The 72,089-nt window shown below is 39.6% G+C and overlaps 1 protein-coding gene across 1 annotated transcript; it reads right to left on the bottom strand.

Annotated features, from left to right (window-relative positions):
- Window positions 1-56,937: 56,937 nt before the first annotated feature.
- Window positions 56,938-57,462, bottom strand: LOC132013782 (large ribosomal subunit protein uL23-like). Its single transcript, XM_059394067.1, has one exon. It carries the CDS (start codon window positions 57,453-57,455, stop codon window positions 56,985-56,987), a length of 471 nt encoding a protein of 156 aa, XP_059250050.1. The 5' UTR covers window positions 57,456-57,462; the 3' UTR covers window positions 56,938-56,984.
- Between the last annotated feature and the right edge of the window lie 14,627 nt (window positions 57,463-72,089).

Below are 72,089 nucleotides of genomic sequence, written 5' to 3'. Positions count from 1 at the left end.
AGCAATTCAGCAACGTGGCAGGATACAAAGTCAATGTACAGAAATCAGTGGCTTTCTTGTACTCTAACAATGAAAATACAGAAAGGGAAATTAGAGAATCGATTCCATTTACTATAGCACCAAGAACCATAAGATACCTGGGAATAAACCTAACCAAAGAGGTAAAGGATCTGTATTCAAGGAACTACAGAACACTTATGAAAGAAATTGAAGAAGACACAAAAAGATGGAAGACCATTCCATGCTCTTGGATCAAAAGAATAAACATTGTTAAAATGCCTACATTGCCTAGAGCAATTTATACTTTGAATGCCATTCCGATCAAAATTCCACTGGTATTTTTCAAAGAGCTGGAGCAAATAATCCAAAAATTTGTATGGAATCAGAAGAGATCCTGAATCGCTAAAGAAATGTTGAAAAACAAAAATAAAACAGCGGGCATCACGCTACCTGATTTCAAGCTTTACTACAAAGCTGTGATCACCAAGGCAGTATGGTACTGGCATAAAAACAGACACATAGACCAGTGGAACAGAGAAGAGAGCCCAGATATGGACCCTCAACTCTATGGGCAAATAATCTTTGGAAAAATGGGAAAAAATATACAGTGGAAAAAAGAAAGTCTCTTTAATAAATGGTGCTGGGAAGACTGGACAGCTATATGTAGAAGAATGAAACTCAACCATTCTCTTACACCATACACAAAGATAAACTCAAAATGGATAAAAGACCTCAACGTGAGACAGGAATCCATCAGAATCCTAGAGGAGAACATAGGGAGTAATCTCTTCGATATCAGCCACAGCAACTTCTTTCAAGATATGTCTCCAAAGGCAAAGGAAACAAAAGCAAAAATAAACTTTTGGGACTTCATCAAAATCAAAAGCTTCTGCACAGCAAAGGAAACAGTCAAGAAAACAAAGAGGCAACCCACGGAATGGGAGAAGATATTTGCAAATGAGAGTACAGACAAAAGGTTGATATCCAGGATTTATTAAGAACTCCTCAAACTCAACACACACAAAACAGACAATCATATCAAAAAATGGGCAGAAGATATGAACAGACACTTCTCCAATGAAGACATACAAATGGCTATCAGACACATGAAAAAATGTTCATCATCACTAGCCCTCAGGGAGATTCAAATTAAAACCACGTTGAGATATCACCTTACACCAGTTAGAATGGCCAAAATTAGCAAGACAGGAAACAACATGTGTTGGAGGGGATATGGAGAAAGGGGAACCCTCTTACACTGTTGGTGGGAATGCAACTTGGTGCAGCCTCTTTGGAGAACAGTGTGGAGATTCCTCAAGAAATTAAAAATAGAACTTCCCTATGACCCTGCAATTGCACTCCTGGGTATTTACCCCAAAGATACAGATGTAGTGAAAAGAAGGGCCATCTGTACCCCAATGTTTATTGTAGCAATGGCCACGGTCGCCAAACTGTGGAAAGAACCAAGATGCCCTTGATGAATGGATAAGGGAGATGTGGTCCATATACACTATGGAGTATTATGCCTCCATCAGAAAGGACAAATACCCAACTTTTGTAGTAACATGGAAGAGATTATGCTGAGTGAAATAAGTCAAGCAGAGAGTCAATTATCATATGGTTTCACTTATTTGTGGAGCATAACAAATAGCATGGAGGACATGGGGAGATAGAGAGGAGAAGGGAGTTGGGGGAAATTGGAAGGGGAGGTAAACCATGAGAGACTATGGACTCTGAAAAACAATCTGAGGGTTTCGAAGGGGTGGGGAGTGGGAGGTTGGGGGTACCAGGTGATGGGTATTATAGAGGGCATGGATTGCATGGAGCACTGGGTGTGGTGCAAAAATAATGAACACTGTTATGCTGAAAATATATAAAAAATAAATTAAAAAAAAAAGATGGTTCTCTGAGAATGTGGAGTACAGTAGCTAAAAGGGCTCTCTGGTGACAGAGAAGCCCAGTCTAGATGGTGAAGAGCCAAAAGTTGGCAAAAATTAGTAGGGAGGATTCTCAGGTCCCAGCTGGGAAAACCAGTGGCAGGGGTAAAAGAAGGTAAGTGAAAGTTAGAATGGCCACATGGCAAGGAAGGATCTAAGAACAAAGACGGTGACAGCCATCAGAGGTTTGGAAACAGTGAAAATGTGGGGGTAATGGTAGAGTGGCCTCTGGTGACAGAGAGAAGACCAGTGATAACAGTTAAAGGAACGATAAGGGAATAGGACTCAATGTGATGGCAAGATACAATGAGAAAAAGGGAAACAGAAAGGATCAGAAACAAAATGGGGTCAATGAGGGAAGATGAACTTTGGAAAGTTACTCTAAGGACTCATTCAGAAAGCCTGGCAATTGGGCCTTTGAAGAATCTGGTAAAGGACTGCAGACAAGAGGCAAGAGTGCTCAGGCAGAAGGGCTGGGAACTGGTTATCTAGAGTTTCTGGTGAGACAGGAGAGAACAGAGGACTCCCAAAGAATAGGTCACCTGCAGAAACTATACTGCACCCCTCAAGTCTGGGCTCTTGCTATAGTAGTTAAAGAAGTTTTAATGGCCTGAAAGCTTGCCCATGGGGACTGCAGGAGGCAAAAGGCACAAACTTCAGCCAGGATTAGAATGGGGACAGAAAGGTCAGGCAAACCAGGAAGGGATCAATTTCCCCACACTCCTCACAGTACAATACACCTTCTGTCACTCTCCTGGAGGCTTTAATAGTCTCTTCTCAATGGATTTCCTCAGTTTATGTCAATCTCAGGCTACACTTGGGCCCAGAATTACATGAACTATATTAGAAAGAGATTAGGAAAGGAGCATCTGGCTGTCTTAGTTGATAGAGCATGTGACTCCTGATCTCAGGGTTGTAAACTTGAACCCCACGCTGCATGTAGAAATTACATACATACATATACACACATACATGAGAGATTAGGAAAGAGGGGGAAGACAAACATGTCTAAAGACAAACAAATCAGCTCAAGGCCAACTTTAGTTTCTTTCTGGCAAGTTCTCCAAACCAGGAAGTTAGGAGACTAGGTGTATGTGGTGGAGGTAGGAACATGGATCTTACAGGATGCTGCAGAATAGGTTTTGGAGGAGACTGGAAATTAGACTCTGAGAGCCCTAGGAATTTGTGATTAAATGGTGAAGGATAATAAAAGACTCATACACGTATAGTGTTTTATCATTTACAAAGTACTTTCACACTTGTTATTCAATGTGTCCCATTAAACAACTCGTCAAGAATCAGGCTTGAGTAAGTTACATAAACGTACATTGTTAGGACCAGAAAAATTTCCTTCCCCAAATAACCAGTTCTAGTCCCCCATACCTCAATTCAACAACCACGTAGCAAGACCTGTTGTCCAGCTTCATCATTCTTTGATTAAAAAGATACACTCGGTAGGGACTCCGAGAAATGTGCCAGGTTCTAACTTCCTATGAGTGTCTCCTCTAAGGGATTTGTTTTCTGCGAGGGACTTGTTCTAGGATCTGCTATCCTCAGATACTGTGTACCAGGCACTTTCTGAAAAGAAGAGACTATGTTTAATCCTAGGGGAACTCAGGGTTGAATAGGTGGGAGCTTACTTTTTAATGCTTCACCTTTGGTCCTCTTACTGACTTTTCAATGACACTGAAAGGCAAGAACAAAGGGCTAGAGCTCAATTTTTGCACTCATTTCTCTAACTACAAATATGGATTATTTGAGAATAAGACAACTTTCAACACTAAAAATAATTACACTCTCCAATCCTATCAATCATTTCTAAAGTGGAGAAAAATATCTTCTATTTTGCCTTCTTTCAAAAAACTCAGAGGATTTTCTGCATGTGATCTTTGGTTAAATTTTTAAGAATTTTTTTTTTTTTAGATTTACAGATTAATTGCACATAGTACATAGAATTCCATTTACCCATTCCCACTCACTACTCCCCATACACAGTTTCCTCATTATGTACATCTTGCATTAGTGTGGCACTTTTTTCTAATTAATGAATCAATATTGATATATTTTTCTTAACTATAGTCCATAGTTCAAATAAAATTCATTCTTTATACAATTGTATGGGTTTCAACAAATGCATAAAGACACAGATCCACCATTATAGTTTCTTATGGAATAGTTTACTGCCCTAATAATCCTTCATGTTCCACGTCTTCATTCCTCTAATCCCTCCCCCTGAAGCTCGGGCAATCATTGATCTTTTTACGGCTCCTGTAGTTTGCCTTTTCCAAAAGTGTCACGTAGTTGGAATCACACAATATGTAGCCATTTCAAACTGGCTTCTTTCACTTAACAATATGCATTTAAGGTTCTACCATGACTTTTCTTGGTGTGGTTGCTCACTTCTTTTTACCATGGAATACTATTCCATTACATGGATGTACCACAGTTTGGTTATCCATTCACTTTCGGAAAGACATCTTGGTGGCTTCCAGCATGGGGCGATTATGAGTCAGGCTGCTACAAACCACTGTGTGTAAGTTTTTGTGGGGACAAGTTTTCAGTTCAGTTGGGTAAATACCTAGGAGGACAATTGTTAGACTGTATGGTAAGAATATTATTTAACTTTCTAAGAAACTGCCAATTGTTTTCCAACGTGGTTGCATCATTTTGTATTCTCTGTTGCTTGGCCACACCTTGAGCAAAGGTATTGTCAGATTTTTGAATTTTGACCCTTGTAGTAGGTATGCAGTGCTATCTTATTATTTCAATTAGCCATTCCCTAAGGCCTGATGCTGTTGCACATATTTTCATATGCTTATTTATCATCTTTATATCTTCTTTGGTGAGGTATCTGCTCTTTTGCTCATTTTAAAAATGAGTTGTTTACTTATGGTCAGGTTTTTAAAATTTCTTGGTTTATTTGCATACCATTTCTTTATCAGATATGTTTTGCAAATGCTATCTCCAAGTCTGGGGCTTATCTTTTCATTTTCTTAACAGTGATTTTTCAGAACACAAGTTATTGATTTTAATGAAATCCAACTTACCAATTATTTTTTTGTGAATTGTGCTTTTGGTGTTCTATCTATAAAGTCACTGCCAAATCCAAGGTCACCTAGATAGTCTAAGTTACTTTCTAGAAATTTTGTAGTTTTGCATTTACATTTAGGCCTGTGGCTTAAGTTTTTAGTTAATTTTGTGAAATATGCAAAGTCTGTGTCCAGATTTTTTTTTTTTTTGCATATTGATATCTGGTTATTCCAGCACCATTTATTGAAAAGACTACCCTTTCTCCTCTGAACTGCCTTTGCTCCTTTGCCAAAGATTAGTTAACTGTATTTGTGCAGGTCTATTTCTGAGCTCTGTTCTGTTCCATTGATCTATTTGTCTATTCTTTCACCAACACCCACTGTATTCATTATCGTAGCTTCATAGTGAGTCTTAAAATCAGATAGTAGCAGTCTTCTGATATTTTCTTCTTCAATATCATGTTGACTATTCTGGGGTCATTTGCTTTTTCATATAAACTTTATGTTTTTTAAAGATTTATTTATTTTGTGAGAGAAAGTATGTGCATGTGGTGGGGAGGAGCAGAGGGAGAGAGAGCATCTCAAACAGACTCTGTCCTCAGCACTATCCCAGGACCCTGGGCTGAAATCAAGAGTAGGACACTTAACCAACTGACTCACCCAAGATCCCCTCATATAAACTTTAAAAGCAATTTGTTGATATTCACAAAATAGCCTGCTGAGATTCTGAATGGGATAATGTTGAATCTGTATATCAAATTAGGAAGAAATTAGATCTTAATAATATTGAGTTCTCCTCTCCATGAACACACATCTCTTTCCATTTGTTCAGATTCCCTTTGATTTCTTTCCCCAGCAGTATTTTGTAGCTTTCCTGAATTAAATATTCTACATATTTTATTATATTTGTACCTAAGTATTTCACTTTCGGGAGTGTGTGCCAAGAATTACCCAAATAAACTTGTGTGTGCTGTTGCCATCTCATGGTGATATCTTTTTCCTCAATCAGTTCCCAAATCCTCAAATTCAATCCCTACAAGTAGAGATGATGGGATTTTAGAGATGAGCAGGAAATCAATGTGAGGTCCACCCAAGTCAGCAGGACAATCAGTTGGCAAAAATGTCCTAGCTGTCCTTAACGTTTAGAATTCAAGATTTAAAAAATCTCCATGTCACTTTGGTGTGACACTGCTGTGTGGTATATTATGCTCTCTCTATTTTTTTATGTTTCTCTGTATTTCGATAGTCATGTCACCAAGCAGTAGTGACAGCAAGGAAGTGGACCCACATCACTGGAACTGACTTTTGAGGTACATGTTAAGTTGCCCTGGAAGGAGGTCAGCCTGGGTCCCCCACTAGCATGTGCTGAATACTGAAAGACCTTGAATGGGCTTGAATGGAAAATGAAAATTACATGCCTCTGGACGAAGGTGGGTTTTAACTTGTATTCAATCTAGACATAGAAATCAATACCTCCTTCTTCAATTTTCCCCAAAAGACACTATTTATAGAAAAATGATTTAGTGAGTAATGTAGTCTTTACTAAACATAGTGTAAGGATGACAAAGAGCAAGATAGCTGTATATCACACAATTAGGCAACAATTAAAAAATCCTGTTTCTGCTATTCTATTTATTTTTTATTTCTTTTTTAAAAATTTAAATTCATACACTCTCTTTTAAGGATCTCAACTCTGTCTCATCCTGCTGGTCCTTCTCTTCCTTCTCTCTCTCTCACTCAAATTACTACACGCCTGCCAGCATTTAAAAATTTTGTCCTTTTATAATAAACAACTTCTCAGCTTTTTCAAATATATTCCCATCAACCTACATATCCATCCTGATTTGTGGAGAAAGATGCCCTCTTTTAACACAATACAATCTTTTAAGAGTGTGATTTAAATATCTATCTATCTATCTATATATCTATATATATCTTTTGTTAGTTTTGAATGATGTTTATGGATACTTCCTCTGTGAGAGTTTTCTTGATAGTTCCCATGTACTTCCTAACATTTCACCCAAATCTCAACTGGTCTCTAAGTATTTTTTTTCCTTCATGATTATATAATTTATGGAATTCTAATTTTTCTCATAAAAATAAGTCCTATCAAAAACTCCAATATTCAAAAATATATTCTCATGAAATAAATTCATATGTGATGGAGATAAATGTACCATGTAGCTAGGCTACCTTTTAAAAATATATAAAAAGATATAATTTGTACATAGTAAAGTTCACCTTTTGAATTTTCACTATTCACCCTACCACCTGAATTTTGACAAATACACACAATCATGTAAATAACCCTCAATATGTATAGACTACTACTGTATGGATATATCACAACTTATTTATGCCTTCACAAGCTGATGGTCATTTAAGGTGAAGAAAATAAAGGGACTTAAGTAGAAGTAAGGTTTCTACACCTCTAAGGTAGTGATTTTTTTTTAAAGTGGTGAAATCTTAATACCAATAGACTATGGCAAGTTACATACGGATATGGTAATGCCTAGAGTAACCATTAAGAAAACTACATGAAGTGATTTTATTTTTCAAGATCTTCCAAATTCAGTATATACTACTTGAATAAAAGGGAGACTTGGGTTAAAAAGAACAACAAAACAAAACAAAACAAAACAAAAACCCTTCCTTCTGGTGAGGGATAGAAGCAGGAAAATGTTTATCCTTAGCCCAAAAGATGGACCTAAAGCCTGCATAGTTTCCATAAGAATCAAATATGTGCTGGTTGCTACATTTTTATAGTCTTTAAGGGTCACATGACTATCTGTGGATCTCATGGGATAGCTAATCACTCAATAATAAGCACCAAGAAAATCTTGCAAAAGCAGTTTTACCAATAGAAATTCAAAGATATTTGAAGAAACTTTTCTAATCTGAAACTCTACAAGACCCTTTCCCTTTGATTGCTCAATATACAACCACCAACCTCACACAACAAAAAGTGCAACTCTATCTGCCCATGGGTCCTGCCTCTGTGTCACTTAAATCAACGTACTAAGCTGCACCATGAAACATCTCAAGAATTCTTTCTTGACCATTGTGCTCAATGGCCCTACAGTATTTGGACAGGGACAGTGACAAAGAGAATCCAAGAGCTTAGGTGCAGCTTTGCTTAAGTCTTTTTTACCCCCAGTCTTTGTTTCTTAGTTTTTTTTTTTTTTTTTTTTTTTTTAATATCTTGAGTTATACCACCCTTTGGAATGTGTCTTGTCTAAGTGCTCAGGAGAGAACCTCTTGCCTGTAGCTACCTTATAGGGAGAGACAAAAATCCTTCCTCCCAGCTGGACACTAGTACCTTGGACATTACATTGTTGGACTCAGAAATCAGGCTTTCCCTGTTTTACCTGTTCTTTTAATACTTGCATTCCTCTTAGGCATGGGATGACCATACATGTCATTAGGATGGTAATCAATCTTAAGATTTCCTCCTAAATATCCTGGTATGAGCCTCTGATAAGCATAAAATCAAATATACATCTGACCCATGCTTCCTGAAAGGGATTAGTTGGAGCTGTTACCCAGTTGGGGCACTCACCCAACAGGGAACCAGCTTCCTTGGCACTGAATCATGGATAAAGCTCATGAGAAAGTTGCCCAGATCAGATATGAATTCTATACTTTCATTTTTTCATGTCTTTCATTTGTCTTTATCCATGAGCTATTTGATTGTCTCAGTCTTTCTCAGATTAAAGGTGCTTCTAAATTGGGGAGGCAGTGCCTGGGTGGCTAGTTGGTTAAGTGCTTGACTCTCAGTTTCAGCTCAGGTCATGCTCTCAGGGTCACGAGATCAGGCTCCATGCTTGGCACATGAAATCTGCTTAAAATTCTCTCTCTCCCTAGCCCTTCGCCTCCCTTAAAAAAATTACTTCTAACTTAGATATGTGATCCTTAATATGATATTGAATAGCTTCCCCTTTTCAACAAAGGCCAGAACATTTACTCCATCCATTAACACTAGATCTAGAGGTTAACAAAGGGCATTATTTTTGCTTGTTAAATGCATTGACTCCCTCAAATTGAAAGAGGCAGCCTCAACTTTGGGACATTTCAGTCCATCCACCAGTACCTACTGTAGCCTCGGATGTAGTAGGAAAGTGAAGGGAGGTTGACGTCTCTTCTCTAGTACACAGGTGTCAAAGTGGAGAAGAAGAGGGGGATGCTTTCTGCCATTCGGAACCCCAGGAACATTTGTCAATATTCTTGATGGCATGCGATTTGGAAGCTGAGGGGGTTTTTGGTAATGTACTCATAATGTATTTTCCTCATTTTATAGGATTTAACTGTGGAATCCACTTCCTTAGTTCTAAAGGATTCCCCCTCGGGCTGTTTCCTAGAATAATGGAATCAATTTGGACAACAGGATTTAAAGAGGAAGTAACTCATCCTTTTCTGTAATAATGCCTGGCCTCAATATTCCTTGGAGAATGATGAAAAATGGCCCATTGACGGGTACTTAAACTTTAATAATATTTATCAATTAGACCTTTTTTGTAGGCATCATGAAAATGGACTGAAGTGCCCTATATCCAGGCCTTCATGGCAGTCTGTTAGGATACTATACTAAGAGAGACTCGCAGGATTTGTCTGGCAAGATTCCAGGCCTCTCACCTTTATTTCAAATGATGAAAATCCAGCCTAATTTCAGGAGTGTTTAATAGAAGCAATTTGTAAATACACAAATTTAGACTCAATCACCCCAGAAGGGATGGCTGTTCTAAATATGCATTTTATGAGCCAGTCAGCAGACATTCACTGTAAGCTGGCAAAGATGGCCCTATCCCCTCAAACTCCAACTCAGAATGGTTTGCAGTACTTGATTTAAAGGATGTCTTCTTCTGTATTCCCTTAAGCAAAGTGGCCCAGCCTCTATTGGCTGTGAACTCACTCCGTTAGGAGAACATCAGGCATGCCAGCTTGCATGGACAGTCCTACACAGGGATTCAGAGACAGCTCCCATTTGTTTGGCCGCACACTCAGTAGAGAACTTAAAGATCTTATATTGCTTCAGGGAACACTACAATATGTTGATGATACTTTAATATGTAGATCCATGAAAGAGGTCTCAGACTATAATTCTATTGTACTAAACTTTCTTGGAGAGAGAGGATATCAAGTATCATCTAAAAAAGGCTCCAAGTTTTAAATAGAAGATATGATACTTAGAAAATGAATTATCTCCTGGACATCATTCCCTGTCAATTGAGAGAAAAAGAGCTATAAAGGAATCGGGACCTCCCACCACAAAAAACCCCAACTCCAAACCTTTTTTTGGAATGCCTGGGTTTTGCTGGATCCTAGTGTTTAGAATCTTAGCCAAACCTCTATATGAGACCACTAGAGGACCTGATGAAGAACTTCTTAAATGGGACAAAGAACAACAGGGGGCCTTTCAACAACTAAAAACTAAGTTATCCTTTTCCCAGCTCTGACTCTGCCAAATTTAGAAAAGCCATTTTCTCTATTCGTTGCTAAAAAACAGGGCCAATCCCTAGGAGTACTAACACAAAAACTAGGGCATAAATTGAGACCTGTAGGATATTTTTCCAAAGCCACTGACAATGTAGCCCGCAGATGGCCAGCATGCCTCTGAGGAGTAGCCGCTATTGTACTACTAGTAGAAGCATCTAACATTTCAGTGGGATAGCCATTGACACTGATGATCCTCATTGGGTTCAAGGAGTTTTGGAAACTAAAGGACATCAATGGATGACAGGGAGACAACTGACTAAATATTAAGCTATATTCCCAGACTCTGCCCATACTGTTCTCAAAACCTGTCAAACCCTAAACTTGGCAACCCCCATTCCTGGATAAGACCATGCCCCTAGTCTGTCTGTACATGACTGTAAAGAGATAATAGAACTAGTCTATTTCAGTCATCCAGATCTAAAAGATCAAGCTATAGATAATGCTGATGATAGTTGTTTTATGGATGGTAGTAATTTTACAGAGGGAAGACAAAAGCAAGACTGCCTTTACAATTGTTTAACAAAAACCATCAAGGCCAACCTACTACCAATCAATACTTCAGCTCAGGAGGCAGAACAGATAGTTCTCATTTGTGCTCTTCAGTTAGCTACAGGTCTATGAGTTAATATACATACAGATATAGAATATACCTTCCTTGTACTTCATGTCCATGATGCCCTCTGGAAGGAAAGGGGATTATTAACCAGTCAAATGCCCATATTAAATGTGGATCTGAGGGGCACCTGTGTGGCTCAGTCAGTTAGGTATCTATCTGCCTTTGGCTTAGGTCATGATTCTGGAGTCCTGGGATCGAGCCCCACATCAGGCTCCCAGATCCATGGGAAGTCTGCTTCTCCCTCTGCCTGCTGCTCCCCATGCTTGTGTGTGCGCGCGCTCTCTCTCTATCTCTCTCTCACTCCTGTTCTGTATCAAATAAGTAAATAAAATCTTAAAAAAATATGGATCTTAAATTATAACTCTGGGAGTGCCTGGGTGGCTCAGTGGGTTAACGCCTCTGCCTTTGGCTCAGGTCATGATCTCAGAGTCCTGGGATGGAGCCCCGCTTCCCCCTCTCTCTGCCTGCCCTCTCTGCCTACTTGTGATCTCTGTCTGTCAAATAAATAAATGAAATCTTTTAAAAAATTATAACTCTGTTAGAGGCAGTACATCTCCCTAAAGAAGTTGCTGTAGCATACATCAAAAGGGAGAGAATTTAGAATCTAAAGGAAATAACAGTCAACTGGGCAGCCAAACTGGCAACTTGAACTAAACTAGTCATGAGTCTTATTCCAGTTCTAATCCCTTAAGCACTGATGTTCCTACTTATACTATAGAGGTGGACAATAAAGCACTCGGGAAGGGTATACTAAAACCGCCAAGGGATGGTATAAGAATGATAAAGGAAAAATCTTTGTCTTTAAGGAAAAACAATGGAAATTAGCAACAGGCCTAGACCAGGCTACTCAGATGGGAAGAGCAGCTCTATGGAATTTCATCAAACCAGTTTGCTGGAAGAGAATTAAGAACTGTCTCACAAAGTCATGCAAATCCTGCAGAGTACATCCCAAGGTTAACCCAGAAGGTGAACTATGACCACCCACTCCTTTCACACCTGTCCAAAGTCATGGAACATAGCCTGGGGAAGACAGACACAGGGATTTCACACAAATGCCATCTTGTAAAGGATATAAGTATTTATTAATCTATATAGACTCCTTTACTGGATGGATGGAGGCCTGTCCATGTAAGACAGAAAAGGCTACTCAAGGAACAAAGACTTTATTAAGGATTATCATCCCCTGGTTTGGGCTCCCTCAATCTCTTCAAAGTGATAATGCCTTATCCTTTATAGCCTAAATAATTCAAAAGAGAGCCCGTGCCCTTAAAATTAAATATTTTTTACATACACCCTGGTATCCTCTATCACTAGGCAAAGTGTAAAAGACTTACTTACCAGAATTTTAAAAGACACCTCACTAAGATGACCATAGAAATGGGGTGACTGGATGGCTCAATGGGTTTAAGCCTCTGCCTTTGGCTCAGGGTCCTGGGATTGAGCCCTAAATGGAGCCTTGCATGGGCCCCTCTGCTCAGCAGGGAGCCTGCTTCCTCCTCTCTCTCTGCCTGCCTCTCTGCCTACTTGTGATCTCTGCCAAATAGATGAATGGAATCTTTAAAAAAAAAAAAAAAGACCATAGAAACACAAGAAAAATGGGCAACTCTTTTAGCAATAAGTATTTTAAGAATGAGAACCACCCCATAGGAAATATTAGGGTTAAGCCCTTTTAAATTAATATGTGGTAGACCTTTCCTTACCATTTATTTATCCTTGGATCCAGATTATAATAATCTAGTAAACTTTTCATTAGAAGCTGGATTAATCCATAAAACTCTTAATGAATATGTTAGTATTATCAAAATCAGACCCTAATGGAAATTAAAATTTATTTTGTAAACAAACTCTGGAGAAATAGTTGATTTAAATGATTGGAAGACAAACAACTTAGGAGAACTAATTCGAAAACAGAAGGACCTTTCAAGGCCATATTAAGCACTCCCACTATGGTAAAACTAAAAGGTCATTCAACACGGATTCATATTTCTTTTTTTTTTTTTTTAAAGATTTTATTTAATTATTTGACAGAGAGAGATCACAAGCAGGCAGAGAGGCAGGCAGAGAGAGTTGAAGGGAAGCAGGCCCCCTGCTGAGCAGAGAGCCCCATGCGGGACTTGATCCCAGGACCCCGGGATCATGACCCGAGCCGAAGGCAGTGGCTTAACCCACTGAGCCACCCAGGCGCCCCTGGACTCATATTTCTAAATTAAACTTATAACCCCTTCAACACAGGATGACAACACACTGGATGATATGCCTGCATATTCCTGAGAACTGGTGGAAGATCTCAAATTCCTCTTCAAACAATAAGACAAAAACGATGATTTTCTTTTACTTGCCATCTATACACCATATCTAAATGGTAACTTCCTTCTACAATGGGAACAGAGAGGCCCTTAATAAATACAAAATTAAATCCTTAAATAACTTTCAAAATAACAATAGATTATTAAACACTGAAATAAATGTGTAAAGCAGTTCTACAAAATAGAATGGCATTACATGTTTTGATAGCAGCACACGGAGGAAAATGTGGCATTATTGAAACAGAATGTGTGTCTACAGTCCAGATTATGACAAAAATATAATCAGATTACTTACTGATATAAAAAAATCAATGCTTTTTAAGACTCTTCTAAGTCTTTAGACTAAGTCTAAGTTCTAAGGGACTCCAATCCCTTAGCGATTGGCCAAATTCTTAGAGGACTATGGCCTACCTAAAGGGTCTTGTTATCACACTTCTTGTTTTTATTATAATATCAATCTCTTAATGTGCTGTATCTTCTGCTTTGTTTTCTCCTATTGTCGAGGTACATGTAAACAGTTCCTGACTCTTTTGTTGAGAGATGATCCTTACTACGTGAAACAGTCCTTCCTTGATGTCCACTCTGTACTCTGCAGCAGTGGCCTTCTGTAAATATCATTTGTAGGGACAGATAGTGATCAGTTTTGGTCCATAGGTAGGGACTTCTCTACAACTCCCTGCCAACTTGAAGAAGTTACAGAAGATGAACTTTTCATCCTTTAACAGTCTTAAAGATTTCAGGACCGAAATTTGGTCAGGGGTAAAATGATGAAAGAAGCAGGAAAATGTTTACCTGAAATGTTAGCCCAGAAGATGGACCTACAGCCTGCATAGTTTCCATAAGCATCAAATTGTGTTGACTGCTACAGTCTTTAAGGGTCTCATGACTGGCTGTATATCTCACCAACAGTTAATACTGAACTCAATAATAAGCACCAGAGAAATATTGCAAAAGTAGTTTTGCCAGTAGAAATTCAAAGAAATTCGAAGAAACTTTTGTAATCTGATAGTTCCTGCATGTCCCTTTCCCTTTGATTATGGAGTATATAACCACCCCAAACAGCAAAAAAGTGCAGCTCCTTCTGCACTTTGCATGGGTCTTCCCCCGCCCCATGCTATTTAAATGAACTTACTAAATTGCACCTTAAAGGGCTCAAGAAATTTGACAATGGGCATCACTTCTACCTCTAGTGAGGAAAGATTTGGCAATGGTTCCTATCTGGCACAGTACGGGACCCAGGCTCTCAATCAATTAAGAATGGCAGTTGCCTTAGATTTTTTCTACCCGAAGGCAAAGGCCTGCAGCCCAGACCCCAGAGCACTGGGGTGCTCCGTGGACTCACTGGGCATCACTCTAAGGCTATGTGGCAACTGCAGCAGGGCCCCAAGCCCAACCTTTACTCCAATGGTGTAAAAGCCCTTTTCCTGTTCAAACCACTACTCACAATAACCCTATCAGGTCGGTATCCCTATGTCCCATTAGAGCGAGACCTGGGACAGGTCAGTGACTTACCCGAAGCCCGGCAGTGGATGCCCCGTGGAGCCTCAGTAAACACGAGTTAGGAGGGTGGTGATTCTGAAGAGCTCCGTCGACCGTCGACCTGCACGCGGCTCCCCTCGTGTGCAGGCCCAGTTTTGAGCATGGCCTCCAGGACCTTCCATCGCGGCGACCAGACCTGGGCTGTAGAAACCGCAGCCTAAGGCAGAGAGCGGCGTCCAGGGTCTCACTGGCACAAACCCCCCGCATGCCTGCCTGAAATAATGGCACTGAACGTCGAAGGGTCCCTCAAGAGATCTCCAAAATCCCCCTCAGTGAGCATAAATCAAGATTTTTTGTTTTCTAGAAGTAAAGAAGAAAACCCTCAGAGCTCTGGAGGGTGGCAGGCAAAGGCCATTTGGAGCCTGAGGCGTCCTCAGCTCAGGCCCCGCCCCCACGTGGCGTGCACCTTCAGAGCGCTCAGAACACCTGTGCCTGGTATCAGCCCATTCCTTTTCCGGGGGGTGGGGGCAGGGGCAGTGCGCCGCTAAGGGCCAAGCAACAGGTGCTAGGGATAGACCTCTATAAACGAGGGCACAGACGCTGTTCGTGTTCCGAGGGAGGAAAGATAAATAAGCCAAAAGTTAGAATGAAAACTGCTGTGATGAGGGAAATAAAGGTATATATCCCAGTCTGGGAGGGTAAAGGACAGCACTTTTTAAATGAGAAAAAATAAAGTAGTTCCCTTAAGGACTTCAGGTCTCCCTAGTACCTCTGCGAGGTGGTGGGAGACAGAAGTTTGAGGAAAGTGGAGAAGGTATGAGAAAGTTTTGAGAGGGGTGAGCCAGCATTGGCTGAGGGCACAGTGATGTAAGTGCCACAGTATTAAAGGTAAGCAAGCGCCACAAGGCAGTCGGTAAAAAACGCATGGCTTTAATAAATGAATGAACGAATAAGTTTCAGGTGGTATCGTAGTTGTCCATTGGTTGTAGACCGTGAATTTACAGTGGTGACAATACACTTATGTGAATGATCTTACTAGAGGGTAGCCTGGAAAAGGCAGAGTGTTTGGATTTTGCTAGGCAAGGAAAGAAAGAAGAGTGGGTGGGGGGTGGGGGGCTGTTTGGGATGCTGGTTAAGTGATAGACCGTAAAGTCTGTGGTGGAGAGGGAAGAACTGAAGACAAGATGTTGCTGATGAAGGAAGTGGAAGGATGGATAGGAGGTCCTGACAAGGTTGAAGACTGGCATGTGGAGGTAAGCTAGAAGGCCTGGAGGTTGAGTTCAGAGGGTGAGATAGAAACCACATTATTTTGGGGCGCCTGGGTGGCTCAGTGGGTTAAAGCCTCTGCCTTAGGCTCAGGTTATGATCCTAGTGTCCTGGGGTTGAGCCCCGCATTGGACTCTCTGCTCGGTGGGGAGCCTGCTTCCCTTCCTCTTTCTCTGCCTGCCTCTCTGCTTACTTGTGATCTCTGTCAGATAAATAAATAAAATCTTAAAAAAAAAGAAAAGAAAAGAAAAGAAACTACATTATTTCAGCAGGCAGAGCTGTTTGTGGCAAGTAGGGCCTAGGTTGTGGTCACAGCTTTATTGGAATAGAAGCAAAGAACTCCAAGATTGAAAATCTAGATCTGGGAAATGAGGTGCCAGCTTCTCGGATGGTCCATCGCAGAGATGTCTACATCTCCCAGGTAGCTTCCCCTCTTTGAGATCCCTACCCTGGACCCCATCCTGCCCTCCTCTCACCTCCCAAGGTCTCTACAAGTACCTGCATTCAGACTTGACAGCAAGCTTCAGAGCTCCAAGAGGCAGTGGTGTGGCTATGAGGCCCAAGTCAGGAGTTGGATCATGAGAGAGGGCTGTAGTAGACATCTGTTTTGTGTTTGTTTTATTTTATCACCCATCATTCTGTAAACTGTACCTCAACTGCTGTCTAGAGAAACTAACTCCATTTTTTAGTGTCAGTCCATCTGCAAGTGTGTCTTCCCCCACATCTCATAATAATAGCTCTTAACTTACTAACCTCAACCAGTCACCTCTTAAGCCTAAGAATGAGGCTAGCACAGAAAAGAGAGCCAAAATATGGAAATAAAATAAATTCCGGTAACATCCATTGAGACTCTGAATCAGCACTGCTGCCTGAAGCTGACCCTGCTCCCAGACCTTTCAACTACATGACTGTTCGCTATGCAGGAAGGTTCTTTATCACTGGCTCCATCTTCTGGGCTAACACAATAAATATGTTTTAACCTGTCAGTACCTCACTCTGTCTTCTTGTTATAATATATAACAATTATATATAATAATTATATAAGATATAAACAGTACCAACTTCAGAGAGTGATAAAGATTGAACAGGTTAATAAGTATAAAATGATAAATTTGTTATACAACACCAAGGTATAAGTAAGATCATATTAACTTTTCCAAATTAAGCTCAATCTGGCTCTTAGCCACTAGAGTAAGAAGAAACCCATTTGGGTATCATGGCAGCTCACCTTCCTATTTAGTGAGGGTGAGTTGGAGTGGGTGGTGAAAGTATATTGCTAAAAAATTCTGAGAAAAGGGTCTCTGATGTTCAGTCCATTATGGCTGTCATTAGGATGCTCATTGTCCAACCCTACATGGTCCATTCAAAAGCAGGGGGCTCCGTAGCCAGGCCAGAGATAAATTTTAATGCCTGTCTTTAAATGCAGTTCATATTTCAGTAACTAATTGCGTGACCTGAGTTGAACAATTAGCCAAAATTAGCATACTGATATTCACACACATGTGCCACTCACACAGCTGTTTGTACCACCTCTCTTGTTGAGATGAAAAGGGCAGTTGAATGACCTATGAGAAAGATTATTGAACATGAGGTACTTTTAACCAGGGCAGGGAAGTGAACCAGGGTGACAGCATCCTCCCTACCAACTCCTCCACCTCCATCAGAGAGCTAAAAGTTCAGCCCTCTATTGTTCTGGAGTGTGAATAAGTGTAACAGAGGGGGAAGAAGGTGAACTCCAGGACATTTTCATGGAGGTCAAGGTAAGAGTTGGCAGCGCTCATATCCTCAGCCTTCATTAGGCAGTTACAGACAGGTGGCAACAATTCTTCACGAAGAGTACAAGAGACACAGATTTCTTCCTTTGCATCAGAATTCAGAAACTAACCATTCCCAAAAATTGTTTTCACATTTTGCTCTGCGAAGCTAATTATCCCTTGTCTTTCTTGGTGACTGCATGAGGACTATTCTGGTGTAACTGTCCTTTTCTCCCTCCACAAGCCGTGTATAATTCAAGTTAGTGAGGGAAACAGGAGAAAGACTGGCAGACCCAAGTTGTGGGGTGGAGTCTTTATTATTTTTTCTCAGTTTGACAAGCCCTGGATGTTTTTAATAGTAATTTTAACTTTTTAAAAAAATAATGGCAGTATGATATAAACAAGAAAGTATTCTAAAAATCTGTCCCCTGAACAGGTACAAAAAAAAGAACTTGGCATGAGGGTGGATATGCATTGTCACTGTCAATCTCTCTCCATGACCCTGGTGATCTCGTAGAAGTCAAAGCAAGCCCTCAGCGAGAGCTGAAGCCTACCCTTTTCTTTTTCTAAGCCTAGGCTTCCAGGATATCTGAAACCTATACTTCAAACCCAATGTGGACAGAAAGTAACACTCTTCTATTAAAATAAACACACATGTTTTAAAATAATAAATATTCTTGGTTATGTAAAAGATCATCCCCTCCAGAGGATGGGGTGGCATGGAAACCATACATTTTTTTTTTTCCTATCTAGATTGAATTTTTTGAGTGAGACAAGTTTTTCTCGTAGGAGAAACATCTGACTAAATTAGCCATCTGCAAAGATGGAGCCACGAGAGTAGTTGAAGGTGGTCTACACCACCTGACATCCTTGTGTTGGCAGGCCTGGCTGGAAGAGAGGTTCAATATACAAAAATCACTTGTATTTCTGTGTGTTAGCAATGAAAGCACTGAAAACCTAAATTTTTAAAAAGGTATTACTTACAATAGAATAAAAACCCATAAAATGCTTAAGAGGTCAATCTAACACAATATGTATAAGATCTGCATACTTAACTAAAAACAAAGCAAATTTATTCTCTCACAGTTTCCTTGGGACAGGAGTCTGTGTATGAATTGGTGGGTCCTCTGATCAGGGTCACACCGATTGAAGTCAAGGTGGTGACTGGGGCAGTGTTCTCATCTGGGACTTGAGATCCTCTTCCAAGCTTATTTAGGTTGTCAGCAGAAATTAGTTCCTTGCAGTTGTAGGACTGAGGTTCCTGCTTTCTTGATGGCCGTCAACAACTATCAATAGTTGTTTCTTGATGGCTGCCAATTGCTCTAGGAGATATTCTCAGCTCCTAGAGACTACACACTATTTCCTACAGCGTGGAAGTTTGCTCTTCCAAGGCTTGCAAGTGAAATTGTATTCATACTTTGACTCTCTCTTTTTCTAGGGTCTTCCATCTGATTAAGTCAAGCCAATCCATATTCCCCTTTTTGATTAACTCAAAATCAAGTGTTTTGGGTCTTTAGCTATATCTACAAAAACACTTTTTAATATAATGTAAGATTATAGGAATTAAATCTATCACATTCACCATTCTGCCTACACTCAAGGGAAAGGGATTGATTACACAGGATATGCATACCAAAGTGGTGGAGGGAGGTTCTTAGGAACTATTTTAGAAGTCTTCCTATCACTATGTTAATGGAAAGATCCAATATTTTTGAGATGTTCATTTCCCCCAAGATAATTTACATATTCAATGCAATCCCAATAAAAATTCTTAAAATCTCTTTTGTAGAAATTGAAAAGCTGCTTTTAAAATATATACATAAGGGGCGCCTGGGTGGCTCAGTGGGTTAAAGCCTCTGCCTTCGGCTCAGGTCACGATCCCAGGATCCTGGGATCGAGCCCCACATCTGGCTCTCTGCTTGGCGGGGAGCCTGCTTCCTCCCCCCTCTCCCTCTGCCTGCCTCTCTGCCTACTTGTGATCTCTGTCTGTCAAATAAATAAATAAATAATCTAAAAAAAAAAAAATATATATATATATATATACATAAAATGAGCCCTGATGTATCGAATTGTTGAATTACTGTATTATACACCTGAAACTAATATAACATTTTATGTTAACAACACTGGAATTGAGATTTTTTTTTGAAAGATTTTATTTATTTATCTGACAGACAGAGATCACAAGTAGGCAGAGAAGCAGACAGAGAGAGAGGAGTAAGCAGGCTCCCCGATGAGCAGAGAGCCCGATGCGGGGCTCGATCCCAGGACCCTGAGACCATGACCCGAGCCGAAGGTAGAGGCTTAACCCACTGAGCCACCCAGGCACCCCAGAATTAAGATTTTTTAAAAATTGCCTCTAAAATAAAATAATACACATAAATCCATTTGATTTAGTATAGCCAGAGCAATTTTAATAATGAAGAATGAGTCAGAAAAACTTACACTACTCTAATGACTATAGTAATCAAGTCTTTTTGGTACTGGTAAAAACAACATAAATAAAAATTAAAGAAATAGATTAATAGATTAATAGAATTAAAGAAATAGATGCAAATAGACATACATAGCTTTCATATAAAATTTGCCAGTAACCTGAGGGACACCTAAGCAGCTCAGCTGGTTAAGGGTTGGCTCAGGTCATGATCCTAGGGTCTTGGGATTGAGTCCCTCATTGAGCTCCTTGCTCAGCAAGGAGCCTGCTTCTTCCTTTAACTGCTGCTTTCCCTCCTTGTGCTCAGTCTCTGTCTCTGTTTGACAAATGTCTCTCAGTCTGTTTGACAAATGTCTCTCAGTGTCTGTTTGACAAATAAATAAAGTCTTTAAAAATTTTTTTGTTGGTACCATTCAATGGAAAAGGAAATTCTTCCCCCCAAATGCTACTGAATTTATAAGAAAAAAAGATATCCCTTGAATCCTACTTCATATTGTATGAAAAGTGAACTTGGAAAAGATCACAGACCAAAATGTTTTTAAATTTTTTTTAGATTTATTTATTTATTTTAGAGAGCCAAGGGTGGGGGAGAAAGAGACTGTGAGTGCAAGGGGAAGAACAGAGAGAGAGGGAGAATCTCAGGCAGGGCTCGATGTCCAGCCTGAAGCCCAACATAGGGCTCACATCTCTGAGATCATGACCTGAGCTGAAATCAAGAGCCTGACGCTTGACTGACTGAGCCACCCAAGTGCCTCACAGATGTAATGCTAAAGCAAAAATGTACAACTTCTAGGAAAAAAAACATAGGATGAAGTCTCTGTGACTTGGGATTTCTTTGGATTCAAAAAAAGATACAAAAAATACAAAATCTAAGAGAAAAGATGAACAAATTTGACTTTATCAAAATTATAAACTTTTGCTCTTTTAAGAAAATGAAAGGCAAGCCACAGAGTGGGAGAAAATATTCATAACTTGCATTTCAGATATCATGTACAAAGAACTCTTAGAACTCAAGGAGAAGAGACAACTCATCAAAAGTATTCAAAAGGCTTGAATAAACATATCGTTAAAAAAAGACTTGAATGCCACACTAGTAAGTACATGAAATGATGTTCCACATCATCAGAGATCATGGAAATGCAAATGAAAATCCAAATATATACCGTTACACACCTATTAAAACAGCTTAAAAAATGACTGGCTGTACTAAGTGTTCATCAGAATAGGGAGCGACTGGAGTCCTCAGATACTATTGGTAGAATGTCAAATGGTATAATCACTTTGGAAAAGCACTTGGCAGTTCTTGAGCAGGAAAATTAATACTTACCTTATAACCTTGCCATTACACTTCTAGGATTTACCCAAGAAAATGAAGATATATATCTACAAAAAGTCTTGTGTATGAATGCTTATAGCAGCTTTATTTGTGGGAGCCATAAACTGTAAATGGCCCAAATGTCCACTAGCAAGTGAGTGTATAAACAAAATGTGTTGTGTTTACATAATGGAGAGAAAGAAAGAAAGAAAGAGGACAGGAAGAAAGGAAGGAAGGAAAAAAGGAAGGAAGAAAAAGGACAGGAAGAAAGGAAGGAAGGAGGAGAGAAAGAAAGAGACAAGGAAAGAAAGAAAAGGAAAGAAAGAAGAAAGAAAGGGAATGAATTATTGGCATGCAAAATTATGGATGAATCTCAAGATACTTATACTGAATGAAAGAAACCTTTATAAAAGGATACACACTATATTATTTCATTTGCAGAAAATTCTACCAAAGCAAAGTAATCCATAGGAGCAGAAACAGGATCAGAGGTTGCCTGATAACCTGAATGGACAGTGAGATGGACTGTGAAGGGAACCAAGGAAAACTACTGTGAGTGATGCAATTGTTTTCTTCTTAACTGTTATTGCCCAAACATATTAAATTGAGCATCTTAGATTTGTTCAGTTTATTATATGAAAATTATACCATAATAAATTTGTGAAAAAAACAGAATTCCTAGGGGCGGGCACCTGGGTGGCCCAGTTAGTTAAGTGTCTGCCTTCGACTCAGGTCATGATCCCAGGGTCCTGGAATAGAGCCCCGTGTCCAGCTCCCTGCTCAGTGTGGAGTCTGTTTCTCCCTCTCTCTCTTCCCCTCTCCTGCTTATGCTCTATTTCTCTTTCTCTCTCTACCCCAGCATGCGTGCACTCTCTCAAATAACTAAATGAAATCTTTTAAAAAATGGAATTTCTATAATCTAGAAACAAATAAAAAAATGTAATTTTAAAATGGTATAATACTCAAGAAGAGAAAAGAAAGGGCCAAGAAATAAACAAATTATAACATTTGAAAATGTACATGGAAAATTATAAAACTTTGTTAGAAGATTATAAAGAAATTCTATATAGTAGAAAATATATTATGTTCATGGACATAAAGACTAAATATTACCAGGACATCAGATCTTTCCAAATCAGTCCACAAATCAAATGCCATGCCAGTAAAAAATTTAAAGTTCTCATGGAATCTGAGGAGCTACTTGTAATATTTTTATAGAAGCTCACAGCTGAAAACAGACAAAACAAAGTTGAAGTGGAAGGACAAAATGTGATGGCTTGGTATAAATCTCTAGTACTGTGAGACAATGTGGTATAGGAGTAAGCATAGACATACTAACTGGACAGAATAGAGAGCTTATAAACAAATCTGTACATTATATAAAACCCTGATATATGATACAGTTGGATTGCATATTTATGGATTATTCAGAAATGGTCCTCAGGTGATTGTCTATGTGGAAAACAATTAGGCTCTCTATCTCACACCATTCACAACATATAAATTTTATATAGATAAAAATAAATATGAAAAGTAAACTTTAAAATGAGAAAAGAAAATGAAGGACACTATGTCCTGAGGATATGAAAGAGTTTTTACAAAGAGTATAATAAAAAGAACAAAGCATAAAGAAGAGATTGATAAATAGAATACATTAAAACAAGATCAGGGGTGCCTGGGTGGCTCAGTGGGTTAAAGCCTCTGCCTTCGGCTCAGGTCATGATCCCAGCGTCCTGGGATCGAGCCCCACATCGGGCTCTCTGCTCTGCAGGGAGCCTGCTTCCTCCTCTCTCTCTCTCTGCCTGCCTCTCTGCCTACTTGTGATCTCTGTCAAATAAATAAATAAAATCTTAAAAAAAAAAAGATTAAAATTTTGTTCATCAAAAATCATTGTTAAAAAAGTGAAAGTAAAAAAAAAAAATGAAGGCCAAGCCATAGACTGGGAAAAGTTATTTACAATACATAGAACAAAGACTTAGTAAAGAATTTATTGAAGAGACCAACAAAAGTAAATGACAAGAAAAAAAAAAAAAAAAGAACCCAGCCAAAATGAACCCCAAGGGTGAGTGCTTTTGTCCTCTGTATATTTTTTCCTGGTTTGTTGAAGATTATTTGACCATAGAGTTGAGGGTCCATATCTGGGATCTCTACTCTGTTCCATTGGTTTATGTGTCTGTTTTTGTGCCAGTACCAGGCTGTCTTCGTGATAATAGCTTTGTAGTAAAGCTTGAAATCAGCAATGTGATGCCCCCAATTTTGTTTTTCTTTTTTTAACATTTCCTTAGCAATTGAAGATCTCTTCTGATTCCATACAAATTTTAGGATTGTTTGTTCCAGCTCTTTGAAAAATGCAGGTGGAGTTTTGATCAGGGTGACACTGAAAGTATATATGACTCTAGGCAGTATAGAGATTTAAACAATGTTTATTCTTCTGATCCATAAACATGGAGTGGTATTCCATCTTTTTGTGTCTTCTTCAATTTCTTTCATGAGTGTTCTTTGAATACAGATCCTTTACCTCTTTGGTTAGACTTATTCCCAGGTATCTTATGGTTCTTGGTGCTATAGTAAATGGAAATGATTCTCTAATTTCCCTATTTTTTCAGTTAGTGTATAAGAAAGGAACTGATTTATGTACATTCATTTTGTATCCTTCCACATTACTGAATTGCTGTATGAGTTCTAGTAGTTTGGGGATGGAGTCTTGGGTTTTCCATATAAAGTATCATGTCATCTGTGAAGAGCCAGAGTTTGACTTCTTTTCTGGCAATTTGAATACCTTTTATTTCTTTTTGTTGTCTGATTACTGTTGCTAGGACTTCTAGTACTATGTTGAATAAGAGTGGTGAGCTTGGGCATCCTTATTGTGTTCCTGATCTCAAAAGGAAGGCTGCCAGCTCTTTCCCACTGAGGATGATATTTGCTGTGGGTTTTTGGTAGATAGATTTTATAAAATTGAAGAATGTTCCCTCTATCCCTATACTTTGAATCATTTTAATCAGGAACAGATGCTGTATCTTGTTAAATGCTTTTTCTATATCAATTGAGAGGACCATGTGGTACTTCTCTCTTCTCTTATTGATTTGTTCTATCACATTAATTGATTTGTGAATGTTGAACCACCCTTGCATCCCATGGATAAGTCCCACCTGGTCATGGTGGATAATCTTTTTAATGTACTGTTGGATCCTACTAGCTAGGATCTTGTTGAGAATCTTAGCATTCATATTCATCAGGGATATTGGTCTGAAATTCTCCTTTTTGGTGGGGTCTTTGGCTGGTTTGGGGATCAGGGTAATGCTGGTTTCATGACAAGAGTCTGGAAGTTAACCGTCTGTTTCTATTTTTTTGTAACAGCTTCAGGAGAATAGGTATTATTTCTTCTTTGAGTGTTTGGTAGAATTCTCCAGGGACTCCATCAGGTCCTGGCCTCTTGTTTTTTGGGAGGTTTTTGATCACTGCTTCAATCTTATTACTAAATAATGGTCTATTTAGGTTGTCAGTTTCTTCCTGATTCAGTTTTGGAAGTTTATAAGTTTCCAGCAATGCATCCATTTCTTCTAGGTTGCTTAACTTATTGGCATATAACTGTTGATAATAATTTCTGATGATTGTTTCTATTTCCTTGGTGTTCGTCTTGAGCTCTCCCTTTTCATTCATAATTTTATTAATTTGGGTCCTTTCTATTTTCTTTTAGATTAGTTTGGCCAATGATTTATCAATCTTACTGATTCTTTCAAAAAACCACCTTCTAGTTTCTTTGATGCATTCTACTGTATCTCTAGTTTCTATCTCATTGATCTCTGCTCTAATCTTCATTATTTCCCTTCTTGTGTGTGGGGTTGGCTTAATTTCTTGTTAATTCTCCAGTTCTTTAAGGTGAAAAGAGAGCTGGTGTATTCTGGATTTTTCATTTTTTTTTTTTTCAGGCTTGGATAGCTATGTATTTCCCCTTTAGGACCGCCTTTGCTGTATCCCATAGGTTTTGGATTGAAGTGTCCTCATTCTATGAATTGTTTAAGTTCTTCTTTGATTTCCCAGTTACCTAAACATTCTTAAGCAGGGTGGTCTTTAGCTTCCAAGTGTTTGAATTCCTTCCAAACCTTTTGTTGTGGTTGAGTTCCAGTTTCAAAGCATTGTGGTCTGAGAATTTCAGGGAATAATCTCAGTCTTTTGGTATCAGTTGAGCCCTGATTTGTGACCCAGTATGTGGTCTATTCTGGAGAAAGTTCCATGTGCACTCGAGAAGAATGAGTATTCTGTTGTTTTAGGGTGGAATGTTCTGTATATATCTATGAGGTCCATCTGATCCAATGTGTCATTCAATGTTCTTGTTTCTTTATTGATTTCCTGCTTGGATGATCTGTCTGTTACTGAGAGTGGCATGATAAGATCCCCTACTATTAATGTATTCATATCAATATGACTCTTTATCTTGATTAACAGTTGTGTTATGTAGTTGACTGTTCCCATATTGGGGGCATAAATATTTACAGCTGTTAGATCTTAAAGGGTGGATAGACCCTTTAAGAATGATGTAGTGTCCTTCCTTATCTCTGACTACAGTCTTTAGTTTAAACTCTAAGTTATCCGATATGAGAATCCCTACCCCAGCTTTCTTTTGAATCCCATTGGCATGAATGGTGCTTCTCCATCCATTCACTTTCAGTCTGGATCTATCCTTAGGTTCCAAATGGGTCTTGTAGACCACATATGGACGAGTCCTATTATTTTATTCAATCTGCAACCCTGTGTCATTTTATGGGAGCATTTAGGCTCTTTACATTGAGAGTGATTATTGAAAGATACATTTTTATTGACATCATATTGCCTGTGAAGTTCTTGTTTCTATAGATTGTCTCTGTAAAATTCTGTTCTATGACATTCTTTGATTCTTTCTTCTTTTATAGAACCTCCCTTAATATTTCTTATAGTGCTGATTTGGTTATCACATTCTCTTTTAAACCTTGCCAGTCTTGGAAGCTCTTTATCTCTCCATCCATTTTGAATGTCAACCTTGCTGGTAAAGTATTTTTGGCTGCATGTTGTTCTCATTTAGTTCCCTGAATATGTCTCTCCAGCCCTTTCTGGCTTGCCAGGTTTCTGTGGACATGATGTTATTCTGATGGGCCTTCCTGTGTATATAGGGAATCTCTTCCCTCTAGCTGTTCTCAAGTGCTCTTGTCTAAAATTATGAATTCATCAGTTTCACAATCAAGTGTTTCAGTGTCTTTCTAGATGCATTGATCTTGGTGGGAGTGATATTTCTGCCTCTAGAACACAAACGCTGTTTCCATTTCCCAGATTGGGAAAATTTTCATGGAGAATTTGCTCAACTATATCTTCCAGTCTTCTTTCTTTCTCCTCCCCCTCAGGGATCCCAATAATTCTGACACTGGAATGTTTCATGTCTCTGAATTTTTCCTCTATTGGCTGTTCCTTCTCCTAGTCATTTTGGTGAGAGGTGGTTGAGAGGATGTGTAGCTGAAAATATCACCTGCGATCCAGGCAAGGTGCACCCTGGAACTCTTCTGAGCAATTGGAAGTCACCACCAAAAAGAAAGAAAAAAGAAAAAAAGAGAGAAAGAGAGAGACAGAAAAAAAAAAAAAAAAGAGAGAGAAGACCCAGCCAGAATGGGCCCCAAAGGTAAGATTTATACAAACAAAAATGGATGAACAGAAAGACCAACAAAAGAAAATGACAAGAAAAAAAAAAAGAACCCAGCCAAAGTGAACCCCAAGGTTGAGATTTATATAATACCAGAACAGAAACAAATACACAGAAACACTGACAGAAGAAAAAGATGTGAGGGAGGTTATAAATCCTCGATGTGGGCTAGGAAGGTTATTTTGATTCTTCCTGGTGTATCTTGATATCTTTGTTAAAGGACTCAACTTTCCAGAGATAAAGGGAGATTAAAACTGGTTCATATATGGGGGTAGTATTGATTAGGGAAAGAGGATTACTTTGGGGCTTATATTTATATGTATATTAAAAAAATAGAAAAGAAAAAGAAAAATACATTATATGTATGAGAAAAGTTCAAGTTAAAAGGTTATTATGGAATATGTTGTATTAAACATCTAGTTGTAAAAAATTAAAAAGAATAAGAAAAGTGAGAACGAATTAAAAATAAAAGTTATATCTATGAAATACACAGATTTTAGGGCAATACCAGGAGCTTAATATATTGTTTTCCCCTGATATTGGGGTTTTACAGTTTTATGGGGACCCTTTGGTGGTTGTCCTCTCATTCTTTTGGCTTGCTTTCTGGGGAAGGGGATTGCTGTGTTGTTTTTCAGGCAGTCTTGCTTGGATTCAGTCCTTCTGCCCCTTATCAAGGGGCTGGGCTCTGTGGAAACCAGTTTTTCAGGCTTTTGTTCTCTGGAGTTTTTTTTTTTTTTTTTGGGGGGGGGTGGTGGCTTTTTGCAGCTTTTCAGAGGTTCAGTGGAAAGCAAACTGCACCCAGACCTCCACCTCAGAGAGAAGCCTCAGTCCACTCCCTTCTGGGTGATCCAGAACACTCAGATTCCCCTCTGCAAACTCCGCTGAGCTGTGCAACCTCCCACAGGCAGAGCACGTCCCAGCCACCATCTCAGGGGTCTCCTGAAGCACCCACTTGTCTCTGCACCCCCGTGCTACTAAAACCATGAGCGATATTGGTCCAGGGAACCTGATTCCAGGGGTTGCCTTTGCTGGGACTGCTGTCTGGGGTTCAGACCTCAGGTTGCCACCACGGAGATCACACTGAGTTCCTTTCAGCCCCACTGGGGAAGTCCAGACCCTCCAGTGGTCCTAGAGACCCCCAGCTAGCACCTGCACAGAGATTCGTCAGGTGCGGGAGGGGAGTGGGTCAGACCCCTGTCAGACAGTGCACAAATTTTCTAGGGAGGGCAGGAGGGCGCCGTCACCAGATTCCCTCATGCGGGGGGGACAGTAATGTGCCCCGCCAAGCTGTGATGCAAGCCATGCAGCCCCTGGGGGCTCTGCCACACTCTCCCTGGCATGGGTGGTCACCAGTGGTGGCCTTTCTGGGACTCTGGGTTTAGGCCCGTGTCCATAACTGCCCAATTCCACCAGTTGCCCCTTAAGATCTTTTGCTCTTTTTGAGTGCTTTTAACCAGACTCCAAGTTAACGCTGGTCCCCAGTCCCAGGGCACTTTCATATTGGGGTATTACTTTCCAATGGGTCACTTCTGGTGGCTCCCTCCTCCTTCTTTTTATCCTCCGATATTGGTCTGATCACTTTACCTCTTCACGGGTTCTTCTACCCCCGTAGAGATCCAGAAGTGTATAATCTTACATCTCAGGCTGATTTCATGGGTGTTCAGAGTGTTCTGGTAGGTAATTAGCTCACTTTTGGGGACTGGTTGAAACAGGGTCTCCTACTTCTCGGCCATCTTGCCCCCAACTTCTATTTGGGATTTTTTTGTAGCATTATTTGCCCTAGGAATAAATGGTAATATCCTAAATATATTTTAAATATGGTTTTTGCCCACCTTTCAAGTTACCATTTCTTTATTAAATTTCAGAGTCCTTTATTTTGTATAGAGGTAACAGATATGGAAACTATAGAATATCAATATAAAAATATGCTATTAATATATTAAAGAGGAATTAACACCATCTGTCAACATGAATAAATCTAACAAACGGGATACAGAAGGATATAAATTCAATACGATACCATATGAAGTTTGAAAACATACAAAAGTTTACAGATCCATATGTTTATATTAAAAGGATGAAAAAGGATGTGGTATGAGAAATATCAAATTTAGTATTTTATCCCTGGTGTGGGAGGAGGCTAATGTGATAAGGAAAGAATACCCAAGGGATTTGTGTTTTATGCCATGCTGTATTAGTTAAGTCTCCTTTCTTCACCTAGATGGGGTACATAGGTATTCCCTTTTATTCTCAACACCTTATTTATATGTATTAAATATTGATTGACAGAACAGATAAATCTTAAAAATGCATAAATAAGGTAAACATCATTTCCCTTTGTGATTGTTTTTTTAAAATTTTTTAATTTTTTAAATTAACATGCATTATTTGCTTCAAGAGTACAGGTCTGCGATTGCTTTTTTAATAGCCAAGGGATTTTCTCAGCCTCTGTGCCTCCTTTATGGCTCACGCTCTCTCTCTGGTGGTGGCTCCTGGCAACGCAGATAATTTTCCTGTGATGTCTTAGTGCTTGGATGAAATAAAATGCTGCACAATCGGATTAAGCCCAGCATCAGGCTCTCTGCTCAGCAGGGAGCCTGCTTCCCCCTCTCTTTCTCTGCCTGCCTCTCTGCCTCCTTGTGATCTCTGTCAAATAAATAAATAAAATCTAAAAAAAGAAAAAGGAAAAGAAAAAGAAATGCTGCAGACTTTCAGCTCCATCCTCGTACTCTTTGTCATGTCAACTTTCCACTCAAGGACCTGCCAATATTGAAGTGCGATGATAAAGACATCACAAAACACACTAAATAAGTTCCACCTTCCTGAGGACATGAACAGATAAAGTGGCTTTGCTTGGATATTCTAAGGGAGGATGTGGGATGGGGGAAGATGCAGAACAGTTTTATTTCAGACAGTGAGAATTTAAGAATTATGCACTTATATTGCTATTTGCATTAAAATTAATGTGATAATAATCTACTTACTTCGCTTGAGTTCTTTTTTCTTTTTTTTAAAAATTTTTTTTTCATTTATTTATTTTCAGCATAACAGTATCATTATTTTTTCACCACACCCAGTGCTCCATGCAATCCGTGCCCTCCATAATACCCACCACTTTTTTCTTCTTCTTTTTTTTTTTTTTTTTAAGATTTTATTTATTTGACAGAGAGAGAGAGAGATCACAAGGAGGCAGAGAGGCAGGCAGAGAGAGGAGGGGAAGCAGACTCCTCCGCTGAGCACAGAGCCCGATGTGGGGCTTGATCCCAGGACCCTGAGATCATGACCTGAACCGAAGGCAGAGGCTTAATCCACTGAGCCACCCAGGCGCCCCTTCGCTTGAGTTCTTAACCTAATTTTTTTCTAATGACATTTAAGCCTATTCTTCTGTTTCATTCTTCCTCTGTGATGATAGACAATATATGCCCACTACTTTCTGGATATTGTTCCTTCACGTGTTGATAGTGCTTATTAAATTTTTCCTCTTTCTTGCAACTTTCAATTTAAGAGTTATTATTAAGTATATTGAACATAAGATCTATTTCCAATGCTTTTATTGCATTCATTCACTGTATTTAACTCTTAAAGGTTTGTTACCTTTTGTTATGAAGCAAAGCCATTTATTTTATTATTTTTTTTAAAAAATTTTATTTATTTATTTGACACAGAGGGAGGTCACAAGTAGGCAGAGAGGCAGGCAGAGAGAGACAGGGAAGCAGGCTCCTGCTGAGCAGAGAGCCTGATGAGGGGGTCGATCCCAGGACCCTGAGATCATGACCTGAGCTGAAGGCAGAGGCTTAACCCACTGAGCCACCCAGGCACCCCTACGCAGCCATTTATTACGTTAAGATAGTTTTGATTTCTCTTTCTTTTCCAAATAAATTACCACAATGTAATTGACTTGTGCGATTTAAAATTTTAACCCTACTGTCCTGAATATAACTTGAGGTGGAAATATTGAGGGGAAGAAAAATTCTTGAAGGTCTTTCAGGTGGACTAAGAATGGAATTTACATGACAGACTAACAGGAGGAAAAAAACCCAAAAGTTTCATTACATGCACATGGAAGCCAATAATGAAATCAAGGCCCAAAGAAATGACGAAGGCATGCAGTTTTCATACCTGTTAAAGAAACAGTGCATCTGTGAGGAATTGACAGGACAAAGAAAGCTCACTTTGGGACTTCAATTAGTAAGGAATTCTAAACAGAATTCGGGCTGTGGTAGTAAATTAGTAAAAAGTAACAGGGGTTGTTTAAATAGCTTCTCTGCTCTCAAATTCCCATCTGTGGTGATAAGAATGTCTCTCTACTCCTGTGCAAGGAGGGTACATTTTACATGGGAAACGTATTTCTTGCTTTCAGGGGAACTGAGGAAGTTCTGAGTTCTCTTCTTGTACAGGTTGTCTCTTAAGTAACTTTTATTTAAAATAATCGATACACTCGAGTAGCACATTTTGGGGGCAGTCTGCCCTTGGCCCTTACAATACATACCAAGGATAATTTATCCCAGAAGAAATTGATCTGTCTCAGGTGTCTGGCTACTGATCTCCCTTGCAGCTCACCAGTAATCTTGCTGTCAGTCTAAGTAGGTCTTCTTTTATCAGTTCAGAATCTGTTGAAAGTTTCTTCATTCTAAAGCCCTGGGCTGATAATTGAATTTTTTTTTTTCTTTTAACTGTAGTGGCTTTTCTCCATATCAGAAAACAGGTGATATATATACATCTTGAAAATATACATACTGGGAACGCTGACATCTGAAATGTGATGTAAAAAGTCATTTGTAAAAACAAAAATCAGGTGTAACAGAAAAAAATGAGAAGAAAATGCTCAGCATGTTAATAGGAATTAAAAGGTTGTACAGATAGGGTTGTCAGGGGTAAGGTTGTACGAAAGAGAGACTTCCAATATTACATTGCATAATAGTTAAACCATTGGTTTATGCATATTTTGGGTAGTTTTACTTTCAGCCTTTTTCTTTTTAACCTTTTAATCATTTTCAAAATGATGTGTAAGAAGAGAAATGAATAAAAAAAATATTTCAAAGCCCAGGTGCTTTCCCTGTAAATATCAGAGGGAAGAAATAAGAAAAGAGTTACACAGGCACTACCAGATCCAGACACAGATGGGGACAGGGTTAGCAGAGGTTATGGAGAGAACGTGACCCTGGTTGACCTCAGGCCTGGACCAGGGCAATTAGAGGTTCCCCGCCACTTCCCCAACCTTGGAATGTGTGTTTCAGTTGCTTTCTCAGCACTGGAAACTACCCCAGGATGCGGCCTTGAGAGAGAGTGACACATTGTTGAGACCATTTGGATTTTTATGTGACAGAACCCAGTCACTACCTCCGTACAACTTTGAAGATTCTGGCAACTGGACCCGGAGATTCACTCAACTTGCAACTGCCCAAGATGTACCTTGGAAGTAAGTTTCCTTGCTTATTAAACCCGGCACCTACCAATCTGGCGTGGTCTGCCTCTTTGGTCTCTCCTTGCCGTCTGTGTATGGGGGGCCGGTTTGTAAACCAACAATGGGCCAGTCTGCTGGGAGACTGATGAAGTGGGCCTGGGGAAACAGGCTCTGTGAGGGAATGTCCATCTCGGTGCAGGGAGGGGTGTCCTGTATGTTAGATGCTGCTGACTTCCGCATGAGTATGGGGTGCCCTGAAAATGCCAGGTGGTCTAATGCACTCGCTGGGGGAGCTGCACAGGGCATGCTGTGGCCAAGATGGAGAACGAATGGCTGCTGCAAGTGGGCTGGCTCCTACTCTGGGCCGTTTGGTGGTAGCCGATGCCCCGAGGCTGAAGCTCAGGTTAGAAACTTGGAAGCAGAGCTGAGGTTATTAGAGAAGGTTATGTCAGTGTCCACCTATCTGCTGGCTTTGGGGCTGGCAGAGGAGGTGGGAAAGTAGGCTAGTAAGTGGGAGAATTTAGAGTGCCATTTTGATGGAGGGGGGGCAAACTGCGGAGGATTAGGGTCTGAATGCTTGTGACAAAGTCTGTTTGGGACACTAAGAGGTGGAATTCCTGGGAAAGTGAAGAAAAAGAAGGGTAGGATGCTGCAATGATTGACAATGGAATAGATGGGGTTCCCCACTCTTTCTGACTCCTAATGCAAAGGAAAGCAAAAGCACAGCAATAAGAAACCCAGTCAGTCAGGCAGCCCCCAGTTCAGGAAGTACTTATGATGAGAGACTGCACTCCCACTGAGCTTATGGATAGGGCTGCCAAGCTCCCACAAAAGGCCAAGGGAAGTGTCCATACATGGTTTGTGTGGCTATGGGATACAGGGTGTGTGCGTGTGATTGCATTTTTTTGACTAGACAAGAGGCAGAGAAAATGAACATCATGACACACCGTGCCCTCCTGCAGCTCCTGCAGGGCACATGGGGATTCAAGGTACTCATTCCTTTTTAGACTGGGTTATCCTAACCTTCAGGGAGACTTGGCGCAATAAGGGGTGTTGCAGCCGGCATGACAAATCGACCAGGAATGTGAGGGTAAGAGGATGAAGAAAAGAACTCGAGAAGAGAGAGATGGGGGTAGGAGGAACACTGAGGAGGATGTCCAGCAGTGCTAAGTTTATTCAAAGCATTAAGGCCATATATATAGTGATATTACAATAGGAGAAGCAAAACATCTTTGTCTAGTTAAACAACCACGAGTTCCCATAATAAGTTTCACATTTGACCATAAGCAGACCTCGTGATGCCAAATGGCTGATGCTAGGACAATTGCTCTGTATTGATACAGCAAACTTGAAAGTAATTTATGGGCTGTACTAGGGCATCAAGGACCAGCCATGAACTTATGACCCCAACCGAATTGTTCTCATTTGTTTAGCAAGCGTGTGGAAAGTCACGTAGGCAAACGCACAACACATAGCACAGACCCTTTCTCCTTGCTACTCAACTTTTCCTGTCCTAAACCTTTTGTTAGGTTATTCAGACTTTAAAGGAGGCACAAGTCAGGGCCTTGTTTGGTCCTCATCTCAAGCCTTATTGCGGCCTCCCACAAAGGGGAATTATGCTGGGCTTGTGGGACCTTAGAAATCTATAGAGGAGTTACAACAAATTCTTTGAGAGTTAAGAATGACACAAGCCATGTGTGTCCCAAGCCATGTGTGTCCCTGTCTTTGAAGGCCCTGACTGGGCCACATTCATGGCAGGAATGAGAGGTAAGTTTTTCTAGTCTTCCCCAGTGCCCGGTATAAGACACTGATATGCTTGATGAAACCAGTCATGGGACAAGACATTTATGATGTTAGGCAATCCATTACTAATCTGGGTGTGACTGACAAGTTCCAGAAGTGGGTTTGGGCTATGGGAACCTCATTACCACCAGAACCCCATGTGAACAAATAGACTGGCAACCCAATACTGTTTTGATCAGCCTATGGAAAACATTAAATCCTGAACGGTAGCTCAGACCTTCTCCACCTGAACTCCACCTGCTTCAGCAGCGGCCTCAGTGCCTCCCATGCCTTAGATAAAAGGTGCAGGCCAAGACAGCCTCTAGGTGAGGGCCACTAGAGGCAATTGGAGGTCTCATGTTGAGCTCACTATTCACTGCCCCCCGAGAAACAAACAAAAAGTGACAGCTCCGGTTGATACTGAAGCTAAATGTGCTATAATACATAGTAACCCTCCAAAGTTTTACAGCCCCCTCAATGCAATGGATGGTTATGGAGGGCAGTTATAATTAAGAAGGTCTCTTTGACACGGCAAAGTAGGTATTTTCCCCCACACGAATATGAAGATATTAGGCAATGATATCCCACTAGGTCAAACTCTTCAAATTCTATTGGTGAATTTCTCCTGGTTAGAGTAGTCAAACCAAGGCTAAGAGGAAATGCCAACTAGGAACCAGTAAGACTTACTGGTATGGTTTGTCATGGCCAATAAAAAACCCAGACAGCTCATGGCAGAAGACCATGGACTACAAACGACTGAACAAGGTAGTGCTCCCATCCATGTGGCTGTGCCCAACATCGCCACAATCTTAGACACGTTGGCCATGATTCTATGAATGTATCATGCTGTAGTGGGGTTAGTACTTTTTTTTTTCAGTATACCCATAGCCACTGAATCACAAGATTAATTTGCTTTAATATGAGAGAGACAACAATGGACCTATCAAGTGCTTCCTCAAGGCCACCTGCCTGTCTCCACAATATGTCATGGGATGGTAACCTTAGATCAATTCCTGTTCTCTTTCCCACATCAGTCAAAAGGGCCCATTATACTAATAACATAATGTTAACATATGAAGACTCACCTCTCCTGTAGGACATTCTGCAAACTTTGCTGGAACATCTTCGAGGGGGAGGATAAATAGTAAATCCACAGAAAATTCAAGGCCCAGGGACCACTATAATGATTTGGGGAATCTTTTGGTCAGGTAAGATGTTCATTATTCCAAAATTGTGATTGATAAAAGGTAAGCCTATTCAACCTCTAAGAACATAAAGGAGATGCAAGACTTTGTAGAAATTTTGAGGTTTTGGAGGATTTTTACTCCCCATCTGATATAGTGCTTCTGTCCTATATGCTGCTGGGTAAAGAAATGACACATATAGGGGGATAAGAGCAGCAAACTTCAAGAAGGCAAAAATACTAATGAAACAGATTGAAACTCTGAGCAACTCTCCCAAAGCCGGGCTACCATAAGAATTAGATATACCCGTAACCTCAGAAGGTATGAGTTGGACATTGTGGCAGAAACAAGCAAAAGGGGAGAATACCCTGAAGATTTTGGTCCCATATCTGGAAAGAGTCAGAAACCTGATATATGCCCATAAAGCAACAGCACCTAACAGTGTCCACAGCACTCCCTCATGTACAGCCTCTCATGAAGGTACAGCATATTACATAAGAACTTCCCTGCTCTGAAGGGGTAAACTGAGACTATGTTCCATCCACCCACCTCTTCCACGGCTCAAACTCCCACTTTGACTACGTGACATACTTATTTGCAGTCCACTGTCTCTGGAACGTTCCTAGGCCCTGCAGCGTACGCAGATCCTCCAGATCCCTCCACCTCTATTCCTGTGGTGGCCCCTGTAGTCTTTAGAGAAAAAATGATGAAATTCCCATTGATACCTAGTATTTGGATAGATCTAATCAAGCAATTGGCCACATGGGCTGTAATTGCTGTCCAGCCCAACACTGGTGCCATCTGGATTGAAACAGAAACAAGCTTCAGCAGCCAGGGGGCTGAACTCAGAACACTTTGGCTGGTGATCACTCATGAGCTCTGGCTGTAATTCTTTGCAATGACAAGTGGGCTGTTCTAAAGGGATTAACCCTATGGCTTGGACAATAGGAAGCTGACGCGCGGATGATCACGAATAAGCCCTGGTGAGATCATGAGACAGAGAAAGATATTTGGGTTTGCCTGCAAGAGCCTGAGGCAGTCTTCCCTGTCTTCTACATCATAAGGCCCTGACATCCCCTGCTAATTAGAAAGCTGATACCCTAGCTTGGGTTAAAAACCCGAGCAACTGACCCTTCATTAGATACAGCAAACTGCCTCGAGGTATTAAAAAAAAGGAACAACCAAAGCGCCCAAGTGGGATGGCATATTGCCAAGGATGCTGGATTGCCCTTGAAATACAGTGATTTTGTTAGTGCAGTAACAGCATGCCCTGCATGTTCGAAATAGCACCCAAAGTGACTGCCAAAGGAATCTGGGGCCATCTATTGACATTCCCAACTGATGAGGAATTGGCAAATCGATGACACTGACCCTTTCCCTCTGAGCCAGGATTCTAAGTACACTTTGGTTTGTGTGGATACTGTAACTGGCTTAACTTAAGCTTTTCACTGTCACTGTGCAAATCAGGCTGCCACCATTATGGGATTAAGGAAGTTGAGTTTACGTATGGATATTCTCATCCAATAGACAGTAATCGGGAGTCACATTTCAGAGGGCATAATACGCAAGCCTGGGCAATAGAGTATGACATCAATAGAGTTTCTATCAATTAAAAAAAAAAAAAGAACATGCCACCAAATGAAAGTTTTGTCTCCCTTCTAACCCACAAACAGAAAGGTTAGTGGGAAGGGGAAATGGAGTATTAAAGCAACAGATTAAATGACTAACAAGTGAAACCACTTTGGTGGAGTGGACTGAAGTACTGTCTCAGGCTTTACTCTATTTAAAATACATTTAAATAAATCAGGCCTGTTTCCAGACTGGAGATCCCTGCTGAGACATCTGATACCTTTGAAAGCATAGAAATCATGGGAAACAGCCATTGCATCAGCTCTCACTGTGGATCAACATGCTGTGCTGCAGAGGGCACTGAGCCCCATCCTGATGCAGAAAGGTATTGTTTATTGGAATTTGCAACAGGACCTCTTCATGCCCCTGGGTGAGGAGGAACTACTCAGTCTCCACTGAGATCTTATTGTCCTGCTGCAAGCAGGATTTATCGAAACCCATGATACCTGGAATGGAACACACACCACTGAAAGAGGGGAGAAAGTGGGGAGCCCGGTCTGATGTATCCTTCCCCTGGTTTATCATCTCCTCATTTTTTTTTTTTTTAAAGATTTTTATTTATTTATCTGACAGACAGAGATCACAAATAGGCAGAGAGGCAGGCAGAGTGAGAGGAAGGTGTTAGGTCCATTATCAAAGGAACGAGACTGAGACATAGTGAAAGCTATTTAAAGCTTTATTTTATTTTTTTAAAAGATTTTATTTATTTATTTATTTGACAGAGAGAGAGAGATCACAAGTAGGCAGAGAGGCAGGCAGAGAGAGAAGGAAGCGGGCTCCCTGCTGAGCAGAGAGCCTGATGCGGGACTCGATCCCAGGACCCTGAGATCATGACCTGAGCCAAAGGCAGCGGCTTAACCCACTGAGCCACCCAGGCACCCTAAAGCTTTATTTTATGCCAAGCATTAGAAGTCAGACTGACTGGCAAGAGCCATCTCCGAAGAGATCGACTACTCCCAGCTTACCGGCTCAAGAATTGACTGACTGACTGGTCAGGGCCACCTCTGAAGAGAGCGATCCCTCCCAATCTTACAGGCTACCTTTCATTGCATAAAACTGCAACCCATATCTTGGTATCTCAGTCCATCGGGTTTGTGTGTCTCTTGCTGATTGGCTAGTTCTATCGGGTCTGGTGATTTGTTATTTAAGATTACCCCCATACCAGGAACTGTTACAAACAGTACTTTCTGGGAAGGCTTAGTCAATTAACATATTCAGTGTGAATAATAAGATGGTCATCCTTCCCAAAATGGAGTCATTTTGGTTTGGGCAAGACCTTCTCATTGTTACAAACAGTACTTTTTACTGATTAGATGTCTCCATCAGGCCTGACTTGTCGTTGTATTGTGGGCTCTGTTATCAGGAACTAGCTGACTACATTTTACTGGTTTCTTGGACTTGCTTTTAAATAAGCTCCTCTGGGGCGCAGGGTCAATTTAAGTTTACTGCACAAACAACAAATGTCTACTTAACCGAGATGGAGCTGCTTTGGCTAAATAGGTCCTTACAGAAAGGGCGCAGGCTCCCTGCTGAGCAGAGAGCCTATTTCGGGGCTCGATCCCAGGACCCTGGGATCATGACCCGAGCTGAAGGCAGAGACTTTAACTCACTGAGCCACCCAGGTGCCTGTAATCTCATTTCTAACAGTGCTGCCTCTCCTGGCCAACATGTATGATATGCACAATCCGATCAAATTCCTGAAGCTGCAGCCACATTAACATCTAAGGATCAGGCCACAGGTGTGTTTCTTATAGAAAGGAAAGAACTTCCCATAAAAGTTCCTGCTAAGTATCTGTCTTTTCAACCTTAGATTTCTGCTGCTCCTATGGCATCTCATCACAGGATGGGTGACTGATGGAAATACCTTTCTACAATCAATAAACCCTCCTACAGCCAACAGAGAAATCAATCCAGCTATTAGGTATGTGGACAGCGCCCCCTCTCTAGGTTATCAGGATTACCATGATGGCTGTCATCATCCAGGGAGGGGATTAAAAGGCCCTAAAGCAGCACATCAAGGAAAAACAAGCTTAGACGGGTACTCTCAGTTCATCTGATACTACCAATACTGATCCAGAAACCTGGCCAGGTTTACTAATGCTATTAATAACACTGGACCTGGGTATTCTTTTTCTATCAATCAAACTACACAAGGAGCCCATCAAACTGCTGACTAGAAGGGTCCTAAGAACACCACTATTAGAGACATGGGTGGCAATGCTCAGATTTGGGATGGATTTGTGTGCATTACCCCAGGTTATAGAAACTTGAACACCCAGACACCCTTACATTGGGAACAGGAAAATTATTCAAAATAGAACTAACCCAATTATACCAGAAAGTTGGGTTGGATATCACTGGAACTGTGTAGTCATTCAGTCACATACAAGGATAGTGACTGGTTTAGCTCTAACTGGTTCTACTCAGGTATTTATTGTGTAAGCCCAAGTGGTTGTGAGGCACAGATCTTTGGCTATGGCCTCCACCTAGGGTATTGGACCTCTGCACCCTGGATTTTCTCTGGACACAGGGGAGAATCTCCTTCATGGTGACAACAATTGTCAACCACCCTCTTTTAAAGGCCAGATGGGCACACTATATTTTCCACTGGTAAGATCCTTGGCCTCCATGTCTTTTCCTTCCATTGGCCTGGAGGACATTATAGCACATCTAGAAGCTCTTAATTAAATTCACTCTGTAAGCCTTAAATGGTAGCCAACAAAACCTATCTTAGTGAACACCAAAATGTCTCTTGTGAGAAAAGCTGTCTTCCAAAATAGGACAGACTTGGATATTATTACTGCCTCATGAGGAGGCCCCTTATCCAAACAGAATGTTATATGTTTCTATGTGATGAGTCTGCTAATGTGGCATCTTTATTAAATCACATCAAGATACAAATGAATACCCTGAGTGATTTGACCCACAACCTAGAGGGCTTAATAATATCAGTGGTTCTGATCATGAGGCTCTTGATGAAAAAAAAAGTTACTTATTTTGGAAATCTTTATTTTAATCTGTTTTCTTTTGCGTATATCTTTACTGTTGCTGTGACATCTGCCTCCAGTGCAGCCTACCACCCAGCAAATAGGCCACCTCTGTGTTAGTGACACACCTCATTGATCTCCCAGGGCACATTATGAAAGGAGGCAGGGGTGGGGGTGGGATGGGGATCCTATAAGATTGTTAAGAGCCATTCACAAAAGATGAAGTGTTTGAGGAGGTCATTAAGAGAATATGACTGCCAGTTGGTCCCGCAAACTAGACCTGGGCAATCAGGGGCTCCCCACACCCTCCCATTTTTGGAATGTAAGTTCTAACTGCCTTTCTGAAGATGAAACTGCCCCAAGAACACAGCCTTGAGAGAGAAAAGTGCTGTTAAGATCATTTAGATGGACGTGCGAGTGAACCCAATTAAAGCCTCTATGTAATCTTTTAAGATTCTGGCTGGCAGATTGAGAGATCTTACCTTGCAACTGCTCAAAACAAAGCTCATGTGTAAGTTCCCTTGCTTATTAAAACGACTCCTACCAGTTTGGAATGGTCTACTTCTTTCTTCAGTCTTTCTTTGCCCTTTGTCTATGAGGGCTGGTGTGTGAACCAACAGGTTGGCAGCCAAGGATGTTGGTGATATTGGTGACTCAGGGGACCACATTCTTTCTACTGACCCTTCCAAAGAGATAGCTGGTGATTTCAATGGACTGGAGCACCTGAACAACAAGCCACCTTTCCTGTTAGCCATAATCTGCTGCTACCTAATGCTTTATAAATTCCCATTCTGTCTTCACTATACTCTTACAAGAAAAAGGAAAAGTGGCACCTTCCCCTCTGGGTATTCTCCCGTATTCTGGCCTACCTGACTACTTCTCACCCTTCAGGTCTCAGCTTAAATATTTCACTCTCACCAAAGGCTTGTCAATATTTCCTACTTTCTAATATAAACCAGGTCCATAGACTGCTCAACATCCCAGTATTTTCTTTTTTTCATAGTTCTGCTGGGCACTTTACATATGTGCGTTTGTCTCTCCTAGATTATAAGCTCTTTGAAGGAAAAGGGCACATCCATTTGATTTACCACTGTTTTCCTCACCTCACACTATGCCTGGCACGTAGCAGTGCACAATAACATGTTCAGTAAGTGAAGAGTAGCTCTGTCTATGAGATTGTCAAACAGTTCCCGAGTGCAGTTGCATATTTCATCACCTTAAGTACCTCTTTTGAAACTCTCATCTGAACCCATTCTGCAATTATATCATTATGCTTTCTAAGAGGGAAACATACCGGCTGTCTTTAGCAGAGATATATGCTTCATGTTCTGCGTATATCAAAGGCTTTCCGAACAATCTAAAACATGACATCAGGATAGAAGGTATTGTACTGAGAGTGTTATCAACATAGTAATTCCTACAATAGATATTTGCTGACAGGCTCATCTTTTTAAACCACCCCTTTCATCTTATTATTCCCCTGCTCAAGAGCATACAATGAGTTTCTCTTGGGCAATCATATTAAATCAAGACTCGGCAAGTGGGAGACTGGGTCAACTTCCCAGCTGCCTCACTTCTTTCTTTTAATAAATAAGGGGTGCAAGATTCAGAGGGCTCTAGGACTGGAGAGTGGAGGGGCCGAGGAAGCTCATCTTGTCTACTTGGCTCCTCGGGTTGTCTGTACACTGATACCCTTCTGTTTAATCGTGTTTTTCAACATATCCTTGATGCATTGGCCAGTCTGGTTTCTCGATAGAAGAAATGGGCATATTGCTAATCGTGGGTTAGGCCTTCATTGTATTTGTGGTAAACTTCTGCTTGGGCTCCCTTTCCAGTCTTTTCTTGCTGCCATTATGAACTACCTGAAGCAGAGCTCTGGCCATATCACTACCGAGCTGGAAACTGTGGACAAGGTTTAATGACCCAACTCTTTAGCAAGGTGTGATTATTCTTCAGAGGCTGTTCTTACAACTTCTCTCTTTTTATTTGCTCTTATTTCTTCTTCTTCTTCTTCTTATTATTTTAAGATTTTATTTGTTTAGTTGACGAGGGAGAGACAGCGAGAGAGGGAACACAGTGGGAGAAGGAGAAGCAGGCTTCCCACGGATCAGAGAGCCTGATGCGGGGCTTGATCCCAAGACCCTGAGATCCTGACCTGAGCTGAAGACAGATACCTAACCACTGAGCCACCCAGGCACCCTTCTTATTCCCTTTTAAACATTCTTTGCTCTAGCCTAGGCATGCGAAAGTGGTTCTCTGTCATGCATGTCCTATATCATGTGATTCTAAAATATGGCTTCTCATTGATTCCCTATGTCAGGAAATCCTGGTTGGCCCCACTCTCTCTACTCTTTATTATCCTCCCCATGTCCAAATCCTTTTCCTTTACAATGATCAGCACACTGTGGTTTTGGAGAGCTGATCCTTTCTGGTTTGTTTCCTCCTATCTTCTGCCAAGCCTGAACTTATCTGTCTGTTCAGATGTAGTTTCTCTAATCTGAATTTTCATTGCATTTTCTCTACGTTTGTGCCATATCTTGTGGTATAGTTACACATTTGTCTTACGTTCTCTATAAGAATGTAAACTTCTTTAAGGATCAGTATTTAATCCATATTTCTATCCTTTCCTATTGAGTGTCCTCTAGTACTTTGTACATAGCTGACATTCAACAAATACTTGTTGGATAAAAGCTGTTGAATGAATATGGGGCACACCAATATTTTAGTTTGTCACTTACTTTGGGCATACCTGAAGGATACACCCAGAGATAGGTCTGATATTAAATGTGATAATGTCTTTGCAATCCTGTGTGATGTATAAGGTACTATAAATTTATCTGTCAGGATATCTGTTAGGATAGAGACATCTGCCTAGAATATTTGTGTCATTCTCAGGCTGGCCAACAGTGGCTTTGGTGGCTGTGATTCGTACATGGCTGAGAGAAGTTTGTAGAGAGAATGAGGGCGGGAAGTAGGTGAAATGTGCCTCCCCACCCTACTACTTTACAGTAGAAACGCACTTTTATTTTTGCATCTCATCACTATTGGGGCAAATCTCTTTTATGCTATTAAATCTATCAAGTACCTCATCTCATGAAATATTTAAGTGTCCTTCCAAAATATTTAAGGGTCCTTCCAAATTTACCACATAGGAATGCTTTCTGTTTGCTATTTATGGAACTATTTGCTATGTTATGAGAATCGAATTTACCCTGAAGCAGTAGTTTTCAGTCTTCAGGGGAGACTTAAAAAAAAAAAAATCCCAATGCCCAGATCATACCCTATACCAATTAAATGAAAATTTCTAGTAATTCCAATGTGCAGCCAATATTGAGCATCGCTGCATTAAAACACTTACCCTGGTTCTAAACTTATCAGGTGTTTCTTTCCAGTGAAGTTTCTTTTTGGTTACTTGCTTTAAACGTTTTTATTTCTTTGCTTCATGTGTAATCAGAAATCACACTCTAGGTTTTTTTTCTTTTATACAGCTTTATTGAAGTATAATTGGTATATAAAGCACAACACATATTTAATGTGTACAACTGATGTATTTTGACACCTGTAAATGCCCATGAAACTATCACCACAATCAAGATAATAAACATAACCACCATCCTCCAAAAGTTTGCTTCTGCCCCTTTGTTTTATTTTGTTTTGGTTTTGGTAGTAAGAACACATAACATGAGATCTACCCTTTTAGCAAAGTATTTAAGTGTACGATATAGTGTTGGTAACTATAGGCACTACGTTGTATAGCATATCTCTAGAACATATACATTTAGTGTAACTGAAACTTTATACCCATTGAAAACAGCTTCCCTCCAGCCCCTAGTCACCACTATTCCACTCTTTGATTTATGAATTTGCCTATTTTAAGTACCTCATGTAAGTGGAATCATACCCTGTTTGTCCTCTTGTGACTGGCTTATTTTGCTTATCAATATGTCCTCAAGGTTCACCCATGTTGGCACATAAGTGAGGATTTCTTTCTTTTTTAAAGACTGAGTAATATTCCATTATATATACTATATTTTCTTTTTTAAAAAAAGATTATTTATTTTTGAGAGAGAGAGAGAGAACATGATACAGATTTGAATTTATAGATGTCTTTGGGTGGTATGGTCATTTTAACATTATTAAGTCTTTCAATACATGAATGCATAATGTCTTTCCATTTGTTTGTGTCTTTAATTTCTTCCGTCAATGTAGTATAGTTTTCAGTTTACACATCTTTCACCTCTTTGTTTAAGTTTACTCCTAAGTATTTTATTCTTTTTGATGCTATTGTAAGTGGAATTGTTTTCTTAATTTCCTTTTTGGATAGTTTGTTGTTAGTGAATAGATTATTTTTTTGTCAACTTTATATCCTGAAACTTAGCTGAATTTGTTTATTAGTTCTGAGAATTTTTGTTGTTGTTGTTGTTTTGGAATCTTTAGGGTTATCTACATGTAAGGTCATGTCATCTGCAGACATAATTTTACTTCTCCCTTTCTGATTTAGATGCATTTTATTCCTTTTTCTTGCCTAATTGTTATTCTAGTACAATGTTGAATAGAAGTGGTAAGAATGGGTGACTTGTCTTGTTCCTGACCTTAGAGCAAAAGTGTTATGGACTGAGTGCTTGTGTTTTCCAAAATTCATAGGCTGAAGCCTTACTCCCCAGTGTGATGTTATTTGGAAGTAGGGCCTTTGGGAAGAATTAGATCATGTATGGGATTCGTGTCCTTATAAGAAGAGAGACGATCTCTCTCTCTACCATGTGAAGATACAGCAAGAAGGCAGCTGACTACAAACCAGGAAGAAGGCCCTTACCAGGAATCAAATCATTTAGCATCTCGATGTTAGATGTCCCATATCTAGAACCGTGAAAAATAAATTTCTGTTCTTTAGGTCACTACAGGATTTGTTATAGAAGTCTGAACTCAGACAAAAAGATTTCAGTTTTTATGTTAACCGTGGACGTGTCTTATGTGGCTTTTGTATGTTAATATAAATTCCTTCTGTACCTAGTTTAAAAATGGTTATCATGAAAAGGTGTTGAATCTATTTTTGTGTGTGTGTGGGGGGGTCCAAGGTTAAGCTTTATTTTGTTTTATTTTTTAATTTAATTTAATTTTTTCAGTGTTCCAAGATTCATTGTTTATGCACCACACCCAGTGCTCCATGCAATACGTGCCCTCCTTAATACCCACTACTAGGCTCACCCCGCCCCTCACCCCCTCCCTTCCAAATGTTCATAGCAGCAATGGCCACAATCACCAAACTGCAGAAAGAGCCAAGATGCCCTTCAACAGATGAATGGATAAAGAAGATATGGTCCATATATACAATGGAATATTATGCCTCCATCAGAAATGATGAATACCCAGCTTTTGTATCATCATGGGCAGGTCTGGAGGAGATTATGCTGAGTGAAATAAGTCAAGCAGAGAAAGTCAATTATTATATGGTTTCACTTGCTTGTGGAATTTTTTTTTTTTTTAAGAAAAAGAGAGAGAGTGGGGGAGGGGCAGAGATTTAGGGAGAGGGAGAATTTGAGCCAGGCTGCATGCCTGACACAGTGCTCAATCTCACAACCCTGAGATTAAGACCTGAGCCAAAATCAAGAGTCAGCTGCTTAACTGACAGAGCCACCCAGGTGCCTCAAAAGGGTGTTAAATTTTGTCAAATCCTTTTTCAGCATCAGCTGAGATGATTATGTGGTTTTTTTTTCCCTTCATTTTGTTATGGGGTGAATAATATTAATTGATTTCTTTGCAACCTACAGATTAACCCCACTTTGCTGTGGTGTGTGATCCTTTTAATATGCTGTTGGGATGAGTTTGTTAATATTTTGTTAATTTTTTTTTTTTAAAGATTTTATTTACTTATTTGACAGAGAGAGATCACAAGTAGGCAGAGAGGCAGGCAGAGAGAGAGAGGAGGAAGCAGACTCCCCGCTGAGCAGAGAGCCCGATGCGGGACTCGATCCCAGGACTCTGAGATCACGACCTGAGCCGAAGACAGCGGCTTACGAGCCACCCAGGCACCCCAAAGATTTTTATATCTATATTCATCAGGGATATTGACTCGTAGTTTTTTTTGTTGTTGTTGTTTTATTTTGTTTTGTTTTCTTTTTCTTGTGAGATCTTTATCTGGCTTTAGTGTTAGGGTAATGCTGGCCTCAAATAATGAGTTTGGCAATGTTTCTTCCTCTTCTATTTTTTGGAAGAGTTTGAGAAGGATTAGTAGATGTTTGGTAGAATTCATTAGTGAAGCCATCTGGCTTTTCTTTGTTGGAAGGTTTTTGATTACTGATTCAGTCTCATTAATTATTGTTCAGTTCAGATCTTCTATTTCTTTAGGATCTCATTTTGCTAGGTTCTATGTTTCTAACAACTTACGCATTTTTTCTAGGTTATCCAATTTACTGGCTTGTAATTGTTGTTAGTTGTCTCTTATCATCCTGTCTTTCTACGTTATCAGCTGTTAGGTCTCCTAGACTTTGTGGCACATGTTTCCCTGTACAGTTATAATTTACCTAGCAATCTTATCTCACTGGTATTATAATATGTGACTCTTTTTCTTAACGTGGGCAGTGACAGAATATAGTAGAACACTGGGACTTGGAATATTTCAGATCAAGTCAGCCCTTGCTCACTGCCAACCAGAGACAAACGTGCAATCCCATCTAGCCTTAGTGTCCTCATTTGTAAAATTAAATTATTTCTAAGGTCTCCTGTTCAAATGCTTGAACCACTAATTTACAAGCCCAAGTGGATGATGAATTAATACTTGAGAGACTACAGCTTAGAGTTCATCTGTCTGGATTTGAATCCAGACTCCACCAATTCCTGACCTCTAGCTTGTATTCAGCTGCTGTGTAAAGTGGGTTTTTTCCAAACAAAGCAGGTGCTGAGAAATTTGGTGTGCAGGATATTTAGGATCAATATATTTGCAAGGAAGGGAAAGCAAACAGGACTGGGCAGAGAGTAACTGAACTGTGATACAGGCCTGACAAAGACGAGGCCAACCCCATGGGGAATTCTGGAACATAAATACCTGTCAGGGTTGCCTCAGGGTGCAGTAAGGCCTTTAAACCCTTTTGTGATTTGCTACTTTTTGTGGGCTTCCCTGGAAAGAATGTGTCATTGCACAAAGGCTCTCTGAGCTGAGTAAAACCCTGATGTTGCTGACAGCTGGAAGAACAGTCCTTCCTTGAGGAAGTAGCTTGGTGGTGATTTTCACAACTACCAGACCCTTTCATAGCTCATTGGCCAAGTGGGAATAATTTACCTCTTGGGGTGCTGTGATAATTAGACAGATTATTATACATTAAGTACCTAAAGCAGGGTGGGGGACAGAGTAAGCTCCTGATATATATTATTGACAGTGATGACAATGAAGTCAGTGCTGTAGAATTTTTGAGCTGCCAGGAAAGGTCGAGTTCATTTAATTCCATAGGCTTCAATTTTCAGCATGTAACAGAATGTCTTGGAAGTCTTGTGAAAACACAGGTTGCGAAAACAAAAACAAAAACAAACAAACAAAAAACAGTTTGTTAGGCCTCAGAGTTTCTGACTCGGTAGGTCTTTTGGAGAGCTTGGGAACAGTCATTTCTAAGTTCCCAGGGATGTTCATGTTGCAGGGTCTGATATCCCACTGCTCTAAACGCTTCCTTTTTTCCAACGATGAAGATCACATAGGTAATAACTGGCCAATGTCCAATAGTTGGGTTGTAGCAGAAGTGGAATTATATGCAGAATCAATATTCCCGGTCTGCTGCTCTTTCCACTTTCCAGCCTCTACAGTTATCATTTCAACATGGAAAAGATGCCCTTTTTAGAGCTGATACCGTCTCCAGAGAATACAAATATTTTGTTTGTATTAAGATTATCCAAATATGACTAATCGCATGTGTAACACCTGGATGAGTACACTTGTTTCATGAATTCCTCCAGGTAATTACTTTTATGGAATAATGCCTAGTGGTACCTTTTTCTTTTCTAGCACTCCTGGGGATATCTGAAATAAAAGACAAGTGTTTTGCTATAAAGTGTAATTAAGAATTTTTTTTAAGATGTTATTTATTTATTTGACAGAGAGAGAGATCACAAGTAGGCAGAGAAGCAGGCAGAGAGAGAGGAAGAAGCAGGCTCCCTGCTGAGCAGAGAGCCCGATGCGGGGCTCGATCCCAGGACCCTGGGATCATGACCTGAGCTGAAGGCAGAGGCCCTAACCCACTGAGCCACCCTGGTGCCCCTAATTAAGAATTTTAATCAAAAAATACTATATACCATATATCAAACTTTAATGTAGTATGCAAATGGAAGTCATGAGAGTTCCTGGACCACCTGAGACATGGAACTTGTTCCCATTACCTGCCAGTACAGGAGTGCTCTTCCTTTCCCAGCATGGAGACACTGGGGCTCACTTGCTTCTGTATTTATCCTCCTAACTTCTCCAACCTCCCCAGCGAATGTGACTTCTATCACCCCTCACCACCCTCCAAGTGTACCCAATGTAAAGGAGTAGAAATCTCCATGTGTAAGGGAGTCTCCCTCACTGTACAGAGAAAGAGGGGAATGACCCTAAATTTCCCGAGACTCTTCTCAATGGAGAAAACAAGGACTTAACTCTGCACAATCATAAATTTGTTTATTGTGCTCCTCCTGGTAACCTCCACCCCCATAACTCCCTCCCTACCCCAGCATCTTCTTTTGTCTTTAGCCATTAGTATTTAGCTTTTTGGTATTTAAGGTGATGGCTTGGGGCATTTTGAAGAGTAAGTCAGCTTTTCTGGGTCTCTCCCATGGATACATGTAAGTCACTTTTGTTTATTTTTCTCCTGTTAATCTGTCTTCTATCAGTTTAATTATTAAACCAGCCAAAGAACCTAGAAGGGCAGAGAGGAAGACTTTTTGGCCCCTCCATTACTCTGAATCCTTTTCCTAGGAGTCAGTAGCTCCTTCTTTTTCTCTCCTAAACTCATGCTTGCATGTGGCAAATGCTAAGTCTTAGAAAAAAAGAGCTGCTTTTGCTAAATTAGTTACCTCCTCTCTGTGTTGACAAAAAGCAAACCTGTTATTCAGGCTATCGTCTTGACTACCTTCTGAGATGCTGTGTGGGCTTTGTAATCCAGTCTCCTTATCATGATTCTGTATCATGGAACTGGGCTGATTCCACCAGAAGGAGGGAAACTGGATCATTTTCTGAAGGTGTCACTTTATTTTTTGCTTTTACATCTTCTGGAGTGTCAAAGATCTCTTTTCTAGTCTTCCTAGAGAGTGACTTTCACTTCTTTAATTTTCTCTTTCCCAACCTGCCTCTAAGGACCTCTTGCTATAGCATATTCCTCCCCTATAATTCCATTCCCTAGAATGGATCTTTCCAAAAAGCATGAAAAAAATGCATGGGTATATATTTTACTATTATTCAGCTTCTTATTTGAAATCAGAGCAGATGGTAATTGAGGCGTCAGATGGCATAATTTTAAAATGTGCTGAATGGCTTAAGTCTGGCAAAGGGGGCTGGAGATGGAGAGAAGAAACCCAGAAATCCCCATAGCCAAAATTTATTATCAACCACTTTGGCTTCAACTGACTCTTCCTTTTCTTTTTTTCTTGCCTCATGATATATACAAAGAAGAAAAAGTGACAACAAGACTGGCTGAATAATTTGCAAAATTATTTGCAAAATAGTTTGCAAAAAGGGCCCGTGCAAAATGAAAATTCAGGATCCTTATTCAGAAATTAGCAAGAATTTAAGATGGCGGCTGCAGAGCATGAAACCACGGGTAGGGGAACTTCTGAACATGGGTCTGTGAGAGTACATGGCTACATGCCCAAGAAGTTAACCCTGGGTAATAATCATAACCTTTACCATGTATGCCCTGGACTTCCAGGCCAAAGACTTTGGGTAAACTTCCATTTTCTAATTGTGTGCTACAACCAGCCAGACTTTCTGTTTTTCTACCTCATGAGGCTTGACCTTGGTGGAATAGGAGGACTCCATGCTGCTTTGGTTACTTAAAGTATAGCCTAGAAGACCTTTAAGCTAGAAAATTTCACCTTTGATATCATAACTATTCTCCAAACTTAACACTATCTTCTGGAAACAGATCCTCAGGAAGTAACTGTGAAAAAGAACAGTCCTAAGACAAAGAGCTGCTCAGACTCTTATCTAGTTCAAGTGTGTAAGATAATTTTTAAGTTCACTTGTGAGCTGGGGTCACTGGGGAGGAAGTCAAGTCCAGGACTGAAGAACTGATCATTTTAAAGGCAATCTCTGACCCACGTGTGCCTCTTAGCTGCACTCAGCGTTCTTTGCGAGTGAACACAAATTGAGCAGGATTCTTATCTCAACATTTTAAAACAATTAACACATAGGTTTTATGTCTTTTCTCTAACAAAGCATCTTAAAGTGCCCAAAATCAAGGGAAGAGGAAATAATCATCAAGGGGATGTGAATGGTGGACGGTGAGCATCTTCTTGCTTTCAGTGGCCAGGAGACAGGCTGGACCCACTGATTTTCGGTCAGGTTCCTGAAGCTGAGCAGAGAAAAAAAAAAATTAAAGAGCTGCTGATACATAGATTGATATTAAGTGCTGCTGGTACACTGCTCCAGGAATTCCAGGAGGTGCAGGTAGAAAGCAATATCTAAATGTGTTTTACAAAATGGTAAAATTAATTCCAAAGTGTACATGAGATAGAATATCTTAACTCTGTTATCTCAACCACCAGTCATGATTGTGGTAACTTACTATTTTTTTTTTGAAATAAGAATCAGTCCAGAGAACATAGGAATGTTCCCTGGCACTCCCCTTGTTTTAAAACAATTCCTTAAGATATTATGGAAAGAAGGCGAGATGTATGGAGCCGAGTAACTGAGTTGTGAGCTACAAACTGAACTAGAACTTTGATTTCATTATTTTTATGGTTGCATAAATTCGAAGAAAGGAATAAAGGGCATGGTACTGTGTTTGGTTTGGTCAAGAAAAGACCAGGTGGTCATCTGAAATATTCTGATTCCACAGAATTATTTCAATATTCCAGAATGAGGAATAGGGAAAGGAAGACCCAAGACATTGTGGAGACCAGAGGGGAGGCTCCACATGAGAGGTTCTTGACACTCAAAGGTGGCTTCTATGAGCTAAACATCCTCAGAGAGAAAAATGTCTGCACTCTTTCTATTCTTAATATAGTTTCTTTCTCCAGTGCGACCTCATCTGTAATATCAGATGAATGAAAGGAAATGAACTTTGCAGTATTTTGATTGAATTACAATATATAGTTGACTCTTGAACAACACGATTTGAATTGTGCAGATTCATGGATTTTTTTTATAGTTCAGTACTGCAAATACATTTTTTATGATTTTCTAAATAAAATTTTCTTTTTTCTAGCTTACTTTATTGCAAGAATGCATTATATAATGCATCCAACATACTATATATATGTAAATTGACTTTTTATGTTACCAGTAAGACTTCCTGTCAATAGTTCTTAAGTTTTAGGGAAGTCACAAGTTATACTCAGATTTCTAACTCCACAGGGGTCAGTGCCCTTAAACCTATGTTGTTCAAGGTCAACTGTACTGGGACTCCAAAAACTTCAATAGTTTAAATATGAATCAGGTCCTCTGGTAAAGACGGTGAGGGCCAAAATACTCCATAATTAGCTACTCTGGCCAACTTTGGCAGTGTATTTGCAATTTCAATTCATAGGTCAGGGGGAGACTATCCCTACCATCTCAGCAAAGTCTGCCAACAATTGGTAACCTGGAAAACCAAAGCTGAGACAGCAAAGCAAGCATGTGAGAAGGCAGCGAATGTCAAATGCTAGAGTTTTTCTTAAAAATGATGTGTGGCCTCATCATGATGTATTTTTTAGTCTTAAAAGTGTGCGATGGGCAGTACTGTATCAGAGTCGTTATTTAATTCTAGTACTTCTCTGTATTTGAATCTAAATATAATTGAAATTTAGTTTCAAAAAGTGTAGTAGGGATCCAGCATTATTTTAGAGTAGTTGCCTTGTTGGGCTTGCACCCGTTTGCTTTACCAAGTGCACAGGGTTAAATTGTTTTGACCTTCAAATCACAACTCCTTCTGTAAATTAATGCCTAGGTCCATTGGATCTCCAGGTTCAGCTGTTTTGATTGCAATAATTGTCAGTTAATCAAGGCAGATATCTCTTAGTTTCCTGAACACACTACTTTAAAGATTTTCATTTCCTTATCAATCTTATCCTTTTTCTTCTAATCTCAAGAGATAAGATGTCCATTCTAATGTTTAAGGCCACTATATCCTTTGACCATCTTCTCCCACCTTCTCCAGGAGTTTGGGCCACTAAACCTTCTTTTGTCTATCTCATCAACTTTATCCCCTCTAATGGCTCTTTCCTTTCAAGGCTGTAAACTTAGGAATGGAGGTGGATATCACTTCCTTATCCATGGAAGACTGGAGTTTGTTCTTTCCACCTTACCTGAAGTTCTGGAGCAGGGATGGTTTCTTTTCCATATAACAATGCCTCTTCAGGGTACCCAGGGAAACTCTTTTTAGGGGACAAGATTTAAAAGAGAATATTAGGCAGCTGAAGAATGGATTGACTACATAGTATAGACTGGATCTGCTCCAGCCTTGCAAATCAAAAGGTTTTTATAACTATTTTCTCTTAAATGGGTTTCAAGATCTTATCCAGAATTTAATGGAATTTTAGAGAAGATAAAACTAATTAGCAAGACTAATCTAGGATGGGAAACTCCAGAACATTGGTTTTCTCCTGGGAGGGAGAGAGAGCTGACACAAAAGCAGCATGGTGGAAATTTCTGGATTAATGGTCATCTACATCTGGATACTTATATTTACCAGCATACTTTTATATTTACCCTGAGAGTTGGCATCTCTGATGTTCTTTACTCCTTTCTGAAGATTCAGGTTTCAGTCTGATATCACTTCCCTCAGTCTGAATAAAATTTTAAAGCATTTCTGGGAGAAGAGTTCTAAGGAAAATGAATTCTTTTAGTATTTTTTAAAATATGAAAATGCTCTTGTTTCATTTTTATGTTTAAAGAATACTTTCACTAGATTATTAGTTGAGAGTGTTTTTCTGTCAGCAGTTAGAGGACAATGTTCCACAGCTTCTGTTTGTCAAAGTTTGATAAGTTTTGAGTCATTGTTCTCCTGCATGTAATGTGTCATTTTCCCCTGGTTGCATTTATCATTTTCTTTTAACTCTAGTTATCAACAGTTTCGTTACTGGTGGGAGAGTCTGCATTGTATGAATGGAGGTTTTAGTCCTTGGATTCCATACTAGAAGATTTAAGTGGGGATCCATGCTGGAAGAAAGACAGCCAGAAAGTAAGAAGCACAAAGCAGCTGGTTAAAGCAAAGGTGGTCTCAAGGTGGGAGAACATTCCTGGAGGTGGAACCAGCTCCTAGGTGGTTTTAGGATTGGAAATTATTGGGTGTCTTGGGGCTGGGAGGAGATATGATGTACAGTGTGCTTTAATGGAGGCTGCTTCCAATCATTTGGAAACTCCTCTGATGGGTTGGGAGGGGGGAATTTTTGACCCTGGAAGGTTTGTACCAGATCCTCTTGGCAGCCTGTCTGCACAGCTGGGGCATGGTGGTGGGGGATCTGTACCTGTAATTCAATTGTATTATCTAGGAGTTACCCTGGGGCAGAAGTAGAGAAGAGAGCATGCTCAGTCAGTACTTGTGGCTCTTGATCTGTCAGCCACAAGGTCTTGGAAGCCACGAGGATGTTATGCCCCCAGGCTTTTAATTAATGTGTAGCTACTAAGTTTATTTATTGCCATCCTTGCCTTCATCTCCTCTCTCTGTCATTCCCCCCGTCAAGGACTTGGGACTCTGTCTGGGGGCATTCCCTCCACTGCTTCTGTCTAGCTTTACCTAACAGTTTGACTATGATGTTCCTAGGCATGGTTTTCTTTGTATATATTCTACTTGGGTTTTACTGTGCTTCCTGATTTTGAAAATTGATGTCTTTCATCGAAATTGAGAAGTTTTAGGGCATTGTTTCTTCAAATGATTTGTATGCCTTATACTCTCCTACCTCTCCTTAGATTTTATTCATATCTGTTAGACATTTAATATTGTCCTCAGGTCCTTAAAGGTCTGTTTATTTTTTTCTAATCTTCTTTTCTCTGTGCTCTACACATCTACATTGAATTATCCTCAAGTTACTGGTTATATTTTCTACCATTTCCATTCTGTTAGGCCAATATAGTAAATTGATAACATCAGAAATTGTATTTCCATTTTAGAATTCCTGGTTCTTTTTTACTATTTATGTTTCTCTGTTGAGATTTCCTCTGTTGAGATTCTTTTCATTCATTGCAAATGCACATGGTTTCCCTTACTTCCTTGAGCATAGTTATAATAGCTATTTAAAAATTCTTGACTATTAATTGCAGTATCTAGGTCAACTCACCAATGGTCTTGATTGCTTGTCTTTTCTCTTAAAAGTGGGTCAAATATTCTTATTTGAATATTGGCTAATTTTGGACTTTATGTTAGATATTGTGAAAATTATTTTGTGGAAACTCTCAATTCTGCTATATTCCTACCATGAGATTTTTATCAGAAAATGTACTTGCTTAGACTCAAACTTAACACTCTCTTTTTGGTGGAAGTTCAAATAATATTTCAGTTCTTTTAACTTAGCTGCACTGCTTTAATTCTGTTCCATGCATGCATTCATGGGGCAGCCAGAGACTTTGGCAGAAATTATGTACTTAACACAACGCTTATGCCTTCTGGTTCTGTTTTTCTGAGACTTAGCTCCTTACTTTCAAGTATCTGTGGTTATGAACTTTGTGCTCTTTTTTTTCTGGCCAGAAATACGGTTTTTATGTCAAACTTTTAGTTACTTTACATGGTTCCATCTTCATCCTGCTCACAAGTTAAAAGCCATTTAAAAATGTAAACATGTTCTGTACTTATTTCTTCTAATTTTTTCTTTCCTTCAGAATTTGCCTTTTTTTTCCCCACTGTCCACTACCTCCAGTTTATTATTTTATTTTATTTTGCCCACAGTTCACAGCTAATATCTAGAAGATCCAGGAGGACCTTTCTTAGTTGTATTGGAAGTAGATACTAGTTTTATTTTGAAAAAAGTATGGTAACCATAATCCTTTCAGTGTTTAGAGTATTTGAAATCTTAATTCAGTTGTTCCTTAAATGAGTAAACACATTAAACATCTGGCCTCCTTACTTTTTCACTGAAGTGGAAGGTGGTTTGACCTAATTTGATACATTGACTATGACTTTGTGTGACTTTGTCATTCTGTTAACCCAATTTATTGATTTGAAGAGAGGAAGCAGTGATTTATTTCTATTTATCAACAAGGTTGCTTTATGGACTCTTGCTTTACTTAAATTTATATTTCTTGAGAATACCTGTCATTGTTTTTCAGCAGTACAAATCAATCAGCCAGAAGAGAAATATACCTTCAGTTTTGAAACAATGAGAGAAACGTTCCTTATTTGTCATTGTTCTTAAGAAACAGACTTTAATTGTGGAAGCAGGTCACTTGGGTAAATAAGATTGCCTCAGATTCTAGTAAAATAATGGAAAAATGCTTTGTAGAAAAACAGTCCCTCTCATGTGTTGTGAGGGACATGAAATATGAACAATCAACAGTCTATAATTATGAGAAACTAATTTGATTGCTTTTTCCAAAAATAATTCAATTACTGAAGTAGTAGTGAAAAGAAATGAACAGATGTTTGATCTAATACCTCATACAATATTTTACTTAGCCACATACGAATGAATTAAAATTGGTTTTATGACTGTCAATTCATAGCAGCAATGTTGTATAATTGAATCCCAAATTACTCATAAGATTTACTTTTGAACAACACTGTGTAATTTGGAATTGAGAAAGTTTATGGAGAACTGGAGAAAGGGATTAATAATAAAGTTTTGAAAATCATATATGGCTTATGAGAATATTTAAAATCTAGGAACTTAATGTTTTTAAAATATTTGCTTAATAGAGTATTTACTCAATAAAGTATGTTGCTAAATAGACAAGAGAAGCAAAAGATAGAAGATGTGGTCATGGGATTTTTATGGTTTTTCAATGTCTGCAAATTCTTTGATAGTCCCCCTTTGATCACAAAAGGTAATGTCTAAACTTCCCACTCCCCATCCTGAATAAGATTGGACTTAGTGACTTACTTCTAAACAAGAAAATGTAGAGAAAATTATGATGAATGTTTTCTGAGACCACATCATAAAAGACATTACTGCATCTGCCTTCCTTTTGCTTAGATCACTCACCCAGGTGGAAACCAGTCACTTTGGCATTAAGACCCTTAAGAGACCCTCCTGAGAGGTTCACAGGCAAGGAACTGAATATTCCTGCCAAAAGTTAGCACAACTTTTATAGCCATGTAAGTGAGCCTCAGTCAAGTCTAGCTTCGGTCAACTAACTTTTGATGACCATCACCCAGCTGACAACTTGACTAAACCTCGCAACGAACCCTGAGCCAGAACCACCCAGCTAAGGCACTCTTGAATAGCTGACCCACAGAAACTGTAAGACAGTAAATGTCTATTGTTCTAAACAACTAAGTTTTTAGGTCATTTTTTATGCAGCGATAGGAGGTCACAAAAGTCTTGTTATGTTTAATTTCAATTTTTTTTTTATCATGAAAAAACTGTATTTAGATTTAGCCAGCTGGACTCAGTTTAGATGATCCCAATTTTGTTGGCAACATCCAAAGCATCATAGTCAGGGGCCAGCCGAACGTATGCCTTCTTCTCTCCATCAGGCCTGATTAAGGTGTTGACCTTGGCTACATCAATGTCATAGAGCTTCTTCACAGCCTGTTTGATCTGGTGCTTGTTGGCCTTGACATCCACAATGAACACAAGTGTGTTGTTGTCTTCTATTTTCTTCATGGCTGACTCAGTAGTCAGGGGGAACTTGATGATGGCATAGTGGTCAAGCTTGTTTCTCCTGGGGGCGCTCTTTCGAGGGTATTTGGGTTGCCTTTGGAGACGCAGAGTCTTGGGTCGTCGGAACGTAGGTGATGTGCGGATCTTCTTTTTTTTGTGACTGTGGACGCCTTTCAGCACCGCTTTCTTGGCTTTCAAAGCCTTTGCTTTGGCTTCGGCTTTGGGAGGGGCAGGGGCTTCCTTCTTAGCTTTCGGTGCCATCTTCCTAAAAGGGGTAATTTCAATTTTTATATAGAAATGACATGGGAGCTTACATATTAGTTATGTTTAATTAGGTTCTTACTACCTCTTTCTAGGGTTGGAGGTCAGTTTTCTCAAATGAAGCAGAGATTCCCCCTGTATCTCTCTGACGCAGAGATTGCATGTGTGAGGGTGGGGTGGTGGGGGGCTGGGTAGTAAACTGGGAAAACCGAAGTAAGGTCAGAAATAGGATGTAAATTTGAAGGAACATATCTAAAATATCCATTCTATCAATTTGAAAATTAAAAAAAATTTTTTTTATTATGTTCAGTTAGTCAGTGTCTAGTACGTAATTAGTTTTTGGTGTAGTGTTCAGTGATTCATTAGTTACGTGTAACACCCAGTGCTCATCCCAACATGTGCCTTCCTCAATACCCATCACCCTGTTAAACTTTCCCCTATCCTCTTCCCCTCTGAGACCCCCAGATTGTTTCTCATAGATGTAGTGAAAAGAAGGGGTCCATGCACCCTAATATTCATAACAGCAATATCCACAAGAGCCAAACTGTGGAAAGAGCCAAGATACCCTTCAACAGATGAATAGATAAAGAAGATGTGGTCCATATACAAAATGGAATATTATTTAGTCATCAGAATCAATTTGAAAATTTTTGATTGACGTGAATTGCCACCCAGAAAACAAATATCTTTATTAATCATTCTGCAATACATATTTATCTCATGTCAGCACATCGTATATTTTAAATATATACAATTATATTTGTCAATAATTCATCAATAAAATTTGAAAAAAGAATGCCTGCAGACGGTAAGGCTCACCTGTTGCTCACACTTTCCTGTGGACTATTTGAATAGAAAATGACATTGCCTAACACCTGGCTAAAATATGATGGAAGAGGACACTTGGGAAAGACAGCCTGAGAGGATAGGGAAGGTAGGATGGCTGTGCTGGGAAGAGTCCCATCATGGACTTGGTAGCTAACAAGCAAATTGAAAGTGAAGTGAGAACCAAGGGTCCTTTATTTCCAAAGAGACGTAAAAAGAGAGAAGAACAGGTAGATAAATGGTTGGGACTAAAGATCACTATCTCCTATTCTGAAATTTGCCCTTGGGCTCCAACATGGTCATTTTTAGACCAATCCTGAAAACCTTTTTGGTACTCTGTTTGGCTGACTCTCAAAAATACCCAGTCTAATGCCTGTCTTCATAACATATACCTATGAAGAAGGGTCCACTTTTGCTGTGATATGTGGGTTACATTATATGAAGCAGGTGTGCACACACTGGAGGAGTTGGGTCATGTTTTTGCAGCTAGAATCCTGGCTGAACCTTGCTGCCTTCTGTGCTTCCCTCATCATAGCAAGGCAGTTATATTCTGCAGAGTGATAATTATTTCTCCATATGTACTGTCTTCCTTCCAGATTGTAAGGTAACTGGCTGTTGGGGTCCTTTCTTATCCATTCTGGTGTTCTCTATTGAACATATTGGTATAAACGTTTGTGAAATTGTCTTGAATATGGAAAACCAAAATTAGCACTTTGTTGAATAGCAATGAGTTGATACGGTTTTGCGTAAAGAACCAGATTTTAGAAATATCCGATACTTGCCTAAGCTGTGCACTGAATCTTCAACCTTAAGAAAGAGTGTTCTCCTTAAGCATACATGACATGAGCATCAAGTGTTGACTTTGGGAGGATTAGTGAAAAACCTCGATGGAAATGGATGAAGAAGGAAAAATAAAAGGGGGGCCGTAGGATCTAGCCATGACATTGGCCCTGGAAAGAACTACAGGAAGTATGAGAGAGAGGGAGGGAGAGGAAAAGGGAGAGAGACACAAAAGGATACACAAGAGACAGAGGGAGGTAAGTGTAAAAAAAAAAATTGTGACATTGAGGGGTGTGTGGTGCAAGATGAAGTGCATAAATGGGGTCAGAGGAAAGATGTTATCAGAACAGTCAGGACATAAAATCCAGGACTATTCTGATTAATGGATACGTCACCTTTTATTTTATGTTGTACTCAACTGGGTACTTTGGTTGCAGGGAACCAAAGATGTGACTAGATGAGATATGGACTAGATTAAAAAAAATAATAATAAAGCTCACTTTAAGGATACACAAGGATTGGAATAAAGACAGAAAAACCGAGGAACCAAGGCCATTCCAATGGTCAGCAACTCCTTCCCTGGGCTCACAAGGCCTTTTCCCGCTTTCCGCGGACTCATAGCCCAGACCACTCAGGTTCTTCCTCCAAAACCTGGAGGAAGCTGGTCAGACTGGCTTTGCTAGTCACCACCCTCTGCTTGGATAGAGAGTGGGGCTGGGACAGTCCCATGGGTTTGTCCTTGCTTGTTTCAGTCACCCACTCTGTTCCTATCCCTGTTGAAAAAACTTGTAAGCGTGGTTCCCTTGGCAGTTGGAGATGGCACCACGATTAAAATTTCTGATTTAAATATAAATGATAATTTGAAATGAACATAAAATAAAAACCTACGTCATATTTATAGACAACTCACAACATGTAACACAAAGGTCCAAACACTTAGTACGATAACAAGGATGGAGTTTGCTGTACAAGCCTGAAAAACAAATTTTACTCCTTTTTGGTTTTTTTTTTGAGACTCCTATACTGTTTTATGAATCCATCCTTAACTTGTTTCTGATTTTCCCTGGCACTCTAAATCCTACGTTTTTGTGCTGTGTGATTTTCCTGCTTTTATATGCACCCTCTTCTCTTAGAAACAAATTGGGGGTATCACAGCTCCTGGGAGGTAAAACATTGGCAGCCTTTTCTGACTCCATGGGTGGTGTGCAGAGACAGTTCCACACCTGACATTCTGCTTCCTTCAATACCCTTTAGGGTGTTTGCCCTGCAACACTCAAAAACCCTTTCAAAATTGCTTCAAACCATTTCTGACTTTTCAGGGACAGTAAACGCTCCCCCAGGGCGAATAGTTGTTCTTGTCAAATTGTTGCATTGTGTCTTAGGGGAAAACCATAGTCATGTCTTCTTCCTTATACTCTATCAGTACAACTTTATTAAGGTAAGAGGTAAGTCATAGAATACTCTTTCTCTGGTGTGCTTTTGTTGTTGTGTTCCCGGAAGTAAACCTCTCCGACACCATAGTTGTCGTTGTTATAAATATCTAAGTAGAGGGTGGTGTTTTTATCGTGGGTGCTGAGGGCTTCTTAGCAGCACCTCTGCTGGCACAGTGGACTCAACTGAGTTTTCAAGTGTTCTTGTGTTCTTACCAGCTGATTGTAGGGTCATTCTTCTCTCAGTCGCAGTGGCCACTGAAAGCTGTTTGTGGGAAGCCACTGTGTGATGAGAAGATCCAGACAAAGCCTGGCCCTGGATGATTTAAGACTACAACTTAAATTTGCTGCATTGTCTTGCCTTAGGTACCTGGCATGATGTCTCAATCCCAGAGGCTCTTGAAAAGCAAAAGGCAGCCGCAGGCAAACAGGGGAAACAGAACACAGCCACTAAATGCAAAGATGTTTACTCTGTGTCTTTGCTTGAGAAATGCTCCAGTCCCACTAGGAGGACAGAAGGGAGTTTATAGAGACATACTGTGAGCGGAGCAGACAGAGTGTGGTGATTTTCAAAAATCTGCTGTAACCTTCTGGTTCAGTTTTGTTTCCCCTAGGGCAAAGGAGTAAGATTTTATATTTTTCCTTATGTAAGAGTTCACATCTGGATAAAGCATATCTTGGCTTTATGGGTGAATATTTGGAGAGATTGTTTATGTTTTCAGCGTGAGGATAATTTTGGAAACCAAGATGTATTGATTGATGACGGAGAGCTAGGCTCAGCCAGTATTGGGGTAATTTATGCGTCTGCTGGAACAGGTTTATTTCTTGATGACATGTAACAGATTGCTTGAAATTCGTGAAAGAGAGTACATAGTGATTAAGGGCACAGACTTGGGAGCCAGACTGCCTGGGTTTCAATCCCTGCTCTGCTCCTAACAAGGTATGTGGCCTTGAGAAAGTTATTTAATCTCTTTGTGCTTCAGTTTCCTCACCTTTGAAACGGGATAATAATAGTATCCATTTTGTAAGGTTGCCGTAAGGATTAAAAGAGTCAAGATTTGTAAAATGGACTCAGCTTGTATCTGGTCTATAGTAAAAGTAAACTCTACGTAAGCATTTGTTGGATACATACTTATATTTTATTTTTAATTTAGATTCAATTACTTAATATATAATATATTATTTGTTTCAGGGGTACAGGTCAGTGACTCATCAGTCATATATAATACCCCATGCTCATTCCAACAGCACACATAATATACAAAGACTTGATGTTATCCTAGCTATGTCATCAGCCAACTTTTGTGACCTTGGACAAGTCACTTGCGTTCTGTAGCTATAATTTAGTCCTTCATCTACTTCTTAAAGAGGGTAGACTGAGCTCCATCCTGGTTGTACAAATCTGATACTATGTTATGGTATTTGGAATCAGTAGTACAGATATGAAGAATCCTATGGAATTAAAAAACAAAGTTTCTAATGAATTATCTGTAGAAATGGGTGTACAGATGATTCAAATGTCTTTTCATTTTCCCAGCACTTGAAAGTGTGGGATGGTATGTGCGTATCTTGGATTCAGGAGATTATCTACACAGGCATCTGTCGGATAGAAAGGAACAGACAAGCTTGTATCAACCATGAGATATTTTTCCATTAAAAAATGAAAACTTAATGGTCTAGGCTGTGTAAAGGCTGGAAAAAGCTCAGATGAGGAAATATCTATACCTTAATCAGAAGAAAGAGAAAGGCAAAGATTTAAAAACAGCCAGGAAGCTTAGCCACTCTCCAGGCTGAGTTGAACATACAGGTGAGACACAGGTTGCTCCGTATGTTTTCACTGACACTCTAAGGGAAGGAATGATAAAATGACACAACAGAGCAGGTTTTTTTAAAGAAATATTTTTATTAAGATAAATTCTACAGTATTTGGAGAATTCATTTCCTGTGAAATTAGAGAAAGTTTAAATTCTTAGATTGAAAAAGAGATATAGCCAAAGGACCATAATCATGTCACTGAAAAAAAGAACGATATACCTTATAATGTGTAATGAAGTCAAGACTGTCTTTAGAATTCTAAAAATATTTTTCAATTTTCCACTCTCCCTTTCTTTTTCAGTTATAACCAGAGGTGTGGTCTTGTTAGCTCTTGTTAATGGCTTTGAACTTGAAAAACAAAAACAAAAACAAAAACCCCAAGAAACAAGAACACCCAAAAAAAACAAAAAACAAAAAACAATTGGTGAAAGAGCCATGAATAAATAAGAAGTCAGTGCAGATTTGTAAATATTTTCTCAAAGGTCTAAGGGTCACTGAAGTACTGAAAATCAAAAAAAAAGAAATGGTAAAAAGAAAAAAAAAGACATCAACAAAAATCAAACACTTCCAGAGAAAATACACAGAGAAGCAGCAATATTTAATTAAATTAATGTGTACTGAAAGGGTCTAAATGTTATAAGAACCACATAAAGTAGAAAGACCTTGGAGAGAGGAAAAGGCATGCCAATAAATAAAAAGAAGTTGTGATAAGACTTTAAATGATAAGGCTGTGAATTTACTTTTGTAAATAGGCTGATTTTCAAAACCTAGGCAAAGTCTTTACTATTAGAAAGTCATGAAGACCTTTCAAAAAAGCCTGGGATATTGTATTCAGTTTGAGGCATTTCACTGCCAGGAAGATGAAGGCAAACAGAGATGGGAATTCAGAGGGAAAAAAAAAAACACACACACAACAAAAGTATTTCAGAGTCTGTGGAGGATTGACTTTTCAAGAGAATGTATGAATAAATAGAATAAATAATAGCTTGGTTTGCAAAGTCTAAAGAGAGGGAAGTGATATGTTGTATGTGCCTGAAATCGAACAGAGCAAAATCGTTAAGGTAACAGGCAGTGTCTCATTTAAATCCTATTAACTTATTTAGTTACCGGTGTAACTCCACCATTCACATGAAGGTATGGACATTTATTTACCAGTATTTGTAGTATATGTGGGACACACACGTGCGCACACACACATATGCATCTATATAGTCAGTAAGTGCCCATCTTCCTTTCCTTTTTCCTGCATTTTCTTGAGTGAGAAAGAGACTGCTGAAAATGATCTTTCTATATTTTCTTGAAAGAGATTTTAAAAACAGCCTATGATTAGCTGAACTGAAAGTTTGCCCATCTTGCCTCTGGCTAGGGTGAGTGGCTGGTGTTACCCATAGGGGGAGACAATACAGTCTTCTTAAAGAAGTGGTTTTGTTAACAGTGAATTATCAAGGCTGGGAGAGGGGTTTGCCAGGCATTACAATACTAAGGAATTAAGTATACGCTATCATTTTACTCTCTCTGTCTGATAAATGAGAAACTCAGTAAAAAACACTAAGAATCACTGAAATAAATTATTTAACACGTATGAACAAGCAAGAGGCTCAAAATACATAGATGTAATATTGTTGCTGCTGAGAGATGACCGTATTCTTGTATTTTCCATTTATTACCCATTCTCTTCCCTACATTATTTAAAGCCTTCTGCATAGTAGGTTCACTAAACAAAAATGTATTCAAAAGATAAAAGCTGTTGATTCCTAGAATGGTGGGTTGTTTTTATCCTTATTTAAAGTCCTTTCTGGCTGTGTGAGCAATAGATTACCTTGTGCTATGGTTGGGGAGTTATGTTCGTTCAATCAATGAGAGCACTGGGCTGAGGAGTTAAGCAAATGTTGTTTTGTGCACTGACAGCTGGGCTTCAAAATGTGGCAGTCCCCGTGTTTGTTGCCGACTAGTATTTTTCAAGCAAATACAAAAATTGTCATCTTCTCTGTCAGCATGAGCTCACTGAATCATTAAGACTCACCAGCACAGACTAGAGCAAAAAGATGTTTTCCTTTGTTATGGATTTAATCATTTCATGAGGAGCAGTTTTCAAAAACTCCGAGTTTCGCGCAATAAAGATGACATTTAATGCACAACAGGTATTAATAGAAGCCATCACAACGAAGCCAAGGTGAATTCAATCTTGGAAAGTGGCGGTTTAACAGGCTGAAGACGCGGAAGGCCAAGACAGAATGAGAACGGCAGTAACAGCTCCTAGTGGCCAGCAGGGGTCGCCCAATAACCAGAAAACAAAGAGGAGGGAGGCGTGTTCTCCAGGCCAAAACGCAAGAGCTGAAAATACTCTGGGACCAGATGTCAGGATACCCTTGGGAGACACGTGCGGAACTCCCTCATAATCCTAACTCAAACCCGAAAACAGCGAGGCTCTCTCAGAAACGATATTACTTGCTCCGCGAAGGGGGAAAACCCTCAGGGGCAACTCTGGGGCTCTGCTCCACGCAGGGCCGCGAAGAAGAATGTTGGATGCGGTCAGATGGGGCAGGAATGGAAGTAGAAGATACCTAAGGGGAAGAGACTCCCTTTTGGCTTCCTATGCTATTGATCTAACTTCAGAGACCCAGAACAGAGAGCCCAGCTTCCAGTCAGGTTTCCTTTGTATGTTCAAGTACAGAACATTAAAAAACTGTTCTGACCCCTCCTGTTTCAAAGGTTTGTAGAAAATGCATCTTTAAAACATTTTTGAAAAAGTTCAGATCTCTGGGTTTTTCACCAGGATTCTTCTTTTCTCCTTACAGCTGCTCTATACTTCTGCTTCTCTTCAGTCTCTGCCATTAAAAAGAAAAAAAAAAAAAAAAAAAAAAAAAAGGTGTGTCCCCATCAATTCTTTGTCTTTGGGTATCCGAATCGTTCTTTGAAAGGATCTTCGAGGCTGGGTTAGTAACAAAAGTAGCAGCTAACGTTATTGAGAGTATACTGTGTTATGCTCTGCCCCGAGCTCGCACTGAACATGGGTACCTCTGATAACCCTCAAAGTGGCCCTATGATATAGACACCATTTTAGGAGCTGTGAAGCTGAGCTTGCTTGATGCCTATTCTTAACCCCCAGGCTGTTTGACCGCAAATCTCAGGCCGCAGGAGACAAAAGACCATTAAAATTCACCCATCCAATCAGCCATTAAAGCTCAGATTTCTTTTGTGCCCTTTCTATCCTGTGGTTGCTTCCCGGTGATTGTATGTTGGCATGATAGAGACCCACGAGTCTGTTCTTTCCTCGGATGTTTCTGCCTATAAGAGGGTTCTGCCCAATAGTTAGCCGAGGTTCTTCTACCTCAGCTCCTAGAGGGTCAGAAAAAGAAGGCTGATTTCTCTTCCCATGACATTACTTTTCACACACAGAAGGAATTGTTCTGGATTTCCCAGATACTAGTCAGGGTTCTCCGGAGAAACAGATCCAGATACACATGCACATATGGAGATTTATGACAAGAACTGACTCATGTGTTTGTGGAGACTGACAAGGTGTGTGATCTGCCATCTGCAAGTTGTAGAACCAGGAAAAATTGGTGGTAGTATTCAGTCCATGACTTAAAGCCTAAGAACCAGGGAGCTGATGGTGTAAGTCCCAGTACAAGTTCAAAGGCCCCAAAATCTGGGGCTGATGTTGTAAGTTTTGGCATCAAGAGATGGATGGTCTGAGGTAGTAGAAGATGGATGTCTCACTGAGTGTAAATTGAACCTTCCTCTACCTATTTGTTCTGCTCAGTCCCTCAGCAGATTCAATGATATCCACCTGCATTGGTGAGAGGAACCTTTTCCCTATCTACCGATTCAAATGCTAATCTCCTCTGAAAACACTTTGACAGATACACTCAGAAATGCTGGTTTACTGACCATCTGGGTATCCCTTAGCCCCATCAAGCAGATGCATAAAAGTCACCATCTCACTGCAAATCTTCTGTGAGTTAATTGCATTAAGCTCTCTCACAGGCCTTTATTTTATTTTTTAAACATGGTATCATCATTTTCATTCCTTTCTCCTGCTGAATGAAATGCACTTGCTCATTTTTCCTTACCTGTGGTGCCTGGAGTGGAATGAAGCCAGCCAGCAGGAGCACAGTTAAAATATTATGTTTCTATTGATGCTTGTTTTCTGAGAAACACTCCAATTGCTGTTTTCTCTCCTGCTCCCTGTGTATTTTTCTCTTCACTTCTCAGAAATGATGTTTCTTGGTGGGTCCTTACAGCCAGCATAAAAAAAAACAAAACCCGATGCAACTATATGATGAAAAATAATTTAGCGTTGACATGTAACAAAAGGCAAAAATATTTAAGTAAACAGTAGGTTCAGTGGCAGACAATGGGAGGACTCAACCTCCAAAACATTAATTGACTTTTCTTATAGCATCATGGGCTAAGGATGCTTTATGAATTACGGTGAACACATTAGGCTTGGTTGAAATGATAAAGTTGCTATTATGTTTATCCATAGTTCGGGAGTTTAGTACTAAATTCCTGGCCAGCCATCTCTGTACTTTCATAAAAACTCATACTTAAATAACTTTTAAATGTATAGATTATGAAAATAGCATGCTAAAGCCACCACTTTCTTAGGAAAAATTAACAAGTATAATTTTAAAAACCACTCAGCTATCGCAAGAAACTGTTTTGAACAAGTCGAAAACAGAATTAAACAGCATGCCAGGCCAAGTAGTGACTGAGTTAATGTTTCTTTTTTCTTTCTAAGGGACTCAGGGCATTATATTCAAACAATCTGAACAAAGGTCGGATAAGATGTCAACTCAAAGGTATTAAAGTCATTTTAGAGGCAGTAAAAAACACCTTGCAGTATCTTATCATTCCCAAATTTCATAAGTAGACAAAATCTATTTGCACATGGTTGCATCCAGATGACATTAATTTTTAATGTGGCTAAACTCCATTTGAATGTATGCCAAGGTAGTAGCAATGATTATCTTATTTGGAAAATTACCACTTTATTCTTCTCATTATTGGCTAACCTCTATTGAAGAGAGAGGCTTCATGAAGCTTTCCTTTCTGACCTCTTAAGTAGTCATCAAATTGAACCTTTAGACCTCATACTGACCCAAGGCAAATTAGACCTTGTTGAGGACTTGCATTTAAGGGTATTGAGCCAATGCTTGGAGGAGTGTTTATTTTGTGGAGCAGAAGAAGACAGAGAATATGGCTTAAGAAATTTTTCCTTCTGGGCGTCTGGGTTAAGCCTCCTGCCTTCAGCTCAGGTCATGATCTCAGGGTCCTGGGATTGAGCCCCGCATCGGGCTCTCTGCTCGGCGGGGAGCCTGCTTCCCCTATCTCTCTGCCTGGCACTCTGCCTACTTGTGATCTCTGTCTGTGTCAAATAAATAAGTAAAATTTAAAAAATAAAAAATTAAAAAAAAGAGAAAATTCTCCTTCTGATAAAGGAAAGGACCTAGCTGTATAAGAAGGTCAAAAGAGAGATCAGAAGGGGTAAAACTAGGTGGGCCCTAAATATTTCAAAAAGGGTCCAGTGCCATAGCTATTTGGGTCTCAAACAAGATTGGTTATAAGAGCATCAAGACCTAAGGTAAGTTGAGGGGCCATCCAAACAAAATAGAGATCTGTCCACACCTGAAATCTGGAAAAGAGATATTCTTACCAAGGATCTCACAACACAGGGCAACGCAAGCAGCTTCTGACGAAAAGAAAAAACAAAGATGTGTTCTTCTTTAGCAGTGATGGTCTCACAAAATTGCACATTCCGTAAGATCATACGGGGGGGCCATTTTTGCTATTGGCAAGGCTGGGGAGTTGGCGGGGGTTGCGGGGGTGGATTTTTAGGGGAGAGAGGGAAAAAGTCTGAGGACAGGGCCAAAAGGACATTATAAGGCATGATAAAATTAGAGCCTTAGAAAGAAGTTGGAGTAGATTAGATGTTACAAATTCAAATCCTTAGGAGTGCTGAATGTGTAACATGGGTGATTCAGTTGTCTTCCTCTCTCTTTCTTTTTCTGGAACCCTAAGGCTACTATGTGAAGAAGCCTAGGTAAGCCTCCTGGAGGATGAGAGATTATATAGACCAGTGGCAAGTGCTCTAGCTAAGGCTCCTTAGACCAAACAGCCTGCCCAAGAGAGTGAGGACCGCCATCTTGGACCACCCAGTTTCAGCCACACCACCAGCTGACCACAGAGACTAGCCACACTGGCCCAGATGAGAAGAACTGCAGTTAATTCAGAATGGTGAGAGATAATATTATTGGTTTTAAACAAAAACAAAAACAAAAACGGTTTATTATTATTCTCAAGTATCATAAATGAAAAAAAATCTGTTTATGTGTCTTTTTCTAAAATTGAGGTTAAATTGACATATAACATTTGTGTTTCAGGTATACAATATAATAATTTGATTTTTGTGTACACGACAAAGCAATCACTGCACTAAGTCTAGTTACCATACAATTAACCCTCTTTACCCATTTCACCTACCTCCTAACCCCCTTCCCTCTGATAATCTAGAATCTATTCTCCGTATCTACGAATTTTGTTTGTGTGTTTTGTTTCGTAGCTTCCTTATTTGAGTAAATTACATGGTATTTGTCTTTCTCTGTTTGACTTACTTCACTGAGCACAATATCTTCAAGATCTATCCACGTTGCTTAAAATGACAAGATTTCCTTCTTTTTTATGGCTGAGTAGGATTCCATGGTATGTATGTATCCTCTTCTTTATCTATCCATGCTTTGATGGACACTCAGGTTATTTCCATACCTTGGATATTGTAAATACTGCTGCAGTGATATGGGGTGCACATATCTTTTCAAGTTGGTGTTTTTACTTTCCTTTGATAAATACCCAGAAGTGGTATAGTTGGATCAGATGGTATTTTTATTCTTAATTTTTTGAAGACCCTGCATACTCTTTTCTGTAGTGGCTGCACCAATTTACATTCCCACCAACAGTGTGCAATGGTTCCTTTTTCTTAAAATCCTTTCCAACACTTGCTGCTTCTTGTTTTTTTTTTTTTTTTTTGATAATAGTCATTCTAATAGGTGTGAGGGGATATCCATTGTGGTTTTGCTTTGCATTTACCTGATAATTAGTGATGCTGATCATATGCCTGTTGGCCATCAGTATGTCTTCTTGGAAAAAAAAATGTCTACTCAGATCCTCTGCCCATTTTTTTAATTGAAAATTTTTGTTGTTATTGAGTTGTAAGAGTTCTTTACATATTCTGGATATGTATAGGATTTAAACCCCTTATAGGATTTATGGTTTGCAAATATCTTCTCCCACTCAGTAGGCTGCCTTTTCACTTCGATCATAGCTTCCTTTGCTGTGCAGAAGCTTTTCAGTTTGATATAGTCCCTGTAGCTTATTTTGGCTTTTATTTCCCTTGCCCTTGGAGAAAATAATTGCTAAGACTGATGTCAAGGAACTTAGTGCCTTTGTTTTTTTCTAGGGGTTTTATAGTTTCAGGTCTTATATTCAACTATATAATTTGTTTTGAGTTAATTTTTATATGTGGTATAAAATAGTAGTCCAGTTTCATTCTTTTACATGTGGCTGTCTGGTTTTCCTAACACCATTTATTGAAGATATTAGCTTTTCCATATTATATATTCTTGACTCCTTTGTATAAATTAATAGACTATATATTTGTGAGTTTACTCCTGGGCTCTCAATTCTATCCCATTGATTTATGTGTCTGTTTTTGTGCCAGTATCATAATGTTTTAATTACTGTAGCTTTCTAATATAGTTTGAAATTAGGAAGTGTGATACCTCCGCCTTCATTATTTCTCAAGATTGTTTTTGCTATTTGGGATCTTTTGTGGTTCCATACAAATTTTAGAGCTATTTTCCTAGTTCTGTGAAAAATGTCATTGGGATTTTGATAGGGATTTAACCAAATCTATAGAGTGCTTTGAGTAGTATGAACATTTTGGCAATATTAATTTTTCCATTGCATGAGCATGGAATATCTTTACATTTACTTTTGTCTTCTTCAGTTTCTTTCATTTACGTCTTAGAGTCTTCAGTATCCTGGTCTTTCATTTCCTTGGTTAGATGTATTCCTAGGTATCTTATTATTCTTAAAGCAATTATAAATGGGATTGTTTTCTTAATTTCTCTTTCTGATAGTTTATTATTTGTGTATAGAAAAGCAATTGTTGTCTTGATACCAATTTTGTATCCTGTTACTTTACATTTATTGCTTCTAACAGTTTTTTGGTGGAGTCTTTAAGGCTTTCCATATATAATAGTATCATGTCATCTGCTAATAGTGACCATTTTACTTTTTCTCTCTAATTTGGGAGGGTTTTTATTTATTCTTCTTTCCTGATTGTTCTACCTGGGACTTCCAGTACTATGTTGAATAAAAGTAGCAGGAGGGGGCATCCTTGTCTTGTTCCTGATCTTAGCTTTTCACTGTTGAATATTATATTAACTGTAGGTACACATTGTTTCAATATAGTATTGCCGTGATGACATTAATTTTAATACCAATAAACATCATTTAAATTTGGATCAATATAAAAACAATGATTTATTTATTCTGAGAAATTACCAATTTCATCTTCTACCACATGGGACAGTCTCATACCTTACAGCGTTAGAAGGTCAACAAAAATAAGATTAATCGTATGTACCGATGAAGTATTTTTTGCTGAAATCTGAAGGACATTCTGAGCAACCTACTGGTGCAAGCTTATGTTTATGTCTGGTCATTCCTAGAGTTTAGAATTCCACAATTTGAGAGATAAGGTCCTGAAAGTGAAGTCATTTTAGATTTTCCCACAGTTGAGGAGCTAGAAAACAGTCTTAGAGACTATCTAACCCAGAGGGTTCCAACTGGTAGTTTACAGGCCAAATTTGACCAACAAATGCATCTTGTTTGACCTACACAGTGATGGCTCAGAAATTTAAAAAATATATATATATCTAATTAGTCACATTTCCAAATTTTTGAAATTGGGTAATCACATTAAAAGTCTGCATTTCCAAATTACCTTGAAAATAATTTGGAAGTATTGGCAACATTGAGCCCATGGGAGAATAGTTAATTGAAGCAAAATACAGGCTGCTAATTTTTATTTATTATTTTATTCTAATTTTTTTTAAAGAGAGAGAGTGCATGTATGCACAAGCGTTGATTGGTAGGGTGGGGAAGGGCAGAGGGCAGAGGGAGAGAGAGAATCTTAAGCAGGTTGCACGCCCAGCATGGAACCCAACCCTAGACCCGATTTCACAACCCTGAGATCATGACCTGAGCCAAAATCAAGAGTCAGATGTCTTACCAACTGAGCCACCCAGGTGCCCCCAGCCTGCTCCTTTTATGTGGGGAAGGAGCTCACCAAGTCCCTGTATCATATGGTTGGAGGTTTCTGTGATTTGTCCTGCATAACTGATCGCCCTGACCTTCCTGTACCCAGGCAGGAGAAAGAATGTTGTTTGTGAGACTTATGCTGTATAAGTGACATTGGGAGCCTGATTAATGGACATTAGCCAGCCTCTGGGTCAGAATTGGCCCTTGTGGTCCAGAGGCTGAGAGCTGTAAATCTTGCCTTTTATCTCTCTGGCTCCAAGCTGGACTGCTCTCCCAGCCCCAGAGGGGATCTGGGAGGAGAGACAAACACACCTGGCCCAGGCTCCTGGAGTGTACAAAGACATTATAATGTAGAAATCAGCTCACTCCAAATCTCACATAGGTGAACAAATGTTTAACTTCAGACCCCATCATTTGCCCTATAAATACAGCCCTGGGGTCAACTGAAGTCTCA

The sequence above is a fragment of the Mustela nigripes genome, chromosome 1, assembly GCF_022355385.1.
Source record: "Mustela nigripes isolate SB6536 chromosome 1, MUSNIG.SB6536, whole genome shotgun sequence".
Lineage (NCBI taxonomy): Eukaryota > Metazoa > Chordata > Mammalia > Carnivora > Mustelidae > Mustela > Mustela nigripes.
This window is presented reverse-complemented; position numbering and strand designations above follow the sequence as displayed.

Coding starts and splice junctions, on each gene's coding strand:
- LOC132013782 (XM_059394067.1), bottom strand. CDS start 57,455: ATGGCACCGAAAGCTAAGAAGGAAGCCCCTGCCCCTCCCAAAGCCGAA.